Genomic DNA, 72,089 nt, shown 5'->3' with positions numbered 1-72,089 from the left:
GTACCAATTCCAAGTACCTCCACGCTAGCTCTGTTTCCCACCTTGATGTCTCTACTCCCAACAGGAATCCGGCGGTACTCCACAAATCCCACTCTATCTCTTGCTACATGTTCTGTTGCTGCTGAGTCTACAGTCCACATAGGAGCAGAATTAGCAACAAGGACATGACTAGTTACAAAAACATGGTGAGATGTAGGATTAAGTGTTACCTTTTTTGACTCAGTGCAATCACGAGCAAAATGTCCTTTCTTTTCGCAATTATAACAAGTCAATTTAGACTTGTCCTTCTTTGTGCGCTTTCCACTAGTATTGCGCTTGACAAACTTAGCCTTCTTAGGTGGTGGCCCATTAGGTCTCTCTTGTCTAGGAGTGTAATCAGGTTGCTTGAGTTTAGGCCTAGATGCCTTATGTGAGCTAGTCTCAGCCATGTGCACAGAATTAATCGGCTTGGCTACTTCAAAGTGCCTAGCTTCAAGTTCTAAGTGGCGAGCCACATCATCAAATGTTTTGATGTTCTCATTATATGTCAAGTTTTGACACATCGTCTCCTATGAACTTGGTAGTGAACGAATCACTGCCTGGACTTGTTGTTCGTCAGTAAGATTGTTTTCAGCCGATTTGAGCTCTCGAATCATGGAGGACATCGCCCTAAGATGCTGCTTCATTGTATGTTCAGAATGCATCTTATATGAATCAAATTTCATTGTTAAGCACGCAGTCTAGTGGCTGATGTCCCTCCATATCTTAGCTTTAGAGCTTTCCACATGTCTTGTGCAGTTGTATACTGCTTTAATTCACAAATCAAGTCATTGTGCATGCTACTCAACATTGTAAAGCGCGCACACAAATCTTTCTTGCGCCAACTTTCATAGGCAGCAAGATCACATTGGTGTTGCTCAGTGCTTCCCTCATCGGGTTTACTCAACGAATGAGTTAGAGTCTCTAGGACTTCCTGCTCATTCAGCACATATTGAATTTTGCGATGCCAAATATTGTAATTTTCACCATCCAGTTTCTCTCCTTTATTGAGATCAACAACTATACCTTTAGAAGCCATTTCACTACAAAATTTTACAAATGGGACATTACACACACATTTCAAAAATTTTGACATTCGATCTAAAATAAACTTAGATAATCAACACACGTCGCAAGATCAAAAATTCGCTAAGCTTCTTAATCATCTCTTGCACCACTAGTGTTTATTACTAAGCTTAATTTTAATCTATTCGTGCAAAATTATGTATGGGAGATAACGCAACTCAACTATACTCCCACTATTTCATATTTACAAAAAATATGTATTCAAAACAATTCACCAATTTTATCAATTAACTATTGAGCCAAACATGCTATCACAATTTAAACTCATGAGAACAATTCATATAAGCATCTCATTATTTCACTAAATAATAATTATTGATTTGTCACATTAAATATAGTATTTAACGTTGTGTAAATATTTTTAATACCATATTTCACTAAAAAATAATAACCAAAAATAATTTAAAGAATCAATCAATTTCATATCATTAAATATTTCTTAAAAATATATACACCACCAATAAAGAGCTGTATCAACGATAGGAAATTGCACCAGTCCTTCAGTCCTTCAAATCTAAGAAGAATGAATCGTCGTGATATTTAAACACTATTCACGTGTCAGGCTAATAAGCTATTTGTGGGACCTTATTTTATATTTTATATTTTATATTTAAATAATGGTGAAACGGATGGAGCATATGTGCACACTGATAGAGCAAAAAATAGGTGTTTAAGAAGTAAGCAAACACTATTCACGTGTCATGCTAATAAACTATTTGTGGGACCTCCTCTTTTTTTTTTATTTTTTATTATGTCATTGGCTTTCACTCTAGCCCTTTTGGAGAGTGACAGACACGTGATGCCTAAAGAGATTGTCTTCAACCTTCTTCTTTCAGTTTCTTTCAGCCAAAAAACGAGTTTCAGACGTTAACTCCAAAATTTTATATCTTCTTCATTTTAAGTCCATTTTTAACGTACTATATATCGATTTAAAGCTTATTACATATAGATTCATAATATGAAATCATATTTTGTAAGAAGAAATCATATAAGAGCAATTTTGTCCTTAAAATTTTGGTGTTCTAAGTTTTGTTAAACTATATCTCATGGCACACTTTGAGATTTGCTACGAAACTTAAGAAAGATATTAATACATGTAATATAAACAACATATATTAATTTCAAGGCTCGAAATTCTCACAATCAAAACTTGCCATTGAAGGCCATGTGAGGTGCATAGAAATTTATAGCATATCACAGAAGCATAAAACGCATTAAGGACTAATCATATATGCCTATGACATCGAGAACAAGCTATAAACGCTCTGATACAAATGTAAGAAATAGAAACTTACAGTGGAATATAAGTAATCGGTTTTTTGGCATACCTCTCTTGGCCTAAACCAGTGATCACACAGGAGTTTTGAGATTGTTCGACGCTGTCTAGAGCCAGCCTTCACGTAGACCAGCTATCCAAACACGTTTTCAATTCCAATTTGTGTAACCCACGAAAAAAAAACGTTTCTCCGATGGTGTTGCACACTACTAGAGTGATGTAAACATAACCCATAACCTAAGAGCCCCACAACACTCTGTAAACACTATAAGAAATGTAGAATTCGTTCATTGTACAATAGATACCACTCTTGGTGTTTATATATACACCACTCCATTAATATTGAGTGGGATAGTGGATTAGTGGGTAGAGTAACGATCCAAACCATTACTCTATAACTCTTGGATAAGGTATACAGAACATGCCCACTTTGGGTGTCCATTCATATCATTTTTCAATTTCTAACAGATTATCATATGAGTACAAATAAACCAAGTTACTTAGAATACCTAAAGAAGAAGGAATGGAACATGAAAGGAAATTATCATTGAAAAACAAGTAGACTAGGTTGCTCAAATTGCCTAAAGATGCAGGAATGCAGCCATGAAGATGGTTGGCATACAAAGAAAGGGCATTGAGGGACTTTAACTGATCTATTTCTGGAGTAATTGAGCTGTTTAACTAATTTTTAGCTAAATCTAACACCTCAAGATTGGTCAGTAGTCCAATCTATGGTGGGATTCCCCCCAGATAACTTATTAGATGACAGATCAAGGTGTGTGAGTTTGGACAGTTTACTAATTTCAATAGGGATTGTACCAAAGAGTTCATTCATACTAACTACTAAGATCCAAGAATTGCAAGGTTGGGAAGAGATGAGAATGAAAATCCATGGAAGTGTACCTTCCAAGCCTGAGTTAGTCATGTTTAAACCAATAACACTTCCTGCTTGGTTGCAAGAAATGCCTAACCAATTGCATTGGATTGAGCCTGTATTTTGATTCTTTGAAGAATTGGTTGCATCATTACGGTGATTCCATAAAGGCAGGGGTGGTTGTGTTTCATTTTGAAGACTGGCTTTCTAATTGAGTAGAGCATCAGCCTCTTCATTCACCTAAAGAGAAACAACATTGAATGAGGAATGTAATATGGCCAACGTTACTGGAGAAAAGAGGGAAAACACTTTTTTCGAGCTAGTGAGTGCCATGGGGCTTTGTTTTACAAGTCTAAGATTTGGTTGTGTCTCGTGCAATCAGTTCTCATGATGAATTGAGAAAAAAAAAGGAATTTGATACAATGGGATCATTGAATTTATGGTTCTTCTAATTTGATCTTGTATCCCATGATACAAGCGTTCTGTTGAATTTTTTATTTTATTTTATTTGATCTTGTATTTGTATACTTTTTTCTTTTTTTGTGTTTTTGGTGGAGATAGACATAAAAGTGGAACAAAATTACATATTTAATATTATTTTTAATAGAGGTAGATTATGAAAATCTAACTGAGCTAATCTTAGGTGGATAAAGTATTAAGTTTCAAGCTACAAGTAGGCAACTTAAATTTTGGTCAAACCATAGATGAGTAAATTGTAATTTGCTCTTAATAAAATAAAGGAAAATGTTCGGCTTTAACCACCAATAGGAAAATGACATGTGTCTTGGTATGTGCATAAGAATAAATGTTATATTTCTATTGGTGGTTGGGGCAAACTTTTATCCTAAAATAAAAACTTTATGCAGCAATCTTGAATAAACTAATTTCTAAAGAGGCGAAGTATAAGGAGGTTAAAGAAAATATGATATTTTCACAATTTATCGCAGAGATTTTTTTTTTGAGATGTTCTTGTAGAGATTAGGTAGATCTTTTCTGATTGAAAAATAATCCACTTTTGAGTTTTGACCCCAATTACGGCTAATTACCAATTTTAATCAATTTCCACAGTTAAGTCTGGTTAATTGATTAGCCAATAGATTAATTGCATGGATATGCACCACAAAACAGCAAATCCAACAAACTCACACACCCAATTGTGTATGTTGAGGTTCGATTCAATTTCGGTCTAATTCAACATTACAAAGTTCTTTATCCACTTTACATTTGTTAGAAATCTAGCTAAACCAGCAACTAAACCAGTGGATTTAAAGAAGATATGCAGAAGATGACTTGTGCGACATGTAGCATAGGCTCATTGATGTTTTCTACTACAATTCGTATAAGTGTAATATTTTATACATGTGCAGATCACGTGATTCTTTAAGTCCGTGATACACATTAGCACCAAAAAAAAAAAAAAAAAAACACAAAAATAGTCCTGATACACATGCTGTCAGTCTCTAATTGGATGTTAGTGGGTTTAGTTATTTCAATACTGTTTAACGGTAAGGAAGGTTGTTAGATTCATTTTTCTGTCTTTGCTTAGTCTCTCTTTTGACTACAATTTTTGGTCTATCTGTCTCTAATGACAATGACATCTTGCAGACAAGAATTGTTACCATCAGTTATTGACAATTGGCCTTTCAAAAAAAAAAAGTTATTGACAATTGGCTTGCAAACAAAGCGCAAACTATAACTAAAATTTTTCCAACCACCCTTTTATATGCCTCAGTTGGAATATAAATGACTCAAACAAAAAGATCACTATTAATCTCTTTTTTACTAAATTTGAATTATTTATGCATATACCAAAATAGCCAATAAAAAATGTACAATCACAATGCCCTTAAATCTGTGTTCCCAGCAGCACATTATTAATACTTGTACGTAATTAAAGATGTGGTCAGCAGCATAAATTTGACAAAATATAGTGTCCCATAAAATTCATATTCTTTCATGTTCTTTCTTGTCCTAGTCAGAGTCAGACTGTGGATGGCTCTAACAAAGTGCACTTCAGCTTGATAACACCCGAGAGACCATGTGCATAGTTGGTCTAGATTCTGTATTCGCTCGCAAGCATTCAATTGCCAGCTTTATGATGAGTATCAGTTGATTCTCAGCCTGCAGCACAGGAGGTGGGATGCGTAGGTCAAACAAATCTTTCAACAAAATATTCTCCTCCACGGATGAAGCTGATAGAATGGAGGTGATTTCACCAGGATGCCTTCCTTTGATCACTTCAATAGCCAAAACTCCAAAGCTAAACACATCGCTTTTCTCAGTTATCTTCATGGTATAAGCAAGCTCTACAAAAAAAGCAGAATATTATGCCAATGTATTGATATAATCTATGTTCTATAATGATTGAAGAAATAAGTATATTACCTGGTGCAACATATCCATATGTGCCGGCAAATGAAGTCCAATTGGATGAGTCTCGATTAAGAAGCTTAGCTGTGCCAAAGTCTGAAACATGAGCCTCGTAATCTGAATCCAGCAAAACATTTTTGCTTGATATGTCCCTATGAACAATTGGTGGTGAGCAATCATGGTGCATGTAAGATAGAGCATGAGCCAAACCTTTGATGATATTCATCCTCTTATTCCAGTCCAACTCCTTTGCTCCTCCATCACTGCTCAAAATTGTGGCCAAGCTACCCCTTTCAAAGTACTCATAAATCAAAATCGAGTGTTGTGATTGTGAACAAAAGCCATGTAATTTTACGATGTTTCGGTGGGCGTATTTCTGTTAATGCCCTTATCTCATTGAAGAACTCTTTTTGTTGTACAATCTCACCATCACACAAGGATTGGAGTTTCTTTACTGCCACTGTGTTTCCTGATATTAGAGTTGCTTTATACACGATTCCATGTTTTCCCTTCCCAATACAAAACATATCATCAAAACCCTGTGTTGCTTCAATGATTTCCTTGTACATTGCTTTTCCATCAAAAGTTGATATTGAAAACATTTTTTCATTGTGCGTGTTAGTCGTTTGATCTATATGAGGGTCCTTCCTATTTCTTTGCAAAATGAGGAAAACTCCAAGAAACATCAATACAAGTGATAGTGTTCCAAAAAGAGGGAAAATGATTAACAAAAAGATTTTGGGTCCTGTCTTTGAATCTGGTCTTCCTACCACACAAGGTTGCAATCCTGTAACATTTCCACACAACCTTTTATTTCCTCGTAGTGCTTCTATGCAAGCATCTTGAAATGCTTTGGTATTGGGAAGAGAGCCCTCCAACTTATTATACGATATGTCCACATATGACAAACCATGCATCTCTTCGAAAGCAATTGGAATAAAACCAGAGAGGTTATTGTGGGAAAAATCTAACATCACCAAGCTGTTAAGCTTGCCAATTTGTGAAGGTATCTTTCCTTCGAGCGAGTTATGACTCAAATCTAGCTGGGACAACTGAGCTAAATTACAAATTTCAACTGGAATATCGTGGCAAAACTTGTTGTTGCTCATATTCAAATAGTGTAGTTTCAAAAAGTTCCCTATAATTCTGGGGATCAAGTTGTCAAATCTATTACTGGATAGATCCAGATACTCAAGATTTGTCAATGATCCAAGCTCTGGAGATATATCACCAGAAAGTTGGTTTCCATTCAACTTCAATTTCAACAAAGAAGTCAACTTCCCAAATTCCTTTGGTAGCTTCCCAACCAACCGATTATAAGAAAGACCAAGTACATAGAGTTGAGTGAAGTTTCCAAGTTCAGGTGGTATGCCACCACCAATACCATTCCCAGCAATCAGTAGGGTGCCTAGTTGCGGGCACCTACTCCAATTGTGAGAAATTTCACCAGAAAAATTGAATTAATTAATTATTTGGTCAAGAGATGGTTAACTTTGTTACTATCGGGGCCAAAAACCCTAATAATAGCTAATCAAAAATGTATAATCACAATGCCCTGAAACAGTATTACTAGAAGCACATTATTAATACATGCAATTAAACATCTAGTAGCAATCTATGCATTACATAATCTTAAACAAACAATTGCCTTCAACAACATAAATTTGATAGAATATAGTGTCTTATTTTATATCCTTGCTTGTCCTAGTCAGCCTATGATGGCTCTAGGAAAGTGCACTTCAGCTTGATAAAATTTGAGAGACCATATGCATAGTTGGTCTAGATTTTGGATTAGCATGCAAGCATGCAATTGCCAACTTTCTGATGAGTATTAGTTGATTCTCAACCTCAAGAGTGGGAGGTGGAAGGTGTATGTCTAACAAATCATTCAACAAGAAATTATCCTCCACAGTTGAAGCAGATAGAATGGAGATGATTTCACCGGGATGCCTAGATCTAATGAACACTTCCCTTGCAGGTTTGACAACCTGTGTGGTCAGGCGGGGAAGGTTTTGCCTTGGATTTCCCACCAATTTTCATTTGGACAATATTTCCTCTTCGGATACTGTTTTTCTCTGCAAACACGACAAAGATATTGCATGAATATAAAACCCAACTGTGCATGAATATAAAATGTTTACAAAGATATTGCATGCAACCGTGGGAAAACGAGGGACTTACTCGCTCAAGGGAAAATGATTTTATTTCCCTTATTTGAGATAGTTCCGGCCTTACAAGGTTGCAATCCCATAACATTTCCACACAATCCTTTATTACCTTGTAATGCTTCAATGTGAGCATCATGAAATGCTTGGCTATTGGGAAGAGGACCCTCTAACTCATTGTAGGATATGTCAATAGACGACAAGCGGCTCATCTTTTCAAAAACAGCTGGAATGAAACCTGAGAAGTTATTGTGGGATACATTCAACAACTCCAAGCTCTGCATATTGCGGATTTGTGAGGGTATCTCTCCTTCGAGTGAGTTAAGGCTCAAATCTAGCTGGGACAAATGAGCTAATTCACACATTTGGACTGAAATGTTAAGGATTAACTTGTTGTTGCTCATATTCAAGTAATGTAGTTTCAAAAGGTTCCCTATATTTCTCGGGATTGCCTTGCCAAACCTATTAGTGGATACATCCAAATACTCAAGATTTATTAATGACCCAAGCTCCAAGGGTAAGCCACCATAAAGTTTATTGCCATTCAACATCAGCTTCGACAAAGTAGTCAACTTTCCAAATTCCTTTGGAACCTCCCCAACCAAGTGGTTAGAAGAAAGATCAAGTAACTAGAGTTGAACTAAGTCTCCAATTTCAAGTGGTATGTGACCAGAAATATTGTTCCCAGCAATCTTTAGAGTGGTTAGTTGTGTGCACTTGCCCCAATTGTGTGAGATTTCACCATAAAATCTATTGTAACTCAGGTCCATGTACTGTAGGTTTCTGTAGACACCAAAATCTTTAGATATATTTCCAAAGAGTTGGTTTCTTTCAAGGCGGACTCTAATTAAGTTTGTACAATTTCTCAAGGTTTTTGGAATTGGACCTGTGAGATTGTTGTTGTCTGCCCTTAGTAATTGGAGAGACCCACTATGGCATAAGTTTTGAGGCAAAAAGCTAGTGAAGTGGTTGGCATCTAGCAGCAGTGCAGTCAGCTTCATTAAGTTTCTGATCCCTTGTGGAATGGGACCAGAAAGTTGGTTATCACGAAGGAATAAAGCTCTTAAGCAACTCAACCTACCAATGGAAATTGGAATAGCACCATTCAACTGATTTCTACTTAATTCAAGATCAATTATGGACGTTAAGTTTCCTAATTCTTCAGGAATGGTACCAGAAAGTTGATTGTTGTACAGGTGTAAAACAGTTAAGTTTTTAAGAGAACCTAAAGATGTGGGAATTAAGCCAGAAAGATTATTTGTTTCAAGGCTTAAGAATATGAGAGACTTTAGATTTCCAATTTCTAGGGGGATGGAGCCAGAGAGCTGATTTTGGTTCATATGCAACAATGTTAGCTTTTCAAATTTTGCAATACTATAAGGGATGGGACCTTTGAAATTGTTGTTACTTATGTCAAGTTCAATTAAATTGGTAAGGTTTCCAATTTGTGGAGGAATGGAACCAGAAAGTTGATTATCATAGAGGTACAAATAAGCCAAGTTGCTTAAATTACCTAAAGATACAGGAATGGAACACGAAAAGAAATTACTATTGAGAGAAAAGTCAGCCAAATAGCTCAAATTACCTAATGAAGCAGGAATGCATCCACAGAAATTGTTGGCATACAAAGAAAGTTCATTAACAGACTTTAAATGACCTATTTCTGGAGGAATTGAGCCACTTAACTGATTTTTAGCGAGGCGCAAGACCTCAAGGTTGATCAGTAGGCCAATCTGGGGTGGGATTTTCCCCGAAAATTTATTAAAGGATAGATCAAGATATATGAGTTTAGATAGGTAACTAATATCAATAGGAACTATATTAAAGAGTTCATTCATGCTGAGGTCAACAAATGAAAGGTTAGAGAGTGATGAGAATAGAAATTCATGGAGAGTACCTTTCAAGCTTGAGTTAGTCAGGTTTAATCTGATAACACTTCCTGCATGGTTGCAAGAAACACCGAACCAACTGCATGGATTTGAGCTTGCATCTTGATTGTTGGAAGAATTGGTTGCATTATTATTAGGAAGGAGAGTCCATGAAGGCAAGAGTGACTGGTTTCTATTTTGAAGACTGGCTTTCCATAGGAGAAGAGCATTTGTCTTAGTTTCTTTATCCACGTAGACAGAATCAGAAATTAAGGAAAAATGTAACAGGGCCAACATGAATAGAGAAATGGGGGAAAATACTTTTTTGAAGCTAGTGAATGCCATAGTTTTTTTGAAGCTAATGAAAATTAAGGATCTGATTCAGTATCTTTGTTTATCAATTTTCATCATTCTCTTTCTTTAAATACCAATCAAGTCAAGTGTTGTCCTTAATGGGAAGAGAAGGGTTTCAACATCATCATTGACTTTGGAAGGGGTAGAGCTAAGAATGTTTGTTTGAGGACAAAGTTTCGACATTAATATATTTATCAAAACAATCCCACACATAGAATATACACACACGTGCGCTTTTTTATTATATACACTTTTTTTTTTATTTGATAAGTTGTATATATACACACACCCAACAAAAAAAGAGTTTTGTATTTTTAATTAAAATTATGTTTGATGGTGGTGTTTCATTAAATAAAATTTATTTTTACCTTTTAACAGTAAAATTCTTAAAAAGTTTCATTTTCATTCGAAATTATTAAATTTTATACTAAAGTAATTGAAAAATCTTTCAATTAAACTAATGAAATTTTCAAAAACTTGGAAGAATAAGTTAAGCTTTGAACATATTTAAAGTTATTTTACTCTAATTCATTATATGGCAACTAAAGATACATTTCACGTATAGTTTTTATGACAAATTTTTTTTAATGAGTTAATAACTTGTTAATTGCTACCTAGGGTCCATTTAGATACAGCTAAAAACTGAAAATTGAAAAATACTGTAACAAAATAATTTTTTAATGTATGAAAAACACTGTTCATACCTAAAATTACTGTTTATGGCCAATAAACAGTAATAAGTGCGCATCCAGTAAATAAAAAAATAAAAAAAACTGAAACACACTGCGTTTCAGCCCAATCTAAACCCATTCTTAATGAATTAAAAAAAATAGATTAAAACATATATATATATATATATATATATATATATATATATATATATAAAGAAAATTTTCAAAATTTGGGAGGGCATGACTCCAGCCATGTATCACTCCTAGACTTTGGCTGTTCTCGCGTGGAAAAGTTGTATATATTTTTTTGTGGTTTTATTTTCCAAGTGAAGAAAAAGGAAAAAAGGAACCCGGGGAAGTATATTAAGCACCTTTTGTTTTTTATTGTTGGAAAAGTTGCAATTCTATCAACTTCATACTACTACTGCCATGTGTCAAACTTGCATTTAACTTTGGTGTACTTTTTTTATTATATATATTATATATATTATATTTTTTTTTGGTAAACTTATTACTATTTTATTATCTCTATATATTAGTGTGATTCTAATAAGTTTTTTTTTAAAGAAGTAATAAGTTAATTGGAGCCCGTGTTTAGTATGTCTGCATAAATAATAGTTTTCAATTTTTTTAAAAATATGTGTAAATAAAAAATAAATAAAAATAAATGGAATATTGTTTAAAAACTAAAATATGGGTTTAAAATTGTATACTAAATGGGCCTTACGCTTTCTTTCTTCCCTTTTTTTTTTTTTTAATGTTTTGAATTGTATTTCGGTAGTTGTTTTGGTTTGGTTACTGGAACTAATGTATTAAATCCGTTCCATTTTGACTGGAACAACCCGAATATCTCATAACAGGATGCAATTCAGAATGGTAATACCACTTGTTCCATCTCAAGTCCAACTCCGGTTAGTTTTGAGTCATTCCAGTCCATTTCGACTAAAATATAAATTTCAGCCGGTACTGGAGAGTGAATTGAGAGAAAGAGAATGAAAGAAATAGTTTAGAAAATGAAACAATGGGCTCGCCTGCCTTTACTCTAGATGTCACTGTTTTCAGAATCGGACCGGATTGGGAGGTCGGACTGTGAAAACCGGTTTTTTAAGCATAAAGAACCGATTTTTTAAGCATAAAGAACCGTATTTTTAATCAATTCTGTGAACCCCTAAAATCGAGGTTGGACCACACGAACCGGTGTCAAGAACCATGCAATACAACCCCTTAGCAATTTTTTTTATATATATTTATAAAAACAACTTAACACAATTTTATTCTACTTAATTAAGTTATCCATCTCTTATAAGGAATAAAAAAATTATAATTAAAATCCTTCAAAGATATTCAACTTTACTTCAAAAATTAATCATAAATTTTAATGTTTTCATGGTTATTATTTTATTTTATTAACTTTCTTATTTGATTATTAAATATATGCAAAAAAATCATTAAATTTTCCTCACATATATAGATATATTAGTCAATTTTGCTAGTTTTATAAATTTAATATCTATATTTTGGCTTTAATTAATTATCAAATTAATTATGACATCATCATGGTTCGATCCCGGTTCAACATCGGTTCGACCTCAAAAACCTTGAACCTCTCCCTTTTACGGTTCAATAAATGGTCTGGGTTTCAAAACATTGCTAGATGTGTTGTTGCATGCGTAAATTGAAGGAAAGGAAAAAAAATTTGTGTGAATTGCAAACTAGAAGTTGCAGTGAGGAAACTACTTTGGAAATGGCAAGTAAGCGGAAGAAGAAGAAAAAGAAAAAGAGGGAGGGAGAAGTAGATGCCGTGTAGATTTTTTTAAAGATTGTGTGGTGTTCATTGAACTTTGGAAATTGGAGCCTTGGGAAATAAAAAATAATAAAATAGTAATAATGTTTCGTGGCCTATTGTTGGCAGTGGAGGAAGAAAGTATAACACGTTTAAGTAATACTAGCCCAGTCTCAAATTTGGTGTTTCATAACCAATAAATGACTGACATTTGTTCAAAAAAGCTAATCAGTCTACTCCACAAACCCCAATAAATGACTGATGTGACTTTTTTGGATAGATTTCGGTCATTTATTAGGTATGAAACACTATATATGAGGCTAAGTTGGTATTACGGAAACATGTTATACTCTCTCCGAGTAAAGAGAAGAATGGAATAAAAAAAGGAAAAGAAGAATTATAATTTATAATTGGTGGGACTTAGGTTTAAGTAATGTTACATTTATAAAAAATTTATAATAAATTCTATGTGGCAATTTTAAAACTGACTGGTACCGAAATATATCATTTTAATAAATAAATTGAAACAAGTTCCGAAACAGTGTTCATAACATTAAATAGAACAGAATATTTTGGTACAGGTACATACCAGTGTACCATTTCAAAATGTACCATAATATATATAATAAAAATATTATTATATTGAAAGAAATAGCACAAAGTTTTATAAGTAAAGCGGAAAAAAGTAATGTTGTTTTATTTATTAGGTTTTTGTGGGAAGGAATAAGAGACAAAATATTGCGTCTCTAGTTTAGTTTGTGTTGCATACACAATAGGTTATAAAGTACATGCACACATATCAAAAGATGTCTATTAAAAGGTCGTATAACCTTTCAAATTATATGTATCTAAAGGTGCCTATTAAAAGATCATAACCCTTCAAATTTGATATATATTAAAGGTGTCTATTGACTGAAAATGTGCATATTGAATGAAAATTTCTTATTGAAGAGTCATAATCCTTTGGATATAAATAGTGGTTCATAATCATTTGGTAACTTCTTCTCTTTCATCTTTCTTAGAAACATAAGAAACTTGTAAGTTTTTTCTAAAATTGATATTTGTAGAACCCAATAAACACGGTTGTATCATGGGGATAAATTTGTAGTAACCCTTGAGCAACTCTTGTGTGGAGGAAAATATTGTCTAAGGATAACATTCAATTGTGCCTCCAAGTCAATCAAATTTTTTTGTTTGTCTACTAGATCATTTTGTTATTTCATTATATTACTCCTCTAAATTCCCAACAGTTTGAGCAGCTCATTTTTTGTAAGTCAGTTTTTTTCAGGCAGTTCATAACAAGTTATATTTTTCATTTTAACATTTATCAAATCAATTTAAAATCTAATTGGGCCCTAAACCAATCTTGGGTTCTAGAATTTCAGCGTCATTGGGGAATGGAGACCCAAGTCGTAAGGGGTATAAAATGTGAGGTCTACATGTACTTTAAAAAATTTAAATTTTTTTAAAGGGAGCAATTACATGTACTTTGAACATTAAAAAAAATCTATTCAAACCAAGGAAATCAATATCATACCAGTACTAGCCATACCAGGGAAATATACGATATTGGCCATTAAATTGATATCGTTACCCCTTCAAAACGTACCGGTAAAAATATCGGGTTGTACTAGCCTATTTCAGTTGCAACAAACTGAATCGGCCCATACTAGCCAATATTGGCGTTTTGAGTTGTACAATAAAAATAATAAAAAATTGAAAAAAATTATTAAATTTTTTTTATTTAATCTAATATATTGGTTAATATACTTAAGCTAATATGTAGGCTTATAAAATATATAGATTTTAAATTTTATGTTGATAAACGTAAAAATTAATAAATTCATACTTACATAAATAACACACACACACACACACACACACACACACACACACACACACACACATATTTATGTATAGAAATATATAAATAGTGGTAAATCTAAAACGGTACACTAGTATCAACTGATATTGAAATGTTTCATTCCCCTAGCTAAATTGAAATAGTCTCCAGTACGAAATTGACTCCCTTAATTCAAACTAGCACGTCTAAATTTATGCATTAAGTATAGACTTGATGGAGCATAAAGTAGAATACAAAAAGTGAGACAAAGCATTTGTGATCGTTCTCATTTATGTCTAACTTTTTGGTGTTACTTTGTGCATGAGGACTTTGACTATTCAAGTGAAAAGAATTTTCCATTTTTTTAGTCAAGAAAAAGTAAAAAAAAAAAAAAAAAAATCTGTGAATGTAAATTCCAAGCACCTTTTCTTTTTCTTTGGTGGAAAAGTTGCAATTTTATGCCCTTTGAACATTGAAAAAATGTATTAAAATGAGCACGCCTAATTCATGTGTCAAGTATAGTCCTGATGAAGCATAAAGTAAAACATAAAAAGTGAAACAAATGATTTTTATTTGTCCTTTTTTTTTTTTTTCTAATTTTTTGGACGTTAATTTGACTCTATAGCTCAAACTAATCCCCCCCCCCCTAGTCCTCAAGCACTTCATACATAGGAACTTTGTGCATAGGAACGTAAGTTCCAAGCACAATAAATAGAAAATACGCCTGGGAAGAAAATTGAGGAGCACTTTTCTTTTTATTTGGTGGAAAAGTTGCAATCTATGCATGTTGAACACTGAAAAATTTATTCAAGCGAGCATGTCTAAATTTACACGTCAAGTATAGTCTTGATGGAGCATAAAGTAGAATAAAAAAGGTGAGACAAATGATTTGTATCAGTCCTAATTTTTGTTTCTATTTTTTTGGTCGTTACTTTGACTCTGTAGCTCGAACTAATCCCCCTAAGCCCTAACCCCCTGAACACTTTGTGCATGGGGAAGTACCATCCCACTAATAAGGGTGGGTGATCATTAAGGTTTATTAAATTTAATCACGTTATATATTTACTTAAGAAAATAATCCCATTTCTAAATTAAATAATGCTAGAGATACAAACTATTTTATATAAAAAATTACAAACTGTTGATGTGGTGAGTGATTATTGGTAAATGAAAAAGTGATATTAATTATAGGCAGAGATGAAAACCAATAAGAAGTTGGCCACATCAACATATTGTAAAATTGTTGTAAAATAGTTTGTAACTGCAGTATTACTCTTCTAAATTATTCATGATGTCATTGAAAACATGTATAACCAATCAATACTTGCAAAAGTTTAACGTAATACGATTATTTTTCTTTCTTTTTATTTTTTTGGTGTAAATATGACCTATGATAATTATGGTAGTTATTAATAGACACTTATCATGATTTTGTTTATAAATTGATATCATTAAACATTTACTAGGATTTTGTTTGTATATTCTACTATTTAAAAAATGACGTAAAGGATTTTAATGAAAGATTTAATTATGGAAAAGAATTTAAATTCAATTAAAAAAATACATATGCGAGTAATGGCATTTAAAATTGTTAGTAGATTATAAATTTTATTTTGTAAAATTTATCCTCTTTTTTGATTCATCGATAGTTGGGGGTGGTGGATTTGAACCCTAAGGTATGTTGGCAGACTGTAATACACAATGTAATGTAAAATATTTATTCATATGATTTATCTTTTTTGTAATTTGATTATATTTATATTAAAGGGAATAGTCACTGCTTATGAATATCTATTGAATAATGCTAGATATACATTTTTTTTTTACATTCCTCTCTAAAAGGGTTGTAATAGCTATTTCTTAGTAGGTGTAATAATTCCTAAAATTAATATATTTCCGAATAAAAAAACTTTCCATAAGTACATAATAATTATGTAAATAAAAAATCATATGAAAAATAACTCCTCTCTCTCTCTCTCTCTCATTTAAAAAAAAAAAATTATAGGAAATATAATTGTATGAGTAAAATATTTCCTAAAATAGATATCTTTACTTTTATTTTAATGTTATAACTCACAACCAAACTTATAAATATGCTTAATTATTTCCTTACAACACATTTTATTCCTAGTAATAAATATTATCATTCCTATCTTAATCCTCATTTAATGTACTAAACGTGTCATAAATGTCTTCATTGGAAACAGTGGGAGGCGCCAACTAGTGGAGTTATAAGGCTCTTGGTGATCATAGATTATAGATTGTGTGATTCAATTTTTTACTATAGAATATTAACATAATTTTTTATTTATCATAAACCTAATATTGTGGGTTTCAATTAGCTTAACATCAATAGTTGGTAAAATCTATTGTCATCTCATAAGAGACTTAAGTTTAAATCTTGCCTGCACAAAAAATCAATTGGTTTTTTGGTTTTTTAGCCTAAAGTAAAGATCAATACTCATAAAATAAGCATAGAATAGATTTCATAGGTTCAAATCTTATTGTATCTATATATAAAACTAAAAATAAAGTCCTATTGTCTCTATTGGAAACTTAATATGAAAGGAATTAATTAAATTATGAAAAATAAATTACATTCTATTCAATATAAAGAAAAAAAAATAGTTGTTATACATTTCATATCAAATCTTTTATAATATGTAACGATTTCTTCTTTAAAATCCCACAAATTACCTATGATTGATTTTGTACTAAAGTTTTGTAGTATTTATTTTTTAATGTAAAAAAAAAATCATTTTAAAGATCTTCTTCTTTTTTATTGTGAAAGATAGTGTTGGTATTATACATTACTAAAAGTACTCACTTCATTTTGCAAAAAAAAAAAAATTTATTGCATATGTGGGCGCAAGCGCTCACAGTGAGTACCCAAAATGCCGCATTGGTCATGTGTTGTTGCTTATGTTTGGGAGTACCCCTCGGCTAAGTGGACTGGGCAAAGGATGAAAATGGATTTGCCACCTAGATTAGGTTTAGGAATTATATGTATAGCACCCTTGTATGAAGTACCAGTCTTACCAGAGCACGTTTCTAGAGTTTAGGCATGAGGATGAGAAGGTGTTAGGCACCCAACCTCACCTGATCTGTGGGTCAGCCTCTAGTCATTGTGTTTCATATCCTAATTCCATAAAAAAATTTCTCTAATTTGCATCTATCAACCAACCTAGCATTCGCCTATATGGCAGCATCTTTAAGAATCAATCATCAACAACATTTATCCCTTCAAACTTAAACATAAATCTAAACTTGACATCCACACATGTTCTAATATGCATCTAGGCATGGCATACCCTACCATTCATCTAGCATCTCATGCTTCATGTAACTAAGGGCAATAAACATATCATATGCAGTAACATCAACATTGCATCCAAATCTTCAATTGTCAAGGAAACAAACCCTCATATTAAAAGATGCATGTTCATACTCATATGCATAACTTACCCTTACTTACCTCTTTGCATCACATCACCTATACATCAATGCATGCATGTTGTTCATCAAAGCATATAAACCCTAATTATCAATCTAACAAATAAATCATGTAAAACATGTTATTCTATTGACTCTAAACTTAAACATATGAAATCTAAGTCAAGTAGACTCCAAATATGTATTTAAAACAAAGCAAAGCAACAAGAACATCAAAACCCTAAAATCTAGATTTCTAGGTACAAACATGCACGCGGGAATACACAAAGTATGCGTACGCATGCATGAAGCATGCAGGTGCATCCCCACCCAGAAACTTAGTCTCAAAATAGTAGATAAAATGAAATAGGGATGAACATAGCATGCTTCTAACCATGGAAGCAATAAAACCTAACTATAAAACATAGATATTAAAGCAATAAACAAACCAAATGAAAGAGACGAGGTTAGACCTTTACTTCAAACACAAGAACTCTTGAAGTTTTAATTTGACCGCTCTCCACTGACAATCTATCAAGACAAAAACCAGAAGGTTAGTAAGCATAAAACTCAAATGTCAAGACTAGAATAGGTCTCAACCAAGTAAAACCACTAAGGCAAAACCCTACCGGGTGATTTTAAAGTCATCACTCCTAAGAATCCACTATTATCAATCATAAGTGGTTACAAGTACAAGGAATCTTACCAAAACCTTTGGCCTATCTCGAAATACCAACCTACAGTTGAACCCTTATCTCAACACCTAATTGGACTTGTATTGTAACGACAATCTTTCCGCTCAATGCACGAATCTTAGTACGTAACTAACCAATGATGGACGGATCCCAGTACGTGACTAATTCCAACAACTTGAAGAAGTTATTAGCTGCAAAGTTCTTCAGTTCATCAATAACGAAGATTAGGAAGCTCCTTGGTCACAAAACCCTTGGCGTAAAAGACACATTATCTTCTTCAAAGAGAATAATAAACTCTGTCACTTTTTGCATACGTGACAGCTTTTAAAATAATTCTTATATATGTATAGGGTTGTGAGAAAAAAAACCCTATACAAATATACAAGCATGAGCCGAAAATCAGATTTGGAATTTCTGATTTTATAAGTCTTGACAGAAATAGCTTGTGTCAAGCTTCTATCAAGTTTCGACTTTAAATCTCAATAGAAGCCATTCTGTCGAGATTGCTGTCGAGCTTTACTGAATAGCTGTTCTTCACTTGTTTCTTGGTCAGATCTTCATGACTTTAATACTTGACTTGAACAACATGTTTCTTGAAGTCTTAAACTCATCATAGATCTACCAAATTACAAGTAAAGTGCATTTTGTTAAAGGATTAACCAATTACATAAAATATGTCCTTAACACTTGTGTTCTATTATATGTATGAATCTTGGTCGTCATCTCAGTAACTGAGAATAATAATCTTGCAAAAAGACTAAACATACACACACGTTGGGTTATAAATATATATATAATGAACACTTCCACCATATCTAATGAAAAAGGAAAAAAGAGAATAAGAAAAAAAGGCAAATGGAATATCATGTATGAACCCATATCCGATGAAAATGAAGAAAAGCATAATGAATTTAAAGTATGAACAATGGAAATTCACGAGCGAGGAAATGTAGTCAAATCTTAATCTCAAATATTTATAACCCTTCTGTTATGCACTAAACTTTTTATTACTGAATAGCTTTGTGAAAGGAGATTTCCACATCGAAGTCTCACATTACGCAGTAATTTTTACAAGCTTTCCGTGTTGACATATGGACCAAAACACAGGACACTCTTGGACTAGCTTATTGATTTTCATTATTTCCATCCTATATTACAAGTATTGTTCATAGAAAAAGACAATCTATATACCATTAACGTCACAATTTTATTTTCTTCATTCGATTGAATGATACAGATCAACTTTCGTTGCAGGTTTGACAACCTGTATGGTCAGGCGGGGAAGGTTTTGCCCTGGATTTCCCACCAATTTTCATTTGGACAATATTTCCTCTCAGGATACTGTTTTTCTCTGCAAACATGACAAAGATATTGCATGCAACCGTGGGAAAACGAGGGACTTGCTCGTGGGACGACATTGTTGGGTTCGGCAACCACCATCGTGTACGTAGACGAGAGAAACAGAAAGATAATAAGCATCCGAATGATGATAACCCTGATGGAAGTCTTGGCATCCATTCTTGCTAGCTACAAGAGACACGAATAATTAACACATCATTACTTCTGTTATATATATAGTCTAAACAGGACAGCACTGTCTATTCGATCCAAGTCAATTTAATGGAAGTCAAACACGTTATTCTTCTTCTTTCTTCTTCTTGTTGAATTTTTTTTTTTTTTTACTTGAAGGAATCACATGTCGTTCCTATAAGATCTTTCTTAAACACAAACGGTACGGTAGAGTCAATATTTTTCTTCAAAGGACAAGGTTTGATAATAGAAAAACGGGTTTAGATTGGTTTTGAATAAATCATATATAAAGAAAATCAACTTTGGATCAATGGTTTGAGTGTGTCTAAACGTATCATCATTTTTCATTTTTTTTTTTAAACACAATTACACAATATACATTAAAAGTTGATTAAATAGGGGCGCATAGATCAGAGTACAATGTTGCGAGAACCACAACCTAAGGGTGATGAGGGGTCTAACAGGTACTGGACCTCAAAATAGTTAACCGACAATGCCATTCTCCTTAAATTGAGGGTTTTAAAAATGTAGTTTCCAATTAATTTAATTTAATAAAAATGAAAATTAATAAAATTAGTAACAATTCAGAAAAATAAAAAATTACATGGAAAATTACTTAGTTTAAGAACCCCAAATATAAGCACCAATTGAAGCTAGGTTATTGAATGAGAAGATGTTAGACACATAATCCATCCAACTAAAAAATAAGTCTTTTAGAATTTAATGGCCATATATTATGTTATGCATGTTCATAGATTTCATCCATTCTTTTATTTTTTTTGAGGAACAAAATATGAGTAGGGGGTGACCTGAGTTGGCTTCTTTCACCTGGGCGTGATTATAGTGACACTCTAATTGTTAGGTCCAGGTTTACTAGAGTAAAGGATCTGGATGAGTCATAACTATACACCCAGTTCCATTGAGAATACTAGTAAGTATGAGTTGAGAGCATAAAGTTATTTCCTAAGCGCTTCTCATTGTGAGATTCGAATTTGGAACCTCCACCTCCCAAACTCTGAGGAATGAGCCCATAATAACTAGACCAACCACCCCGGTAGTATCCATTCATGATTTCATGTCATCAACACATAATATGCATTTCATGCAAAGAATTACCATCACCATGTTTTCCATCTTCTTGCTAAACATTCATGCTCATATTTATCATAGCAGGTTCTAGTCTTGTCATTTTTTTAATCATATTTTAACCCAACAAGTCTTTATAGTCATACTTCAAAGCATGCTTAGTCATAATTAACCCATATCATCGAAATTTAGTATGTTATTATATGGAAATTTAATAAACAAAAAATTAAATAATGCAAAGAATTTAGTATGTTAGTATATGGAAATTTAATAAACAAAAAAAATATGTTGTTCACAATATGTGATAATTTTTTTTTTGGAGTAAATTTAAAAGATTAAAAAAAAAACAAAAAAAAACAAAGCTTTTGGATATTATCACAAGTGAAAATTTTTTTTTTTTTTTTTTTTTTTTTTTTTTTTTTTTTTTTTTCGGTTGACTAACAAGGGTAAGTTAATCTTATGAATTATATATTGATATTGCTTGTAACAACTCATATCCTCATATTGTTCACGTCTTGCCTTCTCGCCTTCTCACGATTTTTAAACGTTTCTTACCATTTTTTGTACATTATATGTATGGTCTTTCCATTTTCCTTCCCCAGACAATTTGGGACACACGTTGTTGTTAACTTTCTAAATCTTTGAAATTTCTTAAAAAACCCAAAAGTCTTTTAGGTTTACTGGCATATTTTGATATTCCTGATTGAAAATATTTATGATTCAAATCATCAAACTATCAAATTATTAAAATTAATTAATTAATTAAATAAAATAAATTTTCTTAAGATGGATTTTCGTTTTATAAAGATATATAGAGATGGTGTTATTATTTCGCAATACCTCAACAAAGGAAGATGTTATAAGGAGCAAAAAAGTATTATAATAATGATAATAATAATAATATACGTAAAAAATTGTAGTGTAGTGTACCATTGCCATTGCCCAGGATATGTGCAATTTCATTGGTCTTTTTGCTTAAAATTTTCTGCTGTGGATAGGAGGTCTGTAAGTCTTTCAATGAAGTAATTTATAGGCAAGAGGGAGTGAGGAACGTTCTTGTATGCATCATCTCTAACTCTTTTGACTCGCTCCACTTTATCTCATTTGAAATTATGTTCAGATGTCCAAGTGTTCATATTCATGCTTTTATCTAATTTTTCCAGAAAAAATTCAAGGTGATTTTGATAAGTCATTTGGAATAATTCAAAATGCACTAATTCCTCAAAGCGGGCATGGTTTTTGTGATGTTTTAGATTCAATTGGATGTTGACTAAGTGTGTGTTGTATAGATGTGCGATTAGTCCCATATCAAATATATGCTGGGCTGATTTGCAATTTATTAACAACTACACAAAGTTCCAGTTATAATTAATCATTTTGAGGTATGATGCAAATGTTGCTAACTTTTTTCTTAGAGAAATGGTTCTCGGTTTTTTGATTCGATTGAGGATGGACAGGTGGTTGAATTGTTGACATTATAAATATCAATTAATAATTTTATAATTATTAAAATAAATACATAATAAATCATTATAATTAGAAATAGAACATCTAAAAATATATAATAAAAAAATTAATTGATCTTGATTTTTATACCCTATATCCAAAATTTAATAAAAAATAAAGCAATGTATAAACAACCGAATTAACATTACAAAAATAATAATCATTTCATATCTTAATCATTTTCTAAAATATAGTATATAATATATATATATATATATATATATATATATATATATATATATATATATATATATATATTTAATTGGACCCATCCAAACTCCAATAGGATTGATAGGCCATTCCTTTAGGATTGATAGGCCATCTCAGTTTTTTACGTAAGATAGGGGAACACTTTATGACTTGAAAAGAATATATATATATATATATATATATATATATATATATATATATATATAAAAAACAAAATGAAAACAAAACTTGAGTGCCAAACTTGAGATTTAATAATTTATTAGTTGTTGTGTCCTTGACACAATTCTAAAACGAAGGGAAATATTGTAGCCTTATAAGTTTTTCTTTGGGGCTCAGCTCGCAGTTGCAATAGTTGTCATCCATTGCTCTCTTTCTCTCTCTCTCTCTCTCTCTCCATTTTGCTCTTCTTAATTTATCCTTATTTCAGACTCTCTCACTTTATTACTCTCATTTCAGCATTCTCTATTTTCATCACTTTATCTTTCATAAATACTTTTTTGTTTTTCATTTTTTTAATAAAAGAAAATTACAAAACATTATGTAACTGGGTATTTTATTTGATAATATCGATATATTTAAGTTCTTTTTTATATTAAATTCTCCATAATTAAAATTTCTTAATGATTATTCTAAGAAAAATTTATAAAACCGCCATTCTTCTGTTGTCCACAAACACACGAGCATAGGTACACACTAACCCCACAATATTATTCCGACATCGTTCTTGTTCTCAAATTTGAATTTCTTCCTTATCTAGTAAACGAGTTTCACCACGACATTGTTTGTTGTGCGCTGAGAGAGAAATAGTTCAATGCCTACCTTTCATTTTTCTTTTTTTCTATTTTTAGTGTGACCTAAAGGTTTTTTACGCCGCCAGCCCCATAGAAAGCTTGGACCCCACACCATCTCTCCACTCATCACAATGAGCTTCTTTGTTTGTCTTTTAACATTTATATATAGTTAATTTGAAAAAGAGGCATCCATATTAAAAATAAAAAAATAAAAAGGAAAAGAAAAAGAAAGGAAGCGAAGAAAAAAGAGAAGAAGATAGAAGCGTAGAAAGGAAAGCAGGAGCTAACTAAAAAACAAAGAATAAAAGACGAAGAAAAGAAGTCCAAAGTGAATAAAGGAAGTAGGTGGAGCGGAGAATGAAAAAACAAAAGGAAGAACGAGTAGCAAAGTACCAAAGACCAAATGTTCTTTTCACATGCACAAAAGTTTTCTCTCTTGTTTTCTCTCTATTTTGGAGAGATTGTAATTTGGTGGACCCGAAGAGAAAAAAATTGATCCCCACCATTTTCTCTTTCCCTTTGCCTTCCAGCCAAACACATTTCCCAACTATTTTCTCTCTTATTTTCTTCTCATCTTCTTCAAGCTTTCCCAAAATCATCCCAACCAAACATACCATTAGTTAGTAATCACGAGAAAAATTAGAGAAAAGCTTTGAATGTGGGACATTTGGTAAGAGGTGTTTGACTCGAGGAATTAGTGCAATTGCAATTATTCTAAATGAGAAAAGTTAATGAATGCCTTAAAGGAATTGGTTTAGTAAGTAATTTTATAAACTTTTGAGAAAAGAAAAATGTAATTGATTTTTTAATAGATTTTTATATTTTCTATAAAAGTGATATTAAAATATTCATAAAAATAAAGTTTGGCTATCAAAAATCTCGATACCCAGATCAAAATTCAAAGAACCCAGTTGAGGTACACAAAATTTGAAAGAAAAGGATGGAGGATTTGAGCTTCTAAAGGAAAAAAGTTGACCAATCAAGAGAAAAAGTATTCATGGAAACTAAAAAGTGAAGGTGAAGAGAGAGAGTTGAAGAAGGAATCTTTTTGGGTTTTTCATAGAGAGGTGGCAATTGAAGAGGACTTGAGAGTTAGTGGCAGCAGTTGCGGTGGCAGCGAGTGTGGTTTGGTGATGATGGTGCAAGAGATGTGGTGGACATAACAATGAAGAAGACAGGGAGACTCAAGCACATTTCTTTTTTAAATTAATATTTGAATATATTTAAGGGTACAGAAATCATGTGTGTTAGGCTATAATCTTTTAAGTTAAATCAAGTTTAAAAAACTAAGGTGGCACCATTTGAATAGTGGGAGTAAAAAGGGTGTTTACACTACATCCTTATTAAATTTAATCTCTATTAGTTTTAGGGTGAAATGTATTTCTAGGTATTGGTTGTGTGTGTTAGAGTTTCAGTCTTTATAACCCTAGGCTACTATTACAAAAATTAGGTCATTTTCTAGTGGTACTTTGGTTATGTAATATATTATATGCCTGTTTAAAAAATTCTATATACTATTTTCGTGTTCGTATGTTTTAATAAGTATTAAAAGTACTGGATTGCTTGAATTCCTAAATGAAATCTTGCAGACAATAAATTTTACCATCATTAGCCTGGAAGGGATTGATCTGCATCCAAATATGTGATCCTTTTCATAAAAGCGATATACAGAGCAAATTGAAACTAAAATCTTACTGATTTTTTTTCTTTTTTTCTTTTAAATTTTAAATGCGTCTTAACCAAATTAGTTGGAATATAAATGACTAAAACCGAAGATCACTATAAGAGCATTCACATCCAGAAATGTCATCTTATTCTATTTTACTATCTTAAAAAACTACTTTATCAATTATACCAGACTATTTTACAATATACCTATCATCCCAACTCTTATTTTCCTATACAACACATTAAAATAATACACACACAATAAAATATGTTTCTTTCTCTTTCTAATTTGTCTTTCTTCCTCTTGCTCTCTCACAAAAAACTCTTCACCACCATAAAATATTAATAAAACATGTACAGTGCATTCTAAATCATTCGAAATCCTTCATTCTTTATAATGCGTTCTAAAACAACCAATCATACATGTATAGTGCCCTCTATTACCAGCAGCAATTTATTAATACTTGCATTTAAAGATCTAGTGGTACTGTAGGCAATATATAACCCTAAACAAAAAATTGCCTTCAGCAGCATAAATTTAAAAGATTATATTGCTTTCCAAACAATTCCCTATATCCTTGCTTGTCCTTGTGAGAGACTGTGGCGCTAGGGAAGTGCATTTGGGGTTCAGTTGAGAATCCACATGTGCATAGTAAGGGAGTCAATCTCGTACTGGAAGTTGTACTAGTTTGACCAGTGGAACGATATATTTCAATACCGGTCAATACCCCGTGTACTGTTTTAGGTTTACTGTTATTTTTTATATTTATAAATATATATATATATATGTATATATGTATGTAGGTATGTATGTATGTATGTGTGTGTGTGTGTGTATATATATATTATAATAAATATAAAAGTTTACTATAAAACATTACTTTAATTTAGAACAAATTATTCATGGTTTTAGACTTTAGCATTAATTAAAAGGAAAAAAAAATACATAATATAAAAAATAGAAAAATTAATTGTTCATTTCATACTAAGAAACAAATAATACTAATAAGTTAATGCAAATAAGTTATCATTTTTCCCTTAAAAAAGTTCAAAAATTACTAAACTAAAAAAAAAAATTTTTTTTTTTGGTGTATTGGCCAGTACGCCCGGTATCGGCCGGTATTGCCCAAAGTTGGCCAGTATGGCCGGTACGACCGATATTTAAACCGGTACGAAACGTTGGCAGTTCGATACCAGTATACATATCGGTACGGTACATACTGGCCGGTACTGATACGATATTGACTACCTTGCATAGTAATTGACCTACATTATGGGTTACCAGCTTCCAATATATTGATTTTTTTGGGATGTTCTCTCTCTCTCTCTCTCTCAAGTTTGTCACACCATATAAAAGGAATTCACAACAGTTCCCAAATTCACTCTATAGAATTCAAGCTTAGAATTAGTTGTCAGACTCTCTAGATTAGGTAAAAAGTGCTAAAAATTTCAAACAAATATGAATTTAAAGAAAAATATTTACGCACACAAACTCCGAATTAACATATAGGAAAACCACTTAATCTACAAGCTCAAGCTTCAAATTACAGCAAATTGATCCAATTTTTGGACCCTACAATCATGTGCTTGAAGGCACACCTTGGGGGATGGTATCAGAGATGTTACTTCGCCTTTTCTCATGTTTCTCAGTAAAATGCACTGGCAATGCCGTTGTTCACGCTCTAGAAGGAGGATTATTTTTATTTTTATTCTTTCATAATTACAAGTTTCACTTGAAGATATTCCTGAGTACAGTTCTTCTTGCTTTGTATGATATTTAATTTAGTAGGAATAAAAATCAAAGGATTTTTTTAATTATAAAAAATAGTTATTTTAACCATCCACTTTTATTATTATTATTCAACATAAGACTTTATGCACATTGAAGTCCTACTAAAATATTTTTTAATTATTTTTGTCACCATCATGCGATAGCCATACATTCAGTAACTGTAAGGTCCCTCTAGCTAAGTGCTACCCTAATTGTTCATTTGAACTAAAGTCTAATTTTGTTACTATGAAGTTCGTTATCTACTGAACATATATGAGGAATCATATAGCAACTAAACCACTGGATTTAAAAAAAGAAATGAAGAATATGAATTGTGCAGTTGTGCGACATGTAGCTTAGGCTCAATAATGTTTGTTTTTTACTACAAGTCATATTAGTGTAATATTTTATACAAGTGCAGATCCGTGATTTTCAAGTCCTTGATACACATGCGTGTCAGTCCCTGATTGGAAGTTAGCGGGGTTAGTTATTTCCGTTATACTGTATAACGGTTAGGAAGGTTGTTAGTTTAGTTTTTTCTATTTTTGCTTAATCTCTCTTGCTCGGTTTCTAATGGTTAGTTTGGATTGAGGGGGATGGAGTGGGAGTAGAGTAGATTTAGCATAAAATTAGTTTATTTCTAATCAACTCTACTCTACTCCCCTCCAGTCCCTCTCCCTTCCCCGTCCATCCAAACAGACCATAAGTGTATATAATCTTAGCACCTTGATGTATTTTATTTCTACTAATCAATAAAATTACTCAGCAAGTTTCTTGCACAATTACTCTTTTAGCAACAATTTTTTGGTTTCTCTAATGACATCTTGCAGACATTTATTGACAATTGGCCTTGAGGGGATACTAAGTCTTGTATCCAAATATCTGATTTTGAACACAGAGCTATACAAAGCGCATACTATAACTAGAAATTTTCCCATTACTTTTTTTTTCTTTTTTTAATTTTTAAATACGACTCAGTTGGAATATATAAGAGCGAATGAATAAAAACAAAATGCATAATATACGTCCCTAATCTCTATTTCACTTCATTTGAAAATTGAAATCTTAATGCATTCCAAAATAGCCAATCAAACATATATATAATCACACTGCCCTGAAATATGTGTTTCTAGAAGCATATTATTAGTACTGGCAATTAAACATCTAATACTAATAGTATAGATCTTAAATTTTCCAACCACTCTTGAATCATCAACTAGAGACCTATGTTTATTCGAAAGATCCTATGATCAATGTAAAATTGTTGCATCTAGTTTACATTTAAGTTATTGCAACAAATCTTTCAGAGTTATTCTCGAAGTCTTGAGCATACATTCACATGCAACAAGTTGAGAATAGAAGAACCCGTAGTCTTGACGCTGTGTGTTGTCATGATACATTCAAGTTAGGGTTAATCTTTTTTTACACACTTCAATAATATTCTAGTGGATTTGTTCACTTGGGTATTGATGATTAAATCCCCCAAGTTTTTACTATGAAATAGTTTGTTTCATCGGTTTTCTCAGGTCATCATTTTGTTGTCTTTGTGTGATGCATGTTTGTGTGTTGCTATTCAGTTTAGATCTAAAGCATAAGTGAATTAATTAATTATTTGGTCAAGAGATGGTTAACTTTGTTACTATCGGGGCCAAAAACCCTAATAATAGCTAATCAAACATGTATAATCACAATGCCTTGAAATCTGTATTACTAGAAGTACATTATTAACACATGCAATCAAACATCTAGTAGCAATCTATGCATTACATAATCTTAAACAAACAGTTGCCTTCAACAACATAAATTTGACAGAATATAGTGTCTTATTTCATATCCTTGCTTGTCTTAGTCAGACTATGATGGCTCTAGGAAAGTGCACTTCAGCTTGATAAAATTTGAGAGACCATATGCATAGTTGGTCTAGATTTTGGATTAGCATGCAAGCATGCAATTGCCAACTTTCTGATGAGTATTAGTTGATTCTCAACCTCAAGAGTGGGAGGTGGAAGGCGTATGTCTAACAAATCATTCAACAAGAAATTATCCTCCGCAGTTGAAGCAGATAGAATGGAGATGATTTCACCAGGATGCCTACCTTTGATCACTTCAATAGCCAAAACTCCAAAGCTAAATAGGTCGCATTTCTCAGTTATCTTCATTGTATAAGCAAGCTCTAAAAAAAAGTTGAATATTATGCCAATGTATTCATATGATCTATGTTCTATATTGATTAAACAAGTAAGTACATTACCTGGTGCAACATATCCATATGTGCCAGCAAGTGAAGTCCAATTGGATGAGTCTTGATTAAGAATCTTAGCTGTGCCAAAATCTGAAACATGAGCCTCGTACTCTGAATCCAACAAAACATTTTTGCTTGATATGTCCCTATGAACAATTGGTGTTGAACAATCATGATGCATGTAAGACAAAGCGTGAGCCACACCTTTGATGATATTCACCCTCTTATTCCAGCCCAATTCTTTAGCCCCTCCATCATTGCTCAACATTGAGGCCAAGTTACCCTTTTCAAGGTACTCGTAAACTAAAATTGAGAAACGTGAATGTGAACAAAAGCCATGCAATTTTACAATATTTCGATGCCGGATTTCTGTTAATGCGCTTATCTCATTTAAGAACTCTTTTTGTTGTGAAATATTACCATTACACAAGGATGTGAGTTTCTTAACTGCAAATGTATCTCCAGATATTAGCTGGGCTTTATAGACAGTTCCATATCCTCCTTCCCCAATGCAAAACTTAGCATCAAAACCTTGGGTTGCATCAAAGATTTCCTGGTACATTGTTCTTCCATCAAAAGTTGATATTGTAAACACTTCTTCCTTGTCAGTGTATGTGTTTTGATTTTCTTGTGGATTTTGCCCTTTTCCTTTTAAAATGAAGAATATTCCCAAGAATACCAATACAAGTGAAAGTGTTCCCAAGAGAGGGAAAATGATTTTATTTCCCTTCTTTGAGATATGTCCGGCCTTACAAGGTTGCAATCCCGTAACGTTTCCACACAATCCTTTATTACCTTGTAATGCTTCAATGTGAGCATCATGAAATGCTTGGCTGTTGGGAAGAGGACCCTCTAACTCATTGTAGGATATGTCAATAGACGACAAGCCGCGCATCTTTTCAAAAACAGCTGGAATGAAACCGGAGAAGTTATTATGGGATACATTCAACAACTCCAAGCTCTGCATATTGCTGATTTGTGAGGGTATCTCTCCTTCAAGTGAGTTAAGGCTCAAATCTAGCTGGGACAAATGAGCTAATTCACACATTTGGACTGGAATGTTAAGGATAAACTTGTTGTTGCTCATATTCAAGTAATGTAGTTTCAAAAGGTTCCCTATACTTCTCAGGATTGCCTTGCCAAACCTATTAGTGGATAGATCTAGATACTCAAGATTTATTAATGATCCAAGATCCAAGGGTAAACCACCATAAAGTTTATTGCCATTCAACGTCAACTTCGACAAAGAAGTCAACTTTCCAAATTCCTTTGGAACCTCCCCAACCAAGTGGTTAGAAGAAAGATCAAGTACTTGGAGTTGAACTAAGTCTCCAATTTCAACTGGTATACGACCAGAAATATTGTTCCCAGCAATCTTTAGAGTGGTTAGTTGTGTGCACTTGCCCCAATTGTGTGAGATTTCACCATAAAATCTATTGTAACTCAGGTCCATGTACTGTAGGTTTCTGTAGACACCAAAATCTTCAGATATATTTCCAAAGAGTTGGTTTCTTTCAAGGTGGACTCTAATTAAGTTTGTACAATTTCTCAAGGTTTTTGGAATTGGACCTGTGAGATTGTTGTTGTCTGCCCGTAGTAATTGGAGAGACCCACTATGGCTTAAGTTTTGAGGCAAAAAGCTAGTGAAGTGGTTGGCATCTAGCAGCAGTGCAGTCAGCTTCGTTAAGTTTCCGATCCCTTGTGGAATGGGACCAGAAAGTTGGTTATCACGAAGGAATAAAGCTCTTAAGCAACTCAACCTACCAATGGAAATTGGAATAGCACCATTCAACTGATTTCTACTTAGTTCAAGATCAATTATGGACGTTAAGTTTCCTAATTCTTCAGGAATGGTACCAGAAAGTTGATTGTTGTACAGGTGTAAAAGAGTTAAGTTTTTAAGAGAACCTAAAGATGTGGGAATTAAGCCAGAAAGGTTATTTGTTTCAAGGCTTAAGAATATGAGAGACTTTAGATTTCCAATTTCTAGGGGGATGGAGCCAGAGAGCTGATTTTGGTTCATATGCAACAATGTTAGCTTTTCAAATTTTGCAATACTATAAGGAATGGGACCGGAGAAACTGTTGTTACTTATGTCCAGTTCAACTAAATTGGTAAGGTTTCCAATTTGTGGAGGAATGGAACCAGAAAGTTGATTATCATAGAGGTACAAATAAGCCAAGTTGCTTAAATTACCTAAAGATATAGGAATGGAACACGAAAAGAAATTACTATCGAGAGAAAAGTCAACCAAATAGCTCAAATTGCCTAATGAAGCGGGAATGCATCCACAGAAATTGTTGGCATACAAAGAAAGCTCAGTAAGAGACTTTAAATGACCTATTTCTGGAGGAATTGAGCCACTTAACTGATTTTTAGCGAGGTGCAAGACCTCAAGGTTGATCAGTAGGCCAATCTGGGGTGGGATTTTCCCCGAAAAGTTATTAAAGGATAGATCAAGATATATGAGTTTAGACAGGTAACAAATATCAATAGGAACTGTATTAAAGAGTTCATTCATGCTGAGGTCAACAAATGAAAGGTTAGGGAGTGATGAGAATGAAAATTCATGGAGAGTACCTTTCAAGCCTGAGTTAGTCAGGTTTAATCTGATAACACTTCCTTCATGGTTGCAAGAAACACCGAACCAACTGCATGGATTTGAGCTTGCATTTTGATTGTTGGAAGAATTGGTTGCATTATTATTAGGAAGGAGAGTCCATGAAGGCAGGAGTGACTGGTTTTCATTTTTAAGACTGGCTTTCCAATTGAGAAGAACATCGATCTCGGTTTCATTGTCCACAGAAACAGAATCAGCAACAAAGGAAACGTGTAACATGGCCAACACAAATAGAGAAACGGGGCAAAATACTGTTTTAAAACTAGTGAATGCCATAGGTTTTTGGAAGCTAGTGAAGCGGATCTGATTCAGTATCTCTGTTATTTAATTTTCATCATTCATTTTCTTTAAATACAAATCAAGTTGGTCGTTAATGGCAAAGAGAACAGGTATTTCCACATGATCATTGACTTTGGCTATTCTCATGTGGAAAAAAAGACCCATGACCATAAATTGCAAAGGAAAAAGGACCGATGGACATAAATTCCAAGCTCAATAAATAGATAATACATCAAAAAGAAAATTGAGGAGCACTTTTTGTTTTTATTGTTGGAAAAGTTGCAATTCTATTGACGGGAACAATTACTTTGAAGTTTGAACATTGAAAAAATGTATTCAAACTAGTAAGCGCATTAAGGGCATATTTGGTACACTATAATACATGTTGTAATGGAATAGTTATTCTTTGTAATGAAAGCATAACCAACATCCTAATAGTTCCCATCGCCAAATTTTTCTGCTTGATCTATAGGTTCCTCTCTCTCTCTCTCTCTCTCTCTCTCTCATGTTTTTGTTGACAGTCTTGTCAAGACCATACGATATATATCCAAGCTTGTCCATCGATCATCAAGCCGAAGCAGTTTAGAATCCTTGCAATTTTGCTAATGCAAGGAAAATTTTCTATTATTTTTACCACATTCTTTGGATATCAAGAATTCTTTGGATGTCAAGAATTGTTTAATCTAATAACACTTCCTGCATGATTGCAAGAAACACTGAATCAACTGCATGGATTTGAGCTTGCATTTTGATTGTTGGAAGAATTGGTTGCATTATTATTAGGAAGGAGAGTCCATGAAGGCAGGAGTGATTGGTTATTATTTTGAAGACTAGCTTTCCATAGGAGAAGAGCATTTGTCTCAGTTTCTTTATTCACGTAAACAGAATTAAAAAGAAAGGAAAAATGTAACAGGGCCAACATAAATAGAGAAATGGGGGAAAATACTTTTTTGAAGCTAGTGAATGCCATGGTTTTTGTGAAGCTAATGAAAATTAAGGATCTAATTCAGTATCTCTGTTTATCAATTTTCATCATTCTCTTTCTTTAAATACCAATCAAGTAAAGTGTTGTCCTTAATGGGAAGAGAAAGGTTTCAACATCATCATTAACTTTGAAAGGGGTAGAGTTAAGAATTTTTGTTTGAGGACCGAGTTTTAGCATTAATATATTTATCAAAACAATCCTACCCACACAATATACACACGTGCGCGCTTTTTAATTATATACACTTTTTTTTTTATAAGTTATATATATACACACATTCAACAAAAAAAAGATTTTTGTATTTTTAATCAAAATTATGTTTGATGGCAATATTTCATAAAATAAATTTTATTTTTACCATTTGCTTTGTGAAATTTTTAAAAAGTTTCATTTTCATTCCAAATTATTAAATTTTATACTAAAGTAATTGAAAAATCTTTTAATTGAATTAATGAAATTTTCAAAATATGAATTATCTTTAACTTGGAAGAATAAATTAGACTCCAAACGTATTTAAAACTATTTTACTCTAACTCATTATATGGTAATTAAAAATACATTTCATATGTAATTTTTGTGACAATTTTTTTAATGAGTTAATAACTTATTAATTGCTGCATTAAAAAAAATAAATCCCAAACATGTTTGGTGCAAACTCTTTTATAAATGTTAAGAAAAATTTCAAAATTTGGGAGGGCAATAGCCCCACCCATGTATCACCCCTAAACTATGGCCGTTCTCGCGTGGAAAAAAGGGTTTTTTCTAGTGCCACAAACAATCCTAGAACCATTACTTTAGCTCTCTTCCGTGACAGATGGGTTGGTGGTCGGTTGTTACGGGTTGGTTGTCAGTTTCACGCATCCCTACCATTTGGAAAATTTTGTGGAAAAGTTGTTTATATTTTGTGCTTTCATTTTCCAAGTCAAGAAAAAGGAAAAAAGAAAAGGCCAGGAACATAAATTCCAAAAGAAAAAAGAACCAGGGGAAGGAAATTAAGCACCTTTTGTTTTTTATTGTTGGAAAAGTTGCAATTCTATGTACTCTGAAGTTTGAACGTTGAAAAAATTGTATTCAAAGTTCTGGTTCTGGAGTTGATTTTATACCGTACTGTGGGTACGGCCGGAAATTTCGTACCGGTATCTAGGCTGTTTCGTGCTGGTATCACGGCTGTTTCGTGCCGCTCTAAATACCAGGATGTACTGGGTTATTCCGGCAATATCCGTGAAAACATCGGATTCCGGCCGAAACAAGTAAATCGGCTGGTACAAGAAAAAAAAAAGAAAGAAAAAAAGCCAGCTGAAAAATATACCAAATAGAGCACACTACCTTCGTCGCCGCCAAGTTATCAGTGTAGCCTCCGTATATCCGATCGTCCCCGCCGCCCCTTCTTCTTCTTCTTCGCGTTTGATTTACCCAGACGTTACCTCTCTTTTGCTTATGAATTTTCTTATAACGATGCCACTGTTTTTTTTTTTTTTTTAAATTTTATTTTATATAGGACGGTGCCTTTGTGTGTATATATATATATAATTTTTCTTTGATAAGATGCCTTTGTTTTTTTTTTAATTGTGCTTTGTTGTCTTTTTGTTTAATTAGTGTGCCTAACCCTTGTGTGACACCCATGTGAATGGCTGATGGCTCAATTCATCTTAGTTCAAAATATTTTGAATACTACTACTACCACGTGTCAAACATGCATTTAACTTTGGTGTACTATTTTTATTATATATATTATTATTATTATTTTTTTTTGGTAAACTTATTATTATTATATTATCTCTATATATTAGTGTGATTCTGATAATTTTTTTTTTTAAGAAGTAATAAGTTAATTGGACCCGTGTTTAGTATGTTTGTATAAATAATAGTTTTCAATTTTTTTAAAAATATGTGTAAATAAAAAAATATATAAAAATACATGAAATATTTTTTAAAAACTAAAATATAGGTTTAAAATCGCATACTAAATGGCCTTACGCTTTCTTTCTTCTTCTCCTTCTTTTTTTATTTTTTTATTTTTTATGTTTTGAATTTTGTTTCGGTAGTTGTTTCGGTTTGGTTACTGGAACTAATGTATTAAATCTGTTTTATTTCGACCGGAACAGCCTGAATATCTCATACTAGGATGCAATTCATAATGGTAATACCACCTGTTCCATCTCAAGTCCAACTCTGATCAGTTTTGAGTCATTCCGGTCCATTTCGGATAAAATATAAATTTCGGCCGGTACTGGAGATTGAATTGAGAGAAAGAGAATGAAAGAAATAGTTTAGAAAATGAAACAATGGGCTCACCTGCCTTTACTCTAGATGTGTTGTTGCATGCGTCAATTGAAGAAAAGGAAAAAAAATTGGTGCGAATTGCAAACTGGAAGTTGCAGTGAGGAAACTACTTTGGAAATGGCAAGTAAGCAGAAGAAGAAGAAAAAGAAAAAGAGGGTGGGAGAAGTAGATGCCGTGTAGATTTTTTTAAAGATTGGACGATGTTCATTGAACTTTGGAAATTGGAGCCTTGGGAAATAAAAAATAATAAAATAGTAATAAATGATTGACATTTGTCCAAAAGAGCTAATCAGTCTACTCCACAAACCCCAATAAATGACTGATGTGACTTTTTTGGATAGATGTCGGTCATTTATTAGGTATGAAACACCATATATGAGGTTAAGTTGGTATTACGAAAATATGTTATACTCTCTCCATAAAGGGAAGAATGGAATAAAAAAAGGAAAAAAAATTTATAATTTATAATTGGTGGGACTTAGGTTTAAGTAATGTTATATTTATAAAAAATTTATAATATATTCTACGTGGCAATTTTAAAACTAACCGATACTGAAATGTATCATTTTAATAAATAAATTGAAACAGGTTTCGAAACATTGTTTATAACATTAAATGGAACAGAATATTTTGGCACAGGTACATATCAGTGTACCATTTCGAAATGTACCATAATATATATATTAAAAATATTATTATATTGAAAGAAATAGCACAAAGTTTTATAAGTTAAGCGGAAAAAATTAATGTTGTTTTATTTATTAGGTTTTTGTGGGAAGGATTAAGATACAAAATATTGCGTTTCTAGTTTAATTTGTGTTGCATACACAGTAAGTTATAATGTACACACACATATATCAAAAGATGTCCATTAAAAGGTCATATAACCTTTCAAATTAGATGTATCTAAAGGTGCCTATTAAAAGATCATAACCCTTCATATTTGATATATATTAAAGGTGTCTATTCAATAAAAATGTGCCTATTGACCGAAAATGTGCATATTGAATGAAAATGTCTTATTGAAGAGTCATAATCCTTTGGATATAAATAGTGGTTCATAATCATTTGGTAACTTCTTCTCTTTCATCTTTCTTAGAAACATAAGAAACCTGTAAGTTTTTTCCAAAATTGATATTTGTAGAACCCAATAAACACGTTTGTATCATGGGGATAAATTTGTAGTAACCCTTGAGCAACTCTTGTGTGGAGGAAAATGTTGTCTAGGGATAACATTCAATTGTGCCTCCAAGTCAATCAAATTTTTTGTTTTTCTACTAGATCATTTTGTTATTTCATTATATTACTCCTCGAAATTCCCAACAGTTTAGGCAGCTCATTTTTTGTAAGTCGGTTTTTTTCGGGCAGTTCATAACAAGTTATATTTTTCATTTTAACATTTATAAAGTCAATTTAAAATCTGATTGAGCCTTAAACCAATCTTGGGTCCTAGAATTTCAGCGTCATTGGGGAATGGACGCCCAAGTCGTAAGGGGTATAAAATGTGAGGTCTACATGTACTTTAAAAATTTTAAATTTTTTTTAAGGGAGCAATTACATGTACTTTGAACATTGAAAAAAATGTATTCAAACCAAGGAAATCAATACCATACCAGTACTAGCCATGCTAGGGAAATATACCATATTGGCCATTAAATTGATATCGGTACTCCTTCAAAACGTACTAGTAAAAATACCGGGTTGTACTGACCTATTTCAATTGCAACAGCTTGAATCGGCCCATACTGACCGGTATTGGCATTTCAAGTTGTACAATAAAAATAATAAAAAATTGAAAAAAAATTATTAAATTTGTTTTATTTAATCTAATATATTGGTTAATATACTTGAGCTAATATGTAGGCTTATAAAATATAGAGATTTTAAATTTTATGTTGATAAACGTAAAAATTAATAAATTCACACACACACACACACACATATTTATGTATAGAAATATATAAATAGCGGTAAACTTGAAACAGTACACCAGTATCAACTGATATTGAAATATTTCATTCCCCTAGCTAAATTGAAATAGCCTCCAGTACGAAATTGACTCCCTTAATTCAAACTAGCATGTATAAATTTATGCATTAAGTATAGACTTGATGGAGCATAAAGTAGAATACAAAAAGTGAGACAAAGCATTTGTAATCGTTCTCATTTATGTCTAACTTTTTGGTGTTACTTTGTGCATGAGGACTTTGACTATTCAAGTGAAAAGAATTTTCCATTTTTTTAGTCAAGAAAAAGTTAAAAAAAAAAAAATCTGTGAATGTAAATTCCAAGCATAATAAATAGATAATACGGGGAAAGAAATTGAGGAGCACCTTTTCTTTTTCTTTGGTGGAAAAGTTGCAATTTTATGCCCTTTGAACATTGAAAAAATGTATTCAAACGGGCACGCCTAAATTCATGTGTCAAGTATAGTCATGATGAAGCATAAAGTAAAACATAAAAAGTGAAACAAATGATTTTTATTTGTCCTAATTTTTTTTCTTCTAATTTTTTGAATGTTAATTTGACTCTATAGCTCAAACTAATCCCCCCCCCCCCCCCAGTCCTTAAACACTTCATACATAGGAATTTCGTGTATAGGAACGTAAGTTCCAAGCACAATAAATAGAAAATATGCCTGGGAAGAAAATTGAGGAGCTCTTTTCTTTTTATTTGGTGGAAAAGTTGCAATCTATGCATGTTGAACACTGAAAATTTATTCAAGCGAGCATGTCTAAATTTACACGTCAAGTATAGTCTTGATGGAGCATAAAGTAGAATAAAAAAAGTGAGACAAAGGATTTGTATCCATCCTAATTTTTGTTTCTATTTTTTTGGTTGTTACTTTGACTCTATAGCTCGAACTTATCCCTCTAAGCCCTAACCCCCCGAACACTTTGTGCATGGAGAAGTACCATCCCACTAATAAGGGTGGGTGATCATTAAGGTCTATCAAATTTAATCACGTTATATATTTACTTAAGAAAATAATCCCATTTTTAAATTGAATAATGCTAGAGATACAAATTATTTTATATAAAAAATTACAAACTGTTGATGTGGTGAGTGATTATTGGTAAATGAAAAAGTGATATTAATTATAGGCATATATGAAAACCAATAAGAAGTTGACCACATCAACATATTGTAAAATTGTTGTAAAATAGTTTGTAACTGTAGTATAACTCTTCTAAATTATTCATGATGTCATTGAAAACATGTATAACCAATCAATACTTGCAAAAGTTTAACATAATATGATTATTTTTCTTTCTTTTTATTTTTTTGGTGTAAATATGACATATGATAATTATGGTAGTTATTAATAGACACTTATCATGATTGTGTTTATAAATGGATATCATTAGGCATTTACTAGGATTATGTTTGTATATTCTACTATTTAAAAAATGACGTAAAGGATTTTAATGAAAGATTTAATTATGGAAAAGAATTTAAATTCAATTTTAAAAAATACATATGAGAGTAATGACATTTAAAATTGTGAGTAGATTATAAATTTCATTTTGTAAAATTTATCCTCTTTTTTGATTCATCGATAGTTGGGGGTGGTGGATTTGAACCCTAAGGTATGTTGGCAAACTGTAATACACAATGTAATGTAAAATGGTTATTCATATGATTTAGCTTTTCTGTAATTTGATTATATTTATATTAAAGGGAATAGTCACTTCTTATGAATATCTATTGAATAATGCTAGATATACAATTTTGTTTTTTTACATTCCTCCCTAAAAGGGTTGTAATAGCTATTTCTAAGTAGGTGTAATAATTTCTAAAATTAATATATTTCTGAATAAACAAACTTTCCATAAGCACATAAAAATTATGTAAATAAAAAATCATATGAAAAATAACTCATCTCTCTCTCTCTCTAATTTAAAAAATAATATTTTATAGGAAATATAATTGTATGAGTAAAATATTTCCTAAAATAGATATCTTTACTTTTATTGTAATGTTATAACTCACAACCAAACTTATAAATATGCTTAATTATTTCCTTACAACACATTTTATTCATAGTAATAAATATTATCATTCCTATCTTAATCCTCATTTAATGTACCAAACGTGCCCTAAATGTCTTCATTGGAAACAGTGGGAGGTGCCAACTAGTGGAGTTATAAGGCTCTTGATGATTATAGATTATAGATTATGTGATTCAATTTTTTTATATAAGATATTAACATAATTTTTTATTTATCATAAACCTAATATTGTGGGTTTCAATTAGCTCAACATCAATAGTTGGTAAAATCTATTGTCATCTCATAAGAGACTTAAGTTTGAATCTTGCCTGCACAAAAAATCAATTGGTTTTTTAGCCTAATGTAAAGATCAATACTCATAAAATAGGCATAGAATAGATTTCATAGGCTCAAATCTTATTGTATCTATATATAACATTAAAAATAAAGTCCTATTGTCTCTATTGGAAACTTAATATGAAAGGAATTAATTAAATTATGAAAAATAAGTTACATTCTATACAATATAAAGAAAAAAAAATAGTTGTTATGCATTTCAAATCAAATCTTTTATAAAATGTAACGATTTATTCTTTAAAATCCCACAAATTACCTATGATTGATTTTGTACTAAAGTTTTGTAGTATTTATTTTTTAATGTAAAAAAAAAAAATCATTTTAAAGATCTTCTTCTTTTTTGTTGTGAAAGATAGTGTTGGTATTATACATTACTAAAAGTCCTCACTTCATTTTGTAAAAAAAAAAAAAAAACTTATTGCATATGTGGGTGCAAGCGCCCACAGTGAGCACCCAGAATGCCACATTGGTCATGCGTTGTTGCTTATGTTTGGGAGTACCCCTCGGCTAAGTGGATTGGGCAAAGGATGAAAATGGATTTGCCACCTAGATTAGGTCTAGGAACTATATGTATAGCGTCCTTATATGAAGTACCAGTCTTACCAGAGCATGTTTCTAGAGTTTAGGCATGGGGATGAAAAGGTGTTAGGCACCCAACCTCACCCGATCTGTGAGTTAATCTCTAGTCATTGTGTTTCACATCCTAATTCCATCAAAAAGTCCTCTAATTTGCATCTATCAACCAACCTAGCATTCGCCTATATGGCAGCATCTTTAAGAATCAATCATCAACAACATGTATCCCTTCAAACTTAAACATAAATCTAAACATGACATCCACACATGTTCTAATATACATCTAGGCATGGCATACCCTACCATTCATCTAGCATCTCATGCTTCATATAACTAAGGGCAGTAAACATATCATATGCAGTAACATCAACATTGCATCCAATTCTTCAATTGTCAAGGAAACAAACCGTCATATTAAAAGATGCATGTTCATACTCATATGCATAACTTACCCTTACCTCTTTGCATCACATCACCTATACATCAATGCATGTTCATGTTGTTCATCAAAGCATATAAACCCTAATTATCAATCTAACAAATAAATCATGTAAAACATGTTATTCTATTGACTCTAAACTTAAATATATGAAATCTAAGTTAAGTAGACTCCAAATATGTATTTAAAACAAAGCAAAGCAACAAGAACATCAAAACCCTAAAATCTAGATTTCTAAGTACAAACATGCGTGCAGGAATACACAAAGTATGCGTACGCATGCATGAAGCATGCACGTGCATCCCCGCCCAAAAACTTAGTCTCAAAATAGTAGATAAAATGATATAGAGATTAACATAGCATGCTTCTAACCATGGAAGCAATAAAACCTAACTACAAAACATAGATATTAAAGCAATAAACAAACCAAATGAAAGAGACGTACAAGGTTAGACCTTTACTTCAAACACAAGGACTCTTGAAGTTTTAATTTGACCGTTCCTCTCTGACAATCTATCAAAACAAAAACCAGAAGGTTAGTAAGCATAAAACTCGAATGTCAAGACTAGAATAGGTCCCAACCAAGTAAAACCACAGAGGCAAAACCCCACCGGGTGATTTTAAGGTCACCACTCCTAAAAATCCACTATTATCAATCATAAGTGGTTACAAGTACAACGAATCTTACCAAAACTTTTGGTTTATCCCGAAATACCAATCTACAGTTGAACCCTTACCCTAATACCTAATTGGACTTGTATTGTAATAGCAATCTTTCCGCTCAATGCACAAATCTCAGTACATGACTAACCAATGATGGACGAATTCCAGTATGTGACTAACTCCAGCAACTTGAAAAGATAGTTAGCTGCAAAGTTCTTCAGTTCATCAACAAGCTCCTTGGTCACAAAAACCCAAGCGTAAAGACACATTAGCTTCTTTAAAGAGATTAATGAACTCTGTCACTTTTTGCATACGTAACAACCTTTAAAATAATTCTTATATATATAGGGTTGTGAGAAAAGAAACCCTATACAAATATACAAGCATGGGCCGAAAATCAGATTTGGAATTTCTGATTTTATAAGTCTCGACAGAAATAGCTTGTGTCGAGCTTCTATCAAGTTTCGACTTTAAATCTCAATAGAAATCTTTTTGCCGAGATTGTTGTCGAGCTTTACTGAACAGCTATTCTTTACTTGTTTCTTGGTCAGATCTTCATGGCTTTAACACTTGACTTGAATAACATGTTTCTTGAAATGTTAAACTTATCATAGATCTACCCAATTATAAGTAAAATGCATTTTGTTAAAAGATTAACCAATTACATAAAATATGTCCTTAACACTTGTGTTCTATTATATGTATGAATCTTGGTCGTCATCTCAGTAACTAAATAGAGTGGGATATGTCAATGGCTATTTTGTGGGATAGCTTGAATGCTCTCTCTCTCTCTGTTGTGTGTTTAGTGCCAAGAAAGCGGTAGAAAATTGAAGCATGGTTGGAGATTTTCAATGTATTAATATTTTCTCCTTGCTTCTCTTTCTATTCCTTTTAATTAGGCATTGTTTGGTTCCCAAAAAAATAGAGAAAAATCAAATTAATACTATAAAAAATGAAGGAGTTAGGATTTCAATTTAGGGGGATAAGATTAAAAGGAAAATTAATTTAGAAAATATTAATTGATATTAACAACAAGATAAATAAACAATTGTAAACTAATGTAATTGTCAAACAAAATATAATATAAATGCAAAATATAGTTCATTATGTTTTTTTCATACCTAGTTTAAGTTATTCAGTGTTTTTTCCCCCTCTTTTCATTTTGAAACTGGTTCATGCTTTCATTCCTAATTGTCTTGAATTCAATCCGTACGAAGATTTAAAAAATCTACCTCAATACGAGTTTGTTTAGAATTCACTTGCAACTTATTACTATGCTTATGTTTTTCCATAATCTCAATTAACTATGTATAAGTATATATTTCATATGATTAAATATATATAAAATAACAACCAAAGTTAGAAATTAATCTAAATACATAAAATTTATATATCTAATTTGATTCTTCAAAATAAATTGAGAAAATAAATCAATCTAAAAATATTAAGAATATAGCAATATACCTGCAAAATTATATACATGTCTCACATCTCAACCTAATAGCCTTAATTACTTTAAAAAATATATGTATAATTCAACTTTTCTTTCCCTCTAAGTATTTGATTTTGATTTATAGCAAAAATCTAGAGTTTGAAACCTAAAACAAGTCTAGAAATGAAGAAGAAAAAAAAAAGTTAGGACAACTTTAGGGTTTTAAACTTTAGTCACATAAAAAAAAAATTAAATAGAATTTTTTATTATTATTATTTTAGGTAAAATATTGACTCACCAATGTGCAGTGAGAAGGGGGTAAAAGGATAAAAATGTATAACCAAGAAAAGAGGTGAAAACGTGTGGGAGTGGAACTATATAAAATATGGGTGTCAAGGTTTTTTTTTTTGTTTAGTCAGGTTTTGGTTTCTAAGAGTTTTCTTGTTTTATTCTATGTTAGTGAGGGCATAACTTTTCATTTATTACTAAGTGAAAATATGATGTTAGTGAAAGTTTAGATAAAAACCAATAAAAATTGACCACATCAATAATTTGTAAAAAAATGCTGTGAAATAGATTGCGACAGTAGAATTATTCATTCATATACAAGTGATTTTTTTTTTTGTGCGTAAATTAGAGGTGGGCAATTCCCCCCCCCCCTCCCTCCGCATTAGACTACAAACAACACTAAGAAAATAAAAGAAAGAAATGGTAGTAATATATATTTTTTCTCTTGGTAATGTACAACATTTTTTAGATTTTCTCTATGTTTGTTGTAGTGTTAGGTTGCCAAGAAAGTGCAAGAAAAGAACAAAATCTTGAGGCTTTTATTTGGGGAAAATTACTCTTTTTTTTTTAATTTTTAAAATTCATCATTCATACATACATACATACATACATACATACATACACACACACACACACACACACACACACACACATATATATATATATATATATGCACACAAACACGCACATACACATATTTTACATGACTTTATTGCCATAATTTTTTTAAAAAAATTTAATAGCCACATGTGTGCTAATAAAATAATCCATTAGTCATGTTAGCAAGTTCCATCACTATGATGATGGTAGGGGCTAAACTGAGAATAGGTTCAAAACCTCAAGAACCAAATTAAAGTTATAAGAGAAATTGATGATAAAAATGAAAATAACCTCAAAATATAAATATCAAAAAAGATGTTTTTGCCATTAAATATTTCAAATTAAGTCTTTGATATTTCTTAAGATAAAAGTACTATAAAGCATAAATGCCTCTCTCTCTCTCTCTCTCTCTCTCTCTCTCTCTCTCTCTTCTTCATCTTTTTTTTTAACAGTTTGTTTTCTTGATTATTTATTCTTTTTAAAGGTATTAATAAATTGTAAGATATAAAGAAAGCAGAAGTATAAAAGAGTAACACAAGGAACACACAAAAATGACTTGGTGTTAAGCCATTGATGGCTACATCTTTAATATATGAGTGGAGTATAAAATACAGAAAACCTTAATAGGATTTATAAAGAGTAGAAGAGTCTAGGGTTAGATCTAGAAATACTATATGCTAAATTGGGCCTCTTGGGCTCATACAATATTAAACTAAATAACCAAATATCATTAACAAAAGGAGTAATGCCCGAGTAGCCACTAAGGAGAAGGGTACATTGACACTCAAAGGGCATGTTTTGTAAACTGTAATAAACATTATAATATAATAGTTATTCATATGGTTTAATTATTTTGTAATTTTGTTATGTTTTTTACCATATAAATAATCAGTTTTTGTGAATAGCTTTTTTTTAAAATGAAGAATAATTATTCATTTATAAGAAGAATATAATAGTTATTCTTTAATAGGTGTAATAATTTCTAAAATTAATATATTTTCAAATATACAAACTTTTCATATGCACATAACAGTTATAAAATTATATATATATATATATATATATATATATATATATATATATATATATATATATAAAAGTGCATGTTTGGTACATTGAATGAGATTTTTAGCATGCATAATAATCTTTATTACTGAGAATAAAATACATCGTAATTAAAAGACTAAACATACACACACGTTGGGTTTTATATATATATATATATATATATATATATATTTATATAAAATGAACACTTCCACCATATCTAATGAAAAAGGAAAAAAGAGAAAAGGAAAAAAAGGCAAATGGAATATCATGTATGAACCCATATCCAATGAAAATGAAGAAAAGCATAATGAATTTCAAGTATGAACAATGGAAATTCACGAGTGAGGAAATGTAGTCAAATCTTAATCTCAAATATTTATAACCCTTCTGTTATGCACTAAACTTTTTATTACTGAATAGCTTTGTGAAAGGAGATTTCCACATCGAAGTCTCACATTACGTAGTAATTATTACAAGCTTTCCATGTTGACATATGGACCAAAACACAGGACACTCTTGGACTAGCTTATTGATTTCCATTATTTCCATCCTATATTACAAGTATTGTTCATAGAAAAAGACAATCTATATACCATTAACGTCACAATTTTATTTTCTTCATTCGAGTGAATGATACAGATCAACTTTCGTGGCAGGTTTGACAACGTGTGTGGTCAGGCGGGGAAGGTTTAGCCCCGGGTTTCCCACCAATTTTCATTTGGACAATATTTCCTCTCAGGATACTGTTTTTCTCTGCAAACATGACAAAGATATTGCATGAATATAAAACCCAACTGTGCATGAATGTAAAACGTTTACAAAGATATTGCATGCAACCATGGGAAAACGAGGGACTTACTCGCTCGTGGGACGACATTGTTGGGTTCGGCAACCACCAACGTGTACGTAGACGAGAGAAACAGAAAGATAATAAGCATCCGAATGATGATAACCCTGATGGAAGTCTTGGCATCCATTTTTGCTACCTACAAGAGACACGAATAATTAACACATCATTACTTCTGTTATATATATTGTCTAAACAGGACAGCACTGTCTATTCGATCCAAGTCAATTCAATGGAAGTCAAACACGTTATTCTTCTTCTTCCTTCTTCTTGTTGAATTTTTTTTTTTTTTTTTTACTTGAAGGAATCACACGTCGTTCCTATAAGATCTTTCTTAAACACAAACGGTACGGTAGAGTCAATATTTTTCTTCAAAGGACAAGGTTTGATAATAGAAAAACGGGTTTAGATTGGTTTTGAATAAATCATATATAAAGAAAATCAACTTTGGATTAATGGTTTGAGTGTGTCTAAACGTATCATCATTTTTCATTTTTTTTAAACACAATTACACAATATAAATAAAAAGTTGATTAAATAGGGGCGCATAGATCAGAGTACAATGTTGCGAGAACCACAACCTAAGGGTGATGAGGCGTCTAACAGGTACTGGTCCTCAAAATAGTTAACCGACAATGCCATTCTCCTTAAATTGAGGGTTTTAAAAATGTAGTTTCCAATTAATTTAATTTAATAAAAATGAAAATTAATAAAATTAGTAACAATTCAGAAAAATAAAAAATTACATGGAAAATTACTTAGTTCAAGAACCCCAAATATAAGCACCAATTGAAGCTAGGTTATTGAATGAGAAGATGTTAGACACATAATCCATCCAACTAAAAAATAAGTCTTTTAGAATTTAATGACCATATAATATGTTATGCATGTTCATAGATTTCATCCATTCTTTTATTTTTTTTTGATGAACAAAATATGAGTAGGGGTGACCTGAGTTGGCTTCTTTTACTTAGGCGTGATTATAGTGACACTCTAATTGTTAGGTCCAGGTTTGCTAGAGTAAAGGATTTGGATGAGTCATAACTATACACCCAGTTCCATTGAGAACCCTAGTAAGTATGAGCTGAGAGCATAAAGTTATTTCCTAAGCGCTTCTCATTGTGAGATTCGAATTTGGAACCTCCAACTCCCAAACTCTTAGGAATGAGCCCATAATAACTAGACCAACCACCCCGGTAGTATCCATTCATGATTTCATGTCATCAACACATAATATGCATTTCATGCAAAGAATTACCATCACCATGTTTTCCATCTTCTTGCTAAACATTCATGCTCATATTTATCATTGCAAGTTCTAGTCCTGTCAATTTTTTTTAATCATATTTTAACCCAACAAGTCTTTATAGTCATACTTCAAAGCATGCTTAGTCATAATTAACCCATATCATCGAAATTTAGTATGTTATTATATGGAAATTTAATAAACAAAAAATTAAATAATGCAAAGAATTTAGTATGTTAGTATATGGAAATTTAATAAAGAAAAAAAAAATGTTGTTCACAATATGTGATAATTTTTTTTTTTTTTGGAGTAAATTTAAAAGATTAAAAAAAGAAAAAGAAAAACAAAGCTTTTGGATATTATCACAAGTGCAAGTTTTTTTTTTTCTTTGGTTGAAACACAAGGTTAAGTTAATCTTATGAATTATATATTGATATTGCTTGTAACAACTCATATCCTCATATTGTTCATGTCTTGCATTCTCACAGTTTTTAATCGTTTCTTACCATTTTTTGTACATTATATGTATGGTCTTTCCATTTTCCTTCCCCAGACAATTTGGGACACACGTTGTTGTTAACTTTCTAAATCTTTGAAATTTCTTAAAAAACCCGAAAGTCTTATAGGATTACTGGCATATTTTGATATTCCTGATGAAAATATTTATGAATCAAATCATCAAACTATCAAATTATTAAAATTAATTAATTAATTAAATAAAATAAAATTTCTTAAGAGGGATTTTCGTTTTATAAAGATATATAGAGATGGTGTTATTATTTCGCAGTACCTCAACAAAGGAAGATGTTATAAGGAGCAAAAAAGTATTATAATAATAATAATAATAATAATAATAATAATAATAATAATATACGTAAAAAATTGTAGTGTAGTGTACCATTGCCATTGCCCAGGATATGTGCAATTTCATTGGTCTTTTTGCTTAAAATTTTCTGCTGTGGATAGGAGGTCTGTAAGTCTTTTCAATGAAGTGTTTTATAGGCAAGAGGGAGTGAGGAACGTTCTTGTATGCATTATCTCTAACTCTTTTGACTCGCTCCACTTTATATCATTTGAAATTATGTTCAGATGTCCAAGTGTTCATATTCATGTTTTTATCTAATTTTTCCAGAAAAAATTCAAGGTGATTTTGATAAGTCATTTGGAATAATTCAAAATGCACTAATTCCTCAAAGCGGGCATGGTTTTTGTGATGTTTTAGATTCAATTGGACGTTGACTAAGTGTGTGTTGTATAGATGTGCGATTAGTCCCATATCAAATATATGCTGGGTTGATTTGAAATTTATTAACAACTACACAAAGTTCCAGTTATAATTAATCATTCTGAGGTATGATGCAAATGTTGCTAACTTTTTTCTTAGAGAAATGGTTCTCAGTTTTTTGATTCGATCGAGGTTGGACAGGTGGTTGAATTGCTGATATTATAAATATCAATTAATAATTTTATAATTATTAAAATAAATACATAATAAATCATTATAATTAGAAATAGAACATCTAAAAATATATAATAAAAAAATTAATTGATCTTGATTTTTATACCCTATATCTAAAATTTAATAAAAAATAAAGCAATGTATAAACAACCGAATTAACATTACAAAAATAATAATCATTTCATATCTTAATCATTTTCTAAAATATAATATATATATATATATATATATATATATATATATATATATATATATATATTTAATTGGACCCATCCAAACTCCAATAGGATTGATAGGCCATTCCTTTAAAACCAATTCTAATTTAAAATGATCCAAAATCCTATTAATTAACTACTGATTTTTTTCTAACGAAAAAAAAAAGAAAAAACGAAAAAGAAAAAAAGGAAGTGGATGCCAGCTTCCTTTTCACCAATAACCATGCTCAGTTTTTTACGTAGGATAGGGGAACGCTTTGACTTGAAAAGAATATATATATAAAACAAAACAAAAAACTTGAGTGCCAAACTTGAGATTTAATAATTTATTAGTTGTTGTGTCCTTGACACAATTCTAAAACCAAGGGAAATATTGTAGCCTTATAAGTTTTTTTTTGTGGCTTAGCTGGCAGTTGCAATAGTTGTCATCCATTGCTCTTTCTCTCTCTCCATTTTTCTCTTCTTAATTTATCCTTATTTCAGATTCTCTCACTTTATTACTCTCATTTTAGCATTCTCTATTTTCATCACTTTATCTTTCATAAATACTTTTTTTTTTTTTAATAAAAGAAAATTACAAAACATTATGTAACTGGGTATTTTATTTGATAATATCGATATATTTAAGTTCTTTTTTATATTAAATTCTCCATAATTAAAATTTCTTAATGATTATTCTAAGAAAAATTCATAAAACCGTCATTGTTCCGTGGTCCACAAACACATGAGCATAGGTACATTGTTCTTGTTCTCAAATTTGAATTTCTTTCTTATCTGATAAACAAGTTTCACCAAGACATTGTTTGTTGTGCGCTGAGAGAGAAATAGTTCAATGCCTACCTTTCATTTTTTTTTTTTTGGTGTGACCTACCTAGGTTTTTTACGCCGCCAACCCCATAGAAAGCTTGGACCCCACACCATCTCTCCACTCGTCACAATGAGCTTCTTTGTTTGTCCTTATAATTTTATATTTTGAGAGTCGGAAGATTTTGAACGTTGAAAGGAAGGACTAAATGCACTGCATATGAAATAAGAAAACTATTCCATGAATAGTATATTGTATGTAAAAATGTGGCTAGAATTTGTCACTTTGAGGGAAAGTGGCTAGCATTTGTCCGTTTGGCATTACCTTTAAGATTTAGCTTTTTATCTTTTAACATTTATATATAGTTAATTTGAAAAAGAGGCATCCATATTTTAAAAAAAAATAAAAAAAGGAAAAGAAAAAGAAAGGAAGCGAAGAAAAAAGAGAAGAAGATAGAAGCGTAGAAAGTGTTAACATATATAGTGTTGTGGGCTTTAGACCTAACTAGTTTACTTGTTTAGCACTCTTACTTGTATAGCACTCTTACTTGTACTACACTCATATTTACTTGTACTGCACTCATATGGCTCCTATATAAAGGCACTCATGTATATTCTTTCAGTGTGAAATACAATACTATTGAATTCAGTATTTCTAACATGGTATCAGAGCCACTGCTCTGACCTTTTCTTCGTAGTCTTGTCTTTATTGGTGTAACTCCATTCTTAATATTACTTCCGTTGTCACAACAACTGCCACAGCCTTTCTCCGTTGAACCTTCGAGTCTTCCAAACATCGTCCTCAGGTTCCGGACCTGTAGCAGCCGCTGTTGGGGAGTTCGAACACTGCAAAGACCACTGCCTTTTCCGGCACCGCCGTGAATATTGCTCCGAAAAATTTTCCGAAGGTACCAAGAAGATCGTCTTGCTCAGATCTACCTGTTCGTGAAAACCTCATAGTCATCGGAGTCTCCACGCGCCCTCATGCGCCGCCACGCGCCAGATTGATCCTGCCCACGTCAGCTTGCCACGTCATCTGCCACGTCATCTTGCCACGTCAGCCTGCCATGTCATCACTGACGTCACCTTCCAGCGCGCTGTTGACGTCACCTTCCAGCGCGCTGTTGACGTCACCTTTGACCGTTGACTTTTTTTTTTTTTTTTTTTTTTTTTTTTTTTTTTCTGGAGTTGACTTTTTGCAGCCCAGGTTCTCCTTACTCAGTTTTTCACGTAGATTTCATTTTTGCAATCCATTTTTGCATATTTTGCTTCTAAATGAAGAATAAGGACATGTCTTCTTCCTTTTGCAACAATTGTCGCAGACAATCTAGTAAACGCTTTTGCAATTTTTGCAAACGTTTTGGCCATAATATTGAGACTTGCTTTCAGCGCAATAAATCAGCCGTTTCAGGTTCTTTTGCCACTATTGCTAACATTGAGAGTGTCCAACCAATGGCTCCCGTCTTTGCACAGTCTAAGTCTTCAGGTCGCACTTTCACCATGACCACAGATGACCTTAAAAACATCATCGCCAATGTCATTCTTATGGTTGGTAATGCATCTTATTCCTCTTCTCTCTCAGCTTTGTCCGGTATGTCTCCTTCCTCTTGGCTTATGGATTCTGCTTGTTGCAATCACATGACACCTCACTCGTCCTTATTTTCTGAACATAAACCTGCACCACACCCTCTTACTATTCGCACAGCAAATGGTTCCACAATGTTTGGTCATAATATAGGTTCCGTTTCAACCTCCAACTTCTCCGTTTCTGGGGTCTTTAATGTTCCTGACCTTTCTTACAATTTGTTTTCTGTGGGACAATTAGCTGAGTTGGGTTATCGAATCATATTTGATTATTATGGGTGTATGGTGCAGGATCCAAGGACGGGACAGGAGCTAGGGACCGATCCCAGAGTTGGGCGTATGTTTCCCGTGGACAACCTTCGTCTTCCACTTGTTACTCCTGTTTCTATTGCCGTAGCTGCTGCAGTTTCCTCTATTCCTTCTCTTGCTCTTTGGCATGCTCGACTTGGTCATGCATCTTCTTCCCGTGTACAACAATTGGCTTCTAGAGGTTTGCTAGGTTCAGTCTCTACAGAAAATTTTGATTGTATTTCATGTCAATTAGGAAAACAACCAGCTTTGCCTTTCAATTCTAGTGAATCTATATCCACTGATATCTTTGACCTTATTCATTCTGATGTTTGGGGACCTTCCTCTGTCTCTAGTATTGGTGGATCTCGATATTTTGTTGTCTTTGTTGATGATTACTCTCGCTATAGCTGGATCTTTAATATGAAACATCGTTCTGAATTATTGCAAGTGTATTCTAATTTTGCAAAAATGGTTGAAACTCAATTTTCTAAACGTATCAAAATTTTTCGATCTGATAATGCTCTTGAGTACACTCAATATGCTTTCCAAGCTGTTTTGGATTCCTATGGCACTGTTCATCAACTAACTTGTCTAGGTACCCCTCAGCAAAATGGTAGAGCCGAACGAAAACTTCGTCATATTCTTGACACTGTTTGTGCTCTTCTTCTCTCTGCCAAAGTTCCTGCTCCTTTTTGGGGCGAAGCTGCTCTTCATGTTGTTCATACTATTAATCGCATTCCCAGTCCTGTCATCCAAAATCAAACTCCATATGAGCGCCTTTTTAGGTCACCTCCAGACTATCACCACCTACGCTCATTCGGCTCTGCTTGTTTCGTTCTTCTTCAGCCACATGAGCATAACAAACTTGAGCCTAGGTCAAGACTTTGTTGTTTTCTTGGTTATGGCGAAACTCAAAAGGGGTATTGGTGTTATGATCCTATTTCTTATCGTCTTCGTGTCTCCCGCAATGTTGTCTTTTGGGAACATCGCCTCTTTGTCGAGCTCTCTCACTTCCGTGCTTCTTTATCTTCCCCTTCTGTCTTAGATCTATTTCCAGATGAGACGCAAATTCCTTCTGTAGCTACTCCTGACCCTCCTATAGCTGATCCTGATCCTCCTGTAGCTGCTCCTGATTCTCCTATTAACTTCTCTGTCCAACCACCAGAAATCCTTGATCCCTTTCCTAGTTCCCCTTTTAATGAACAGGTCGAAGATGAATAGGTCGAAGATGAGCTACCCAACCTTGATCCTGGTTCCCCTGCTCCTGCTCCGCCTGAAGATCATGTACAAGACATTCCACCTCGTCACTCAACTCGGGTAAGGTCCATTCCTGCACATTTACTTGACTATCATTGTTACACTGCCCTTGCTACATTGCACGAGCCTCACACCTATCGTGAGGCTTCCACTGACCCTTTATGGCAGATTGCAATGAAAGACGAACTTGATGCATTATCTAAAAATCATACTTGGGACTTGGTCACTCTCCTCCCTGGAAAATCTGTGGTTGGTTGTAAGTGGATCTACAAGATTAAGACTCGCTCTGATGGGTCCATTGAGCGCTACAAAGCTCGTCTTGTTGCAAAAGGTTTTACACAGGAGTATGGGATTGATTATGAAGAGACCTTTGCTCCGGTTGCTCGTATCTCATCTGTTCGTGCCCTCTTAGCTGTTACTGCTGCCAGTAAATGGGATCTTTTCCAGATGGATGTCAAAAATGCATTCCTTAATGGGGATTTGAGTGAAGAATTTTATATGCAACCTCCTCCTGGTCTCTCTGTTGAATCAAACAAGGTTTGTCACCTTCGACGTGCACTTTATGGCCTTAAACAAGCTCCACGTGCTTGGTTTGCCAAGTTCAGCTCTACCATCTCTCGTTTGGGTTACATGGCCAGTCATTATGATTCTGCCTTATTTCTTCGTCGCACTAACAAAGGCACTATTTTACTTCTCCTGTATGTGGATGATATGATCATAACTGGTGATGACCTTAGTGGCATTCAAGAACTCAAAGATTTTCTCAGTCAGCAGTTTGAGATGAAAGATCTTGGACATCTCAGCTACTTCTTGGGTCTTGAAATCACTCATTCTACAAATGGGCTTTACATTACTCAAGCCAAGTATGCCTCTAAACTCTTGTCTAGAGCTGGACTCACTGATAGCAAGACTGTTGACACTCCAGTCGAGCTTAATGCGCATCTGACTCCCTCAGGGGGGAAACCATTGTCTAATCCATCTCTTTACAGACGCTTAGTTGGCAGCCTAGTTTATCTCACTGTTACTCGTCCAGACGTTTCCTATGCTGTTCACCAGGTGAGCCAATATCTGTCTGCTCCACGATCGACTCACTATGCTGCTGTTCTGCGCATTCTTCGATACCTAAAGGGCACTCTCTTCCATGGTCTTTTCTACTTTGCTCGGTCTCCTCTTGTTCTCCGTGCATTTTCTGATGCTGATTGGGCAGGAGATCCTACTGATCGCAGGTCCACCACTGGTTATTGCTTTCTTCTTGGTTCTTCTCTAATTTCTTGGCGAAGCAAGAAACAAACTCATATGGCCCGCTCTAGTACTGAAGCAGAATATCGTGCCCTTGCTGATACCACATCTGAGCTTCTTTGGCTACAATGGCTTCTTAAAGACTTAGGTGTGTCGACATCCTCTGCTACTCCTCTTTATTGTGACAACAAAAGTGCCATTTATATTGCTCACAATGATGTCTTCCATGAACGGACTAAACACATCGAGATCGATTGTCATTTTATCCGTTATCATCTTGTCCATGGTGCTCTCAAGCTAATCTCAGTCTCCTCTATAGATCAACTTGCAGATATCTTCACCAAGTCACATCCTAAGGGACGCCTTCATACTTTGGTTGACAACCTCAAGTTGGTCTCACATCCACCTTGAGTTTGAGGGGGGCTGTTAACATATATAGTGTTGTGGGCTTTAGGCCCAACTAGTTTACTTGTTTAGCACTCTTACTTGTATAGCACTCTTACTTGTACTACACTCATATTTACTTGTACTGCACTCATATGCCTCCTATATAAAGGCACTCATGTATATTCTTTCAGTGTGAAATACAATACTATTGAATTTAGTATTTCTAACAGAAAGGAAAGTAGGAGCTAACTAAGAAACAAAGCATAAAAGACGAAGAAAAGAAGTCCAAAGTGAATAAAGGAAGTAGGTGGAGCGGAGAATGAAAAAACAAAAGGAAGAACGAGTACCAAAGTACCAAAGACCAAATATTCTTTTCACATGCACAAAATTTTTCTCTCTTGTTTTCTCTCTATTTTGGAGAGATTGTAATTTGGTGGACCTGAAGAGAAAACAATCGATCCCCACCATTTTCTCTTTCCCTCCGCCTTCCAACCAAACACATTTCCCAACTATTTTCTCTCCTATTTTCTTCTCATCTTCTTCGATCTTTCCCCAAATCATCCCAACCAAACATACCATTATTTAGTAATCACGAGAAAAATTAGAGAAAAGCTTTGAATGTGGGACATTTGGTAAGAGGTGTTTGACTCGAGGAATTAGTGCAATTGCAATTATTCTAAATGAGAAAAGTTAATGAATGCCTTAAAGGAATTGGTTTAGTAAGTAATTTTATAAACTTTTTAGGAGAAAAGAAAAACGTAATTGATTTTTCAATAGGTTTTTATATTTTCTATAAAAGTGATATTAAAATATTCATAAAAATAAAGTTTGGCTACAAACTAGGTTGTACCCTAAGACTACAAATTTATTTAATATCTTTTTATTGGATGTGACAAATCCATCATTGGGTTCTATTTTCCTCTTATATCCCCCATACTTGCAAACTTTCCAAAAAGATCAATAATTATGCCATCAATTAATTGTTTAAATTGCAAGTTTTTGTAGTTTAAAATTATGTATTAAAAATAAGTTTATAGATCATATAGTAAATGATATCCGATTATCACAAAATTTGACATGTGTGTTAAGAATACAAAATTCATGTAATCAATGGTTAGATTTTCAAAATATGTAGTCATGCCAATTTTTTTTAATGAAAGTTGTAGTCTTAGTGTACAACCAAGTTTGAAGCCAAACTTTGTTAATTTCCTAAAATGAACTATTAATAAATGCCTTAAGAGTACTCATTAACCGAATCCTAAATTACCAAGGATATTAAATTTTGTTTAAGAGTACTCAAATTCCTCATATATCTCTTTATTGGATGCGAATTTTGAAAATCTAACCATTGGATTATATTGCATTTTCTTTATGTTCTTAATTAATATGCACATATCAAATTTTGTTTAAATTAGATATTATTTACTATTCGATTAATAAATCCATTTTTTATGTATAATTTTATATCATAAAAATTTGAAATTAAATAAATTTGATTGATGATATAACTATTGATCTATAATTTTTTCGAAATTTTGTAAGCATAAAAGATATAATAAAAACATGATATTTAACGTTAATTTTTGAAAATTTACATCCAATAAAAAGATATAGCATGAGTATGAAGAGTGTATCTCCAAACTAGTTTGGAGAAAAACCTTTTCAAATTACCAATAAAATTACTTACTTTAAGATTGGATTTTTCTAACTATGTGTACAAAAAATCATGTCAAAATTGGAAGTCTTTCCTCCAAAAAAAAGACTTTTATGTTTCCTCTTAGTGATCTTTTCTCCTAGACACAATATAAATTAGAGAAAAGCTTTGAATGTGGAACATTTGGTAAGAGGTTGGCTGGAAAAATTGGTGCATTTGCAATTATTCCAAATGGCTCACAAATTACCCAGACATTTAGTTGGTATACTTAACCAAAAAAAATATTGAAAAAGCATTGAATGTGGGACATTGGACATTTGAACTTGATGAAAAGTAAGACTTGGAACTTGGACATTACCACGCGTGTACAGGAAATTGATTCAATTTTAACTTTTATGTAAATTCTGCTTCACCTTGACTCTTTGAACGTACGGATTCAAATGGAAAATTAGGGTCTGCATAGAAATATGAGGAATTTGACTACATATCAAATTTTGTTTAAATTGGATATTATTTACTATTCGATTAATAAATCCATTTTTTATGTATAATTTTATATCATAAAAATTTGAAATTAAAAAAAAATTATTGATGATAAAGCTATTGATCTTTAATTTTTTTTGAAATTTTGCAAGCATAAAAAATATAATAAAAACATGATATCTAACGTTAATTTTTGAAAATTTACATCCAATAAAAAGATATAGGAGAAGTTTGAAGAGTGTACCTTCAAGCTTGTTTAGAGAAAAACTTTTTTAAATTACCAATGAAATTACTTACTTTAAGATTGGATTTTTCTAACTATGTGTACAAAAAATCAAGTCAAAATTGGAAGTCTTTCTTCCAAAAAAAGACTTTTATGTTTCCTCTCGGTGATCTTTTCTCCTAGACACAATAAAAATTAGAGTAAAACTTTGAATGTGGAACATTTGGTAAGAGGTTGGCTAGAAAAATTGGTGCATTTGCAATTATTCCAAATGGCTCACAAACTACCCAGACATTTAGTTGGTATACTTACAAAAAAGAAAAGAAAAAAAAGAAAAGAAAAAAAAGCTTTGAATGTGGAACATTGGACATTTGAACATGATGAAAAGTAAGACTTGGAACTTGGAAGTTACCAAGCGTGTATAGGAAATTGATTCATTTTTAACTTTATGTAAATTTCACTTCACCTTGACTCTCTACTTGGATTCGCATGGAAAATTAGTAGCTAATTTCCTTGATCTTTGCAAAATTAAAACTCGTGTTTCAAAAGACTAATATTTCAATTTTTGGGGCAACTATCAACAAGTAATCTAGAATATAAAATAAAATAAAAGAACATGAAAATTTAATGAATTGTCAAAATATTAAGTTGTTATTAGCATGCAAAAAAATTAGTCAGTGTTGGCCATATAATAACTAGTGAAAATTTTGTCAATTCAAATATTATGAAAATTATAACTCCAAGTGGTTGATTTAGTAGTTCCTAAGGCCTCATGATATATATCTATAAGATTCTGAGTTTGAAATCTCTTGTTAGCATCTTGGACCCACTCCCATGGGATTCTTCCTTGTAATAAATCAGTATGTGTGGAACGAGAGAATTGCACATGTCCAAGGGATTAGTCAAATACTCAAAGAGGTCTGAATACCCTTGTTTGTTATTAAAAAAAAAAAAAAAAAAACCTTGTAACATTTCTCTATAAAATATAGGATAAGTCAAGTCAAAAGACTTAGAGGGTGCATAGGAATGGTGAAGTTTTACTTTTAATTCAATTTCACCCTCACCCTATACTTGGATTCAAACGAGGACAATGTAAAGTTTTTTTTACATGGAATATACTATTTTACCCTTTATAATTAGTATATTTTCTATCTTTTTTTTTTTGGGGATAATTATAGTAAGTCATTTGTGGTATGACCCGTTTTCATTTTATCTCCCTATGATTTAAAATTTTACACTTTACTTACTTGAATTTCAATCCATTACCCACCTCTGTTAAAATCAGAGATAAAAATGTATTTTATCTTTGCTTTTACGTCTCTCCTCTTAAAACAAAAAAAAAACAAAAAAAAAACTCAAACAAACAAGATCAAAGAAGGGGGTTTTGTAGAGAAACAAGATTTGGTTCATCATTTCTCTATCTCACTCACATCTCTCTCTCTATCTTTGATTTCTCTCTTTGTCTCACTCATCCCTTCTTCCCACAACCCATTTTAGATTTTTATATCCCGACCTTTCAATCAAACCCCTTTATCAAACCAAAACTTAATTCACAATCCAACACAAGAAAACCCTCTGGAAAATTCACCTAAATCCACCATTAACAAATCCCCAAAACCAAACCCAACATAAAACCCAATCTCATTCTCAGATTGAAAGTAGCAAGAGAGGATCAAAGGGTTTCAAATGAGTTCCAGCAGCAAAGGCCAGAGAAAGAACCATGGTCATCAATGGTGGTGGTGAACAGAGAGAAAGGTGGATTAGCCATGGATTTCTTCGCCTAAACCCCAGACTCATATATCTCTAGCTTTCTCTGTTTGAGCCATTGCTCGCTGTTGCCATCACGCGGTGGTCCAATTGGCCGTTGGTGTTGGGTCGCTGCTGTTTGGCTGTTGGTGTTGGGTCACTGTTGCTGTTTGAGCCTTCTCTGTTTGAGCTATTGCTCGCTGCTCGCTGCTGCCATCACACGGTGCACGAAACAAAACAAGGATTGAATAGCCTGAGAGAACTAATCGGCTGCCATGGCTTTGGCCTTACCTTCTCTGAATCTCTGTTGCTCCCACTGCTTATTTGAAGAGTGAAGAGTGTTCATACCTATTTTTTTATTTTTTTTGGGCATTGAGGTGTTTGGGGGGAAAAAAATAGAAATTTAGAATTTATATCACAACAGAGAAATAAATTGAGTAATTTTTTTTTTTTTTTTTGCTTTCAACTAGTACAGTGCTAACTTCAAAGAATATCTTTATTATTTATAATTTTATTGCATGATTTTGTTTTCTTCCAATGCTAAATATTTTAAGAGAAAGATTAATGTTAATTGTTAAAGAAATAGATCATTAAACAGAACCAAATCCTTGAACTCAACTCTTGAAACATGTGTTGCTGTCTTTGTCCTTGTATAGAGACACAAACCCATAATAAGCTCTTTCAAAAAAATTCAAACTCTAACTTTTTTATTCATGTTATGTTATGATCGTAAAAGTTGTTTTTTAACAGAAAAGCTAAAGGTGGGTAACAGAGCTCTAACGGAAATAACTTCAAGTGTGCAAAGTGTAAAGTTTTAAACCACGAGTAGGCAAAGTGAAAACAGGTCATACCATAGGTGAGTTTATTGTAATTATCATTTTTTTTATATATAATAACTAGCAATGGCATATTAGTAAATTTATTCAAATAATATATGTTATCTTTGCCACTTATTATTATTATTATTATTAATTATTCTTTTGAGATTAAATTCAATAAGGACATTGTGTAAACACCTTTTTATACACCAACTAATCAAATGGTGCCACGTTAATTTTTTAAACTTGATTTCACTTAAAAGATTACAACCTAACACACATGATTGCTATATCCTTAAATAGGGTAATTATTGGGTACTCTTGGAATACCATAAATGTGTATTTCTCCCTCTCACATAGCTCTAGGTCTTACTAATTAAATTATGGTAGGACCCACAATTTATTTGAGAGAGAGGAGTACGCTTTTATGGTGCTCTCGGAGTATTCAATAATTTTCCCCTTGAATATATTCAAATATTAATTTTATAAAAAAAAAATACAAAGATAAAACAAAAATTTCGGATTCAAACAGTTGGAGACTTCATTGAAGTAAGGAGCTGCCATTGTCAATGATGTCATTCATCCCAGCCCAAGAACAAATCTCATAACAAAAAAAAAAAAAAAACCAGAAATTTCACACACACAAGAAAGCAACTGACTTTACTTAGTTGAACTTGACATCAAAAATCTTGATAACTAGATCAAAATTCAAAGAACCCAGTTGAGGTACACAAAATTTGAAAGAAAAGGATGGAGGATCTGAGCTTCTAAAGGAAAAAAGTTGACCAATCAAGAGAAAAAGTATTCATGGAAAGTAAAAAGTGAAGGTGAAGAGAGAGAGTTGAAGAAGGAATCTTTTTGGGTTTTCCATAGAGAGGCAGCAATTGGAGAGGACTTAAGAGTTAGTGGTGGTAGTTGCGGTGGCAGCGAGTGTGGTTTGGTGATGATGGTGCAAGAGATGTGGTGGACATAACAATGAAGAAGACAGGGAGACCCGAGCACATTTCTTTTTTAAATTAATATTTGAATATATTTAAGGGTACAGAAATCATGTGTGTTAGGCTATAATCTTTTAAGTTAAATCAAGTTTAAAAAACTGAGGTGGCACCATTTGAATAGTGGGAGTAAAAAGGGTATTTACACTACATCCTTATTAAATTTAATCTCTATTAGTTTTAGGGTGAAATGGATTTCTAGGTACTGGTTGTGTGTGTTAGAGTTTCAGTCTTTATGACCCTAGGCTACTATTACAAAAATTAGGTCATTTTATAGTGGTACTTTGGTTATGTAATATATTATAAACCTGTTTAAAAAATTCTATATACTATTTTCGTGTTCGTATATCTTAATAAGTATTAAAAGTACTGGATTGCTTGAATTCCTAAATGAAATCTTGCAGAAAATAAATGTTACCATCATTGGCCTGGAAGGGATTGATCTGCATCCAAATATGTGATCTTTTTCATAAAAGCGATATACAGAGCATATTGAAACTAAAATCATACCGATTTTTTTTTTTTAAATTTTTAAATGCGCCTTAACCAAATCAGTTGGAATATAAATGACTAAAACTGAAGATCACTATAAGAGCATTCACATCCGGAAATGCCATCTTATTCTATTTTACCATCTCAAAAAGCTACTTTATCAATTATACCAGACCATTTTACAATACACCTATCATCCCAACTCTTATTTTCCTATACAACACATTAAAATAATACACACACACACACACACACACACACACACACACACACACACACAATAGAATATGTTTCTTTCTCTTTCTAATTTGTCTTTCTTCCTCTCGCTCTCTCACAAAAACTCATCACCGCCATAAAATATTAATAAAACATGTACAATGCATTCTAAAACATTCAAAATCTTTCATTCTTTATAATGCGTTCTAAAACAACCAATCAAACATGTACAGTGCCCTGTGTTACCAGCAGCAATTTATTGATACTTGCATTTAAAGATCTAGTGGTACTGTAGGCAATATATAACCCTAAACAAAAAATTTCCTTCAGCAACATAAATTTAAAAGATTATATTGCTTTCCATACAATTCCCTATATCCTTGCTTGTCCTTGTGAGAGACTATGGCGCTAGGGAAGTGCATTTGGGGTTCAGTTGAGAATCCGCATGTGCATAGCAAGGGAGTTAATCTCGTACCTGAGACTGTACCGGTTTGATTAGTGGCACGATATATTTCGGTACCGGTCAATACCTCGTGTATCGTTTTAGGTTTATTGTAATTTTTTATATTTATATAAAATATATATATATATATATATATATATATATATATATATATGTATGTATGTGTGTGTGTGTGTGTGTGTGTGTGTGTATATATATTATAATAAATATAAAAGTTTATTATAAAACATTACTTTAATTTAGAACAAATTATTCATAGTTTTAGACTTTAGCATCAATTAAAAGAAAAAAAAAACATAATATAAAAAATAGAAAGCTTAATTGTTCATTGCATACTAAGAAACAAATAATACTAATAAGTTAGTGCAAATAGGTTACCATTTTGCCTTTAGAAAAATTCAAAAATTACAAAACAAAACTTTTTTTTTTTTTTGGTGTATTGGCTAGTACGCCCAATACCAATCGGTATTGCCCAAAGTTGGCCAATATGGCTGGTACGACTGATATTTAAATCAGTACGAAACGTTGGCAGTTCGATACCAGTATACATATCAGTACAATACATACTGGTCGGCACCGATACGATATTGACTACCTTGCATAGTAATTGACCTACATTATGGGTTACTAGCTTCCAATAAATTGATTTTTTTGGGATGTTCTCTCTCTCTCTCTCTCTCTCTTAGATTTGTCACACCATATAACAGGAATTCACAAGAGTTCCCAAATTCACTCTTTATAGAATTCGAGCTTAGAATTAGTTGTTTGACCCTCTAGATTAGGGAAAAAGTGCTCAAAAATTCAAACAAATATGAATTTAAAGAAAAATATTTACGCACATAAGCTCCGAATCAACATATAGGAAAACCACTTAATCTACAAGCTCAAGCTTCAAATTACAGCAAAACGATCCAATTTTTGGACCCTACAATCATGTGCTTGAAGGCACACCTTGGGGGATGGTATCAGAGATGTTACTCCGCCTTTTCTCATGTTTCTCAGTAAAATGCAATGGCAATGCCGTTGTTCATGCTGTAGAAGGAGGATTATTTTTATTTTTATTTTTATTCTTTCATAATTACAAGTTTCACTTGAAGATATTCCTAAGTATAGTTCTTCTTGATTTGTATGATATTTAATTTAGTAGGAATAAAAATCAAAGGATTTTTTTAATTAAAAAAAATAGTTATTTTAACCATCCACTTTTATCATTATTATTCAACGTAAGACTTTATGCACATTGAAGTCCTACTAAAATATATTTTAACTATTTCTGTCACCATCATGCGATAGCCATACATTCAACAACTGTAAGGTCCCTCTAGCTAAGTGCTGCCCTAATTGTTCATTTGAACTAAAGTCTAATGTTTTTACTATAAAGTTCGTTATCTACTGAACATATATTAGGAATCATGTAGCGACTAAACCACTAGATTTAAAAAAAGAAATGAAGAGGATGAATTGTGCAGTTGTGTGACATGTAGCTTAGGCTCAATAATGTTTGTTTTTTACTACAAGTCGTATTAGTGTAATATTTTATACAAGTGCAGATCCGTGATTTTCAAGTCCTTGATACACATGCGTGTCAGTCCCTGATTGGAAGTTAGCGGGGTTAGTTATTTCCGTTATACTGTATAACGGTTAGGAGGGTTGTTATTAGTTTAGTTTAGTTTAGTTTAGTTTAGTTTTTTTTTTTTTTTTTTTTTTTTTTTTTTTTTTTTTTTTCTGTTTTTGCTTAATCTCTCTTGCTCGGTTTCTAATGGTTAGTTTGGATTGAGGGGGAGGGAGTGGGAGTAGAGTAGATTTAGCATAAAATTAGTTTATTTTTAACCAACTCTACTCTACTCTCCTCCAGTCCCTCTCCCTTCCCCGTCCATCCAAAGAGACCATAAGTGTATATAATCTTAGCACCTTGATGTATTTTATTTCTACTAATCAATAAAATTACTCAGCAAGTTTCTTGCACAATTGCTCTTTTAGCAACAGTTTTTTGGTTTCTCTAATGACATCTTGCAGACATTTATTGACAATTGGCCTTGAGGGGATACTAAGTCTTGCATCCAAATATCTGATTTTGAACACAGAGCTATACAAAGCGCATACTATAACTAGAAATTTTCCCATTACTTTTTTTTTCTTTTTTTAATTTTTAAATACGACTCAGTTGGAATATATAAGAGTGAATGAATAAAAACAAAAAACATAATATACGTCCCTAATCTCTATTTCACTTCATTTGAAAATTGAAATCTTAATGCATTCCAAAATAGCCAATCAAACATATATATAATCACAGTGCCCTGAAATATGTGTTTCCAGATGCATATTATTAATACTGGCAATTGAACATCTAATACTAGTAGTATACCCTAGGCATTACATAATCTTAAACTAGCAATCGCGTTTAGCTAAATAAATTTGACAGATTATATAGCATTCCAAACAATTCAGTATATCCTTGCCTGTCCTGGTGAGACAATGTCGCCCTAGGGAAGTGCATTTGGGGTTGATAAAAGTTGCGAAACCATGTGCATAGTTGGTCTACATTCTGGATTAGAATGCAAGCATGCAATTGCCAGCTTTATGATGGCTATCAGTTGACTCTGAACCTGAAGTGTGGGAGGTGGTCCAGGTGGAAGGTGCATGTCTAACAAATCTTTTAAAAACAAATTCTCCCCCACAATTGAAGTAGATTGAATGGGGATCATTTCACTAGGATGTCTTCTTTTGATCACTACTATAGCCAAAACTCTAAAGCTATAAACATCACATGTCTCAGTTATCTTCATTGTATAAGCAAGCTCTATAAACAAACAAAATATATATTATGCCAATGTGTTAATATGCTCTATGTTCTACGATAATTAAAAAATGAAGTGTATTACCTGGTGCAACATAACCATATGTGCCTGTAAGTAAAGTCCAATTGGATGAGTCTTGATTAAGAAGCTTAGCTATGTCAAAGTCTGATACATGAGCCTCATATTGAGAGTCCAACAAAATATTTTTGCTTCATATATCCCTATGAACAATTGGTGGTGAGCAATCATGGTGCATGTAAGACAAAGTGTGAGCCACACCTTCAATAATATTCATCATCTTATTCCATGAATAGTAGCAAAAATATGCTGAATAGTAAAATAAGTTGGCAAAAATAATTTTTGCCAAACACACACACAATTGATCAAATATGTTGTTGCTGAACAAATGAAAATGGGGATATGTAAGGAAACAAGGTTGGATTTGTTGTTGTTCCAAGCTTCAACGCCATCTGGCCATCTCCATCCTACATATCCCATATATTTACATGAAAATCGCTTATACATTTTTAATTATACTAAAGCAATCCATATTTGAAACATGAATTTCTCTGTTGGTATCTTTTTTATTTACATAAAAACCTCAACAAAATGATAAAAAATCGATCGTTTGTATTCTTTTTAACCATTTTATTCCCCCTGAAGTTATACTTTGTCACCTCATTAATTGATTTTTATATTATTTTTACTAACACTATTTTAAGTCTTTATCTACCCTCTTTTTTTATTCTTAAAATCAACTCACTTTTCCTCACTAATGAGTTAACTATTCTATTTTGCACATAATCAAGCCATCTCAGGCAACTCTAGACTAATATAAATGTTTAGGCTGCATTTTTTAAACACAGCTCCAGACCAATATGAGCTGTGTTTATTTAAATGCAGCTCTATAAATGTTGAAGCTGCGTTTAATAAACTCAGCTCCAACATTTAATAGGTAAGAAAAATTATTAAAAAGAAGCTATTCCATCAAAGAGATGAAGTAAATGAAAGAAATATGTACAAGCAACAAAGGAAAACAAAACAACTTATGTACAAGCAAAAAGTGAATCTAAAAACAGTGGAATGGATTTCGAAGAAGTAAAACCTCACGCACGAGACCAATCAAACAAAGTGGTTGCAAACAACTCTAAGAGCTTATCCCTAGAAAGCACCGAATATTTAAATATGTGATTATTTCTCTCCCTCCAAATAATCCACACCACACAATGTGGTACCAAATTCCAAACATTTGAAGAATACTTCCCCAACCAATTCCTCCAACCGGCTAGCAAGCCAATAACCCTTTGTGAGAGTCTATTTTTGAACAGTATCCAGGTCCAAGCCTGAATAAGGACCCTGGACTCTCTAGTTGTAGTTTGAAGGGACTGGGCTTAGTCTACCGCAGCTAAGTGAGCTGTTTAAAGACCAAGTGATGCACAAGGCAAAACTCCTGCAATACACATACACAAGCAGGTAAGAATATATGTATTGATTAACAAGGAAAACAGCAAATGCAGACAAGCGTAATAAAGAAGAAAAAATAGAATAATTGCTCGGGATCCTCAAATCAGCAGGAGATATTTCTTTAGTTTTCTTAGTTGTGGATTACAATGCGCTCACCAAGACTTAATTCAAGGTTCAAATAAGCTCAAAAATTACAAACTTAGATGACTCTCTAGGCCTCTAAGACTTGCAAAATTTAAATCATATTGAATCCAAGCATGTGCTATAGTGGCTGTTTCTGGGATACCAGGATATATTTCCTTGTTTTCTTTGAGTTTTACAATGCTTTTTTCTTGATGATTCTATGTAATTTCTTCCTTGCTGCCCCTTTGTTCTGAGGCTGCTTCCTCCTTTTATAGTGTCACATTAGGGTTCCAGGGTACTATTGATTCTTTCCCCTTGGCTCACTAGGTACTAAAGCCCTCTGTTTGTCTTAGCCCCTCTATCAACTGATCATTTCCTTATTTTCCATAGTTCTCTTCCTTTTGTGTTATTTCTTCAAAGAGTCTTACTGACCTTCTATTCTAAGATGCCTTTGGGGGAGCCAAACCTTTAACTTTGCTCTTTCTCCAATCCTTTCTTTCTTTGTCTTCTCTTTTCAGGCTTACCTCCTTTTGGCCGCCCTTCCTCTTTTTTAATTTTTCCCAATAAGTAGAGTCTTCTTCTGCCAATCCAAAGGTTTCCCCAGCCATTTCCTTTTGTGAATCTCCTTTTCTAGGTTCCCCAAGGCACCGACTTCTTGCTCCTGAGTCGTTGCTCTCTATGTCCTCAGGCTTTGTGCTGCATCACTGGTGCTTCGAGAAGGACCCATCTCTTTTCTCATTCTTGGTGCCTTTTGATCCCTCTTTGAGTTGTCTTTCTCTCCCTTTAGCCGTGCTGCACACCCAGAGATCCTAGGCAGCTTCCGGCGTCCTAGCCCATCTCCTTTTTTTGTGGTCTTTCTTTGATTTCTTCTTCTTTTCTGATCGAGCTGAATTTTTTTTTTTATGGGCTCTAAGCCTTGCCTCTTCCTGGATCCAGGGCCCTAGGCCCATTATTTTTCTTTCATTTCTAAGCCCAATTTCCTTTCCTCAATTCTTTTGCCCCCCATAGGTTGGCCTGATGTGCCATTTGTTTGGCCCTTTTATCATGATTTTTTTAGACCTCAACACCCTTTTAGGTAGAACCCAAGAAACACTAAAAGATCTAAGGGCAAAGCTCCATAACCCAAAACCTTACCACAGTGTAGAAGCAAATGATCCACACTCTCCCTATTACATTTACACAGGCAACACCAATTCATAATAGTGCAGCCCCTTTTCCTCAAATGGTCCGTTGTGAGAACCCTCCCCCATGCAGCTGTCCAAACAAAAAATAACACACGATGTAGGGCCTTCACACCCCAAATACTCTTCCAAGGAAAAGTAATAGAGCTTGATCCCCTCAATACACCATAAAAGGATTTTATATCAAAAACCCCCTTCAACCCCAAACATCACCTCATCTTATCTCCACCCTCAATAGGAGGACTCAGCGACTCCAATGTACGAGTAAAGGCCCCCATCAACTCCATCTCCTATTCATTAAAACCACGTCGGAACCATATATTCCAATTCGATTCTTCGTCCAAACTGTGACTTACCATCATATTTGCCACAGATGCCTCCCTATAAGTAGCAAGTTCAAATAGCTTTGGGAAAGTTTTGTTCAATGATTGATATCCACACCAATGATCATGCCAAAATCGGATTCTACTCCCCAAACTAATCTCAAAGGAAAGAAACTTACTAAAACTCTCCCAACATTTCCAAATGCTTAGCCATAGACCACACCGGTGTGAATCCCCCCCCCCTCCTAATTCCTCCCCAAATTTCAATGTGATCACATGCCTCCATATTCTTGTCTCCTTAACCCCATAATGCCACAACCACTTACCCAAAAGAGCTTTATTAAAGGTAGTACTTTTCCTAATCCCCAACCCACCATCGAAAAAAGGATAACACACCTTATCCCACCCTACCAAATGAAGTTTATGCTCATTTGCCAAACCACCCTAAAGAAAATCCCTCTGTGACTTCTCAATCCTATTAGCCACCCTAGTAAGAATAGTGAGTAGAGATAAGAAATAAGTGGGGATACTTGAAAGCGCACTCTTAAGCAAAGTCAAGCGGCCCCTCTTAGAAAGATACATTTTTTTCCTCCTAGCCAAGTGTTTTTCCAACTTCTCCAAAATCAAATTCCATATAGAGGATGACTTGTTAAAGACTCTGAAAGGCATACCAAGATATGTCATAGGCAGAACCCCAATCTTGCAGCCCAAAACTTCTACTAACTCGTCCAAATTATTCACCTCACCAACCGGAACCATCTCACTTTTACTAACCTTAATCTTTAGCCCTATAACTGCTGTGAAACAAGTTAGTAACATCCAAATATGAAGAAATTGTTCAACACTAGGTCACAAACACAAAATGGTATCATTTGCAAATAATAGATGAGATACGCATAACTCATCACCTCCCACACCATGCACCTTAAAACCCCTAATAATACCAGCCTCCTCCATATGTCTAAGCATCCTAGAAAATACTTCCATCACCAAAAGGAATAGCATAGGACTTAAAGGATTCCTTTGCCTTGAACCTCTTGAATTAGGAAAGAAACTAGCTGGAGAGTCATTAACTAAAACTAAAAACTGGACAATAGAGATACAAGTATGGATCCATTATAACCATCTAACTCCAAAACCCATCCTTTCCAACAAGTAAAGCAAGGCTTCCTAATTTACACATTAACCCAGGTATCTTATAATGAATACAACTATCAACATACTCATTCGCTACCAAGACTAAATCCAAAATTTGATGTCCCCCAACGAATGCATTTTGAGATGTAGAAATGAGGTCATCTAGCACCCTTCTCAATCGGTATGCCAATATCTTAGCCAACATCTTATAGACACTACTCAGTAGACTTATCGGTCTAAAATCTCTAATGTTGAAGGCTTTATGTTTCTTGGGAATAAGAGCAATAAACAAAGCATGCAAGGACTTCTCAAATTTACCATAACCATAAAATTCATCAAAGAATGCTAAAATATCACTCTCCACAACCCTCCAACAATCATGGGATAAGGTCATCGTAAATCCAACAGGTCCTGCGGCTTTGTCGCCCTCCATATCACGCACAACCTGTACAATTTCTTCGTTCTAGAATTCCTGTTCAAGCAGACCACTCTCCACTTCCCCCAATAGTATCCAAATTCAAATCACAAGCATGTTATGTAAAGATAATATGGCCAACCTTAACTACACATCCATGATATGTAATACAAAACACATAAAAATCTTTTTGGTTAAAAAAAATTTTATGACTAAAACTAAAAGCACACATTATGCTTAATGAATAAAATGTAAAAATAATGCATGACAGTGCTAAACTAAGTTATAAAGGGTACACAAACAAGAAATATCAATTTCTTAATTAATAGCTTTGCACATAAACAAACTAGTACATACTCACACAAAATCAAAAATAGCTTTGCACTAATATAACACATACTATTTAAGTTTCTCCACAATGTCAAGCATGTTCTAAATCAAGAGAGAGATATTATAATTCATGTAATCCTCAAGAAAAATAAAACTAGGCACAAAATAAAATATTTTTGTCTTTTTGAAAATTTTCAATGTTTTTGGATTTTTGAATAATCCAAACAACCTAAGAAAATAAAATAACCAAAAACTAAAATTAAACATGTCCACAAATAATTGAAAGAATTAAACCAGGAACAAGTAAACAACACTCACCTTAGAGAATCTTTTCTCACCCATATAGCACGAGTCTTCGGCTTTGTAGGTGAAGATCCATGAAAATGAGAGTGTATTTGAGGGATTACACCAATCTTCTGAGAAAGATTGAAATCTTGCAAATTCTTTTCACAAGCCGAGAGCTTAAATTTTTCAAAAGAATATGAAACAATTTGTTTGGACTTATGGCAGGAGAAATATCATCACAAATCCTAGATTGAAATACAGAATTTTTAAATTTTAATTTATGACAATTAGGACAAATGTGACCACGAACACCACAAAAGTGACAAACAGGAATAAATTTAGGAACATCAGTATTCCTAGTGGGGTTTCCGGTGACAGGCTTTGGTTATTGCCTCAACAAAGAACAATTTGGTCTAATATGACTAATAACACCCAAAAAATGATAGGTAGGTGCAAAAACAAATTTATTATGCTCTCTAACAGTAGGTTTAGACATAGGTTTAGAAACTTCAGCGTCTACATCAGAACTTTTACCTTTGTCTAACTAGGCAAATTAAACATTTTCTTTATTATTCCTCTTGAAATGAGGGATATAAACTTTTTCAGTTTTAGACTTAAGAGAAACAGAAATACTTTTTTTATCAACAACAGGCTCGGTACTAGTCAAATTTTCAAGTTTAGCTTTAGACTTAACTAACTCTTATTCCAAGCTTTTCATCTTCTCATCTTGAGAGGAAATTTTATTTCTCCAAAATTCATTCCTTTTATTAGACTCATCTAATCTCATAATCAATTCCTCTTTTTCAAGATTAGCCAATTTTAACTATTAAATTTCTTAGTAATTTTCAACGATTTAGACAATTTGTTACGAAGAGTTTCAAAAGCATCAATAAGATCAACAAAAGCAATAGCATCTTTTTTATTCAAATTATCCCAAACATGAGTAGAAAGACACTTCAAATTATCCATGATAGCAGGGATCAATAATCAACTCTTAGATCAAAAGATCTAACACAAGAGCTAACCCGCTCTGATACCACTTGTTCATTTTTAAACCCCTTACCAGAATATGTTTAACCTAATATTATACTAAGTTGATTAACAAGATTTTTATTCAAGATTAGGTTAAACACAAATAAACAATAAAGCAGCGGAAAATAAATAACACAAAGATCTGGTGACCTAGAAAAACCAAACCGGTAAAAAACCTAGGGAGAATTTAACCTAACTATCCTCATGGTAAAATAGATCCACTATGAAGGAATTGAAGTTTGTACAATAAGACTTAGACCACTAACATCTTATTGCTATCTCGAGTAGAAAACTTGCTATCACGACCACGTGACAGCTTCAAATCCACATACTACTTCTTTCCTTGATTTACAACAATCACAAGTTCTCCTACTTGTGACTTTGAGACTCCACTCATAGGTTTCAGATCTTCTTTAAATTCTTTATGCAACAACTAAAGCGATTACCAAGTTTTTGACATCAATCTTGATAACCCTAAGTGTGTATGAATGTAAGCACCTCTAGATCTCACAAGAGATTCAACACATAGCACATCAAAGACCTGTAAAACATGGCTAGAGTTTTTTCCTTTTATACTTGGAGTCAAACATAAAACCCTACACATCAAACAGGCTTGGGCTAGACTGGAAATTCTTCAAAAAAATAAATCTGCACAAGATTCAATCGATTGAGTCTAATTTTCAATTGATCGAGCCTTGCAGATTTAGTCCAATAAATCCTGCAATCACTTGATTCCAATTTTACAAATAAACACACTTTGAACAGCCTAAATCTAGACTCTAAGTTTTGATCATGGTTTGCTAACACAATAGAAATTGAAATTGTAATACATTTAGTTCCTAAAGTCTGAGAACCTAACAAGTTCATTAAAGTAAAAATAAATAAACAAAAAATGGTAAAAAAGTTCATGAAAATATGGTTTTAAAAAGGGGGAAATTATTGTTTTCTAAAATTTACTTACCAAACACGTTTAGTCCTTTAAATTTTAAATGAGTATTATTGTTTGGTGAATTTTATAAAATGTGCAATATTAGTCACTTCATTAACTTTTATTACTTTTCTCACCTACGTGTCTAACAGAATAATGCTGTCTATTTTTAAAAGACTTAGCAAAATTTTTTTTGGATAAAGTTTAGTTACAAAACTTATTGTAGCTAGCTTAAGGCTACAACTTTATTAAATAAAATAAATGTTACTACATATTTTGAACATCTAAATGTTGAATTGCATGTTCTATATGCTCTTATTACACATGCCAAATTTTGTGTCAATCAGATATTATTTATTATATGATCTATAAGTTTATATATAATTTAAAAAATTTATTGATGACATAGCTATTGATCTTTAATTTTTTAGAAATTTTGCAAGTATGGAGTGTGAGGAGTGAAAAGGACCCAAATGGGCATATGGGCCTTTGGACTATAGCATGGAGGGCCGACCTGCTCCATAATTAAACTCTACGAATTGGCCCATACGCCGAGGATCTGAGGGTACAGCCGAGGGCAAGTTTCTCCTCGGACAGATCCAAGAGAACTCAAGACTTCATTATAAAGGTCAAGGCACAACTCTAGAAAGACTAATGGTTAAAAGGGGGAGGCCCTGAACCTTCTAGATACACCAGTGTTAAAGAAAATATCAAGTGCAAAGGCTGCCACCTCCGCATTAAAGGCTCTGCACCTACCTCCCTGGCCGCATTAATGGGGAAGTGACCCCTGAACAGTAGGGCAGAAACTTCTAGTCAGGGTCCCAAAAGGCATCAGAAAAAGGGGTATT

At 32.8% G+C, this 72,089-nt stretch overlaps 1 protein-coding gene and 2 pseudogenes across 1 annotated transcript; all 3 read right to left on the bottom strand.

Annotated features, from left to right (window-relative positions):
* Positions 1-3,587, bottom strand: part of LOC142620340 (uncharacterized) — a 10,839-nt pseudogene extending 7,252 nt beyond the window's left edge.
* Positions 3,588-5,267: 1,680 nt separating this feature from the next.
* LOC142618298 (uncharacterized) lies at positions 5,268-10,002 on the bottom strand (annotated as a pseudogene).
* An 18,864-nt stretch (positions 10,003-28,866) lies between these two features.
* LOC142618330 (uncharacterized) lies at positions 28,867-31,775 on the bottom strand. The gene is made up of 2 exons (XM_075791244.1): positions 29,249-31,775; positions 28,867-29,170 (listed from the first exon to the last, which is right to left on the bottom strand). Exons 1-2 carry the CDS (start codon positions 31,758-31,760, stop codon positions 28,878-28,880), a joined length of 2,805 nt encoding a protein of 934 aa, XP_075647359.1. The 5' UTR covers positions 31,761-31,775; the 3' UTR covers positions 28,867-28,877.
* Between the last annotated feature and the right edge of the window lie 40,314 nt (positions 31,776-72,089).

Source organism: Castanea sativa, chromosome 12, assembly GCF_040712315.1.
Source record: "Castanea sativa cultivar Marrone di Chiusa Pesio chromosome 12, ASM4071231v1".
Taxonomy (NCBI): domain Eukaryota; kingdom Viridiplantae; phylum Streptophyta; class Magnoliopsida; order Fagales; family Fagaceae; genus Castanea; species Castanea sativa.
The sequence above is the reverse complement of the archived record's forward strand: the minus strand, read 5'-3'. Positions and strand labels throughout refer to the sequence as shown.

Bases quoted from the DNA above. Each gene is read 5' to 3' on its own strand.
- LOC142618330 (XM_075791244.1), bottom strand. From the start codon at position 31,760: ATGAATGAACTCTTTAATACAGTTCCTATTGATATTTGTTACCTGTCT. The intron at 29,171-29,248 runs GTAATGTACTTA...ACTTTTTTTTAG, and splicing joins ATATGGATATGTTGCACCAG to AGCTTGCTTATACAATGAAG.